Source organism: Anas acuta, chromosome 11 (genome assembly GCF_963932015.1).
Source record: "Anas acuta chromosome 11, bAnaAcu1.1, whole genome shotgun sequence".
Classification (NCBI taxonomy): Eukaryota; Metazoa; Chordata; class Aves; order Anseriformes; family Anatidae; genus Anas; species Anas acuta.
In genome coordinates, this window is record NC_088989.1 from 19874898 (window position 1) to 19946042 (window position 71145).

Below are 71145 nucleotides of genomic sequence, written 5' to 3' on the forward strand. Positions count from 1 at the left end.
TAGTTAGCATGAAACTGTAGTAATCTAATCGCACTATAATACTTAGAGAATAATAATTTAAGAACGTTTCCACAGAGTGTCACTTGAAGTACTGTAGTAACAAAGATAGGATTACTGCAGTTCTACTTCCAAATTTAGAGCCCCAGCTAAACTGACAAGCAGTACGTTTTCTGTAGTCTTTATATGGTCAAAGTGACAGCTCTCAAAGTGTCAGTTCTCCTTCCAACATGATTTCTTCGTAACTCACAAAACACGTTAGGCCATTATTGCCATTTGGTTTTGTTTTAAAACCACCCAGCTGTCTGAAATGCTTTTCTTACATACTGAACGATCAATGTTCCATTTCATTTATTCTGCTTCATTCAGGTGAAAGTACTGGAGTCCTTCCTAGTACTGTTACAATGCTAGCCTCCACATGCCTTACAGACACGTGTCAACTCATTTTCAGGGTTAAGCACTGCTGAGCTTAAGTTATTTCATGTGAACACAGGTGTGCAGTAGCTTAAGCTGTTCAGGTAGTTCCCCCACACCGTTCCTCAGTGCTCTGACTGCCCTGTTATGTTTGATTGCACTGCTTCAGCAAACAGGACTTGAACAGGCACCCAGAATTCCCAGAAACCAAAACAGCATTAGACTTCCTAATTAGAACACCAACTGTACCTGGCTTTCAGTACTTCAGCATCACAAACATGTTTGCCTCCCCTTTACTAATCTTATCCCAAGAGCCAGCAAGCCTTGGTTCTGTGATTAAATTCTGCAGTGTTGACAGGGGCTTTATGTTAAAAACAAAGTTTACCTCCTGCAGCAGAGCCAGAACCTACATGTCTACATATGTGCCTTTCAGAAGGAGCTCCAGGTTTTATTTATGTTACTGAAAACTTGTCAGGTATAAACTTTTCCCCCTCATTTCTTGTACATGCACTCACAAGTTCCAGTGAGCTATATGCACCTAAGAACTAAACATCTTAAAAAAAAATGCAAAAACCAATCTCAGACCATGCTCCAGAATTCATTGGCATTCATCCCACCAGCAAAGCAATTTAGCAGAGGATCTGAGCTGCAACACTGTGAACTGCAGGAAAACAGCAGAGAAAAATCCTGGTTTTGCACATGATGACAGCCAAGCACCCCCTCCCCCTTCTTACTGCCCTATACAAGCACTTGTTTTAATCTATCATCAAGTGTATTATCTGTGCAACATAACTCACCTGTTGGTTTTCACAAAGCCTGGAATCAAAGTTTAAACTAGACAATATCTCCCTTGTGTGGTACTCCCTAACTCCTGTTAGCAGTTTAATCAAAGAACTGCAAGAAACAGAAGAACATGTTTACACGGCAGATGCTGTCTGCGAAAAGAACTGCAGCTACACTGCGTTGAAACCTTCCTCTGTTTAACAGATAATACCCTTGTTTTCTGAAAACAGAATTGGTGCAAAAGCTGTACCTATCGGGGAAAAAGCTGTACAGCTAGGGGAGGGCACCATACCCAAAGATCCAGCACTCAGGGATAGGGCTGTGGCATTTTCACTGTAGGAACTTTAATTTCATTCCATCCTGTAAGGGCTTCAGGCTTCATGTATTCATGCCTGAAATTATTTTTAAATGCTTAAAGTCTGCAACAAAACTAGATTTTAAGAGATCAAGAACTCAGAAGGTTCCCAGTAATGCTGTGTACCCGTTACTTCCCTTTGTGCATCCACAGAGATTAGATGCTAATGACCGGAGGCTATTAGGCGCCTTGTGATTAAAGATCTTCTCCTCAGCACTTTTACTGACAGTGCAAAATTGTACTTCCCTTTTAAGTATGACTGGTACAAATAGCTCAGTGGAAGAAATTCTTGAACCACATGAATAATGAAGACTTATTCTGGATTTTGAAATATTCATATGCTTAAAACTTTTTTTCCCTTTCTCTTTGAAGTAAAATATGACCTGAACAACCCTGCAAAACATGGTAAGCTGGATTTCCTCAACAACCTTACAACTGGACTAGTATTCATTATAGTAGTTGTGAATGTTTTTATCACTGCCTTTGGAGTGCAGAAGCCAATGGTGGAGTCAGCGTCGAAGCAGTAACTGCAAGGTGAGTGTGGGCTCTGCACTGTAAGACGGGGAAATGGTGTAAAAGAACAGTGCCCACTGTTGTGTAACTTGAAAAACAGCTTATCTGTAAGTGAGCTTCTCTATACAGTTCTAGACTTTATAGATAAATAGGTTTACTTCGGACTGTTGCAAAAGCTGAAGCTACTAGGAACTACTGATGTTGTTCCAATGCATTTGTAAACATGGAGTTCAAAAGTTGATGGCAGCACCTTACTTTGTCAGGGACCCCTTGCATGTGTCACAAAGAGGCAGTGTGAAGATCTTCCTTCTGGCTTAGCCAATCCTTCTCCTCATTGCTGATGAAGCCAAGAAGGGAAATCATGCTCTGCTTAAGCTGAAAGTCTTGTTTTTGTATGAAAGGTCTGCAATATACTGTATCCAGTCTGTTATTACCACTGATTTTTTAAACCTTTAGCCAGGGAACTGCTAGAGCTAACAAGTCCAACAACATATCACACCACACATCATTGGAGCCCTTTAGTTCCTATGCAGATAGTGTGTTTTTTTGTTCTCCCAAATAGCAGGGTTTTCACTTTATGGGACATTAAACCCACAAAGACATGTGCTAACGCTGTTTGATACACTATCACTATTTGATACACGTGGTCATTTAGAACAAGTTTATTTTCACCTGCATTTTAAAAATTACCTGATTGTACAGAAACATAAATATAGAAATTGTGAGAATCAAAATAAGTGTCATAACTATAATGAGCAATTTAAAAATGAAAACCTAAATTGCAGGCTTGCAACCTAAGATGCACTACGGTCCAACACCTGCCTTGAAAATAGCACTGCTAAGTCTGTGTGGGCCAGCATTACTCTGGCTTTTTATCTTCCAGATCTCAAATCACCTTCATAAGACCTGCTAAACGAGTTACTTGATTTTCCTGGCAAGCCACAGTGCCCTGGCTACCACACAGCCCATTCCTGTAGCATCTGTTTGAGTGAATTTCCAGATGAAATCCTCTCAGGAAACTGCCTGTTAGGAAGAACTAACTCAAGGCCTTACACTGAGAAACTTTCAAACCCCAGTCTGCTTATATTAGCACTGCTAGAAATGTAGGGTAAATTGATTTGTATATAAATTTACTCCACGGGAAAAAAAAATACAAGGCATTTAAACTCCTAGTCTGAAGAGCAATGACACAGAAGAAGTTAGCAAGAATGGAAACCAGAGAAAAATCTGTCAGGACTCTAAACAGAATGGATGGGGGTGGATTGCGGATTCCTTCTGCAGTCCATAAACTCTAAGCCCAGAGGGTTTTGTGATTTAATTATGAGTAGGACCATGGAATTCCTAGTAGGAATGAGAAGTCAGTTCCCGTGCAACTCTGATGAGATCACCATGACAGCATGAAGCATGGTTCTGCCTAGAGGCTGGAAATAGCGCATACAGCTGGCCACATATTGCTGTGCACAGCCAGAGCATTTCTACACATCCATAAACATGATCAGCATCTACTGCTGAAACTGATTTGATAAATTTGCCATGCTTCAATAATGGGGAAACAGATATTTTATGTAAACTTGGGCAGAGGCAAGACCAAAAGATGCTTAAAGCAAGTTTACATCTGTACAAAAACACCAGCTGTGTGATCCTGCCTTCATGCTTTTCATGCAGTTTCCTAACAAAATGGCTAAATGTAGTGTCTAGAATCTGCATCTTTTTAATCCAGATTTGTTAAATTTGGAAGTTTAGTTGCTTTGGATTTTTCCATCTGCTGGCTCGCTTCTGCATATTGTCTCTGTTAAAAATACCTATCCATAATGATCTGAATGGAACTTGGAAAAAAAAGTCCTTTCTCACAGTGAGCTTCCATAATCTCAGATCCCTAGGAGAGATGAACCGTCATTTTCTGGCTTTACCTTTACTATGAACACTTTTCAAAAGAGAAAAGGATTCCCCCTTTAAAACAAATTTGCCATTTACCATAATTCCTGCATTACTAACATCCCAATACCTGTTTCTCATTTCAGAGATACGACGCATTCATTCTTGCATAGATGCCATTTGCACTTGAGCCAGTTATAATTGGACACAAGAAAAAAAATATCTGAGGATGACGACCTACAGAGGCAGCTTTCTCAGGTTTCCAACAAGCAACACATCTGTGTACCTAGAGTTTTCCAATGTGTTAATATTTATATTGTTTGGCATCTAAGGAAAGGATGATTTTGACCCAAGGACATTGCTCCTCTGAATATTATCATTTCAATTTGTAGAGTAATTGTTAATCAGAAAAGGGGCATAAACTCAAACAGGTAATATCAACTGGTGGAACTTCACTGGTTCCAGAACTTCCCATTTTCCATGTCTTTTGCTTTGCAGCAAGTTGACATTTCCACAGTGGTAAGCAGCTGCAGGCCTTCAGTTCTAGCATGGCCCCATTGTCCTTCATTTCACTCACTTTGCACCAGACCTATGGTTTTCCATAGCACAGTGCTTTTCCCTTGCAGTGTTCAAAGGTAGCTGTGTCTTGTTTTCTCCTACTCATCCCAGTTCCTTTATTTAACTACAGCAATGATAAGACAGCTAGAAACAGCTGACTATCTTTTGGCCAGTTTTTGTTCTCACAGATAGTCACATATTGTGTTTCTTCATCTCTGGACCACAGTTCAAGCTTCCATCTCTGTATACAGATAAACAGATAACCTCAGTGCTCTGTTGTGTTTTTTTTTTTTTGTTATTAATCATGATACTCCATATTCTGTGCATTATACATATTTCTGGGAAGTCTGATAAAACAGCTACCTTTTCTATGCCCAGCTGGAAAACTAGAGGACACAGGTGCTCTCCACCTGCTACAGTAGTACTGAGAGCCTGTCAGCAACTCTAGGAGTACACTGAAAGATGTTTAACCCTTACTTTTCCTCTTTGCAAGGTATGCATTGCTGCAGTTATGTCACTCGTATGAGTTTATGGCTAAAATCACTTTATATATATATATATCTTTTAGGTTCTTACCTGCTGGCTCAGGGACTGATACTTTTTCTAAATACACTATTGCTAGTAATGGTGTATGTTATAAGAATTTCTACAACAAAAACATTTCAGTCTTTTTTAAAATTTCCAAAGTATTACATCTGCAATCAGGAAAGTCCTAGTTTTCTAGAGCATGCTTACTTGTAGATGCAAATTTGTACCAATGCTTTTTCTTACCATGAATTTTTAAATGCTCCCTTGCACATAATTATAGAAGTTTGACTTCCGTGTAAGTGTCTCATCTCATTTACGATTTTTATTGGTAGCATTTCTTTTTAGTTATATAATATAAGGACAATTGATGTACCATATCTTTATTTACATGTTCTATAGGAATTATTGACAGAAAACCAATCAGAAACTTGTCAATAAGTAAGAAAACAGATACTCCTTTTGATTTTTTGGTTGCTTTATTTCTAACTTAATGTGTATTTAATCAACATCTGGCAAACAATGGTTTTAATTGTGTGTGTGTATTGTACAAATTTAAACATAGCTCAGAACAAGTACTGAAAGAGGTACTCAGGACAATTTTTCTTATTTATTTTTACAAACCAGCAAACTGTTGCAGGACTGTTCATCTATCCTTGTGTCACAGCAGTTTCAGTGCTGTATTGTAGTGAACTGACTGGCCAAACAGTGGTGCAGAAAACCTTAAAAACATTTCCTTTTCAAAACAGATGACTGTAGGCAGAGCCCTTCCAAGCATGAAATTTGTGTATAGTTCAACATTGGGCAGTAATTTCAATAGGATCCTTAAATGTGTTCCTGTTACTTTCCACCTTTTTACTCATTGGGGTGTTCGCCAGTCTGTGCACCTGATTCAGTCTGGATTGGCTCTTTGGAGGCATCAACCTCTCTAACTGTACAGGAAACTTTGTACTTCAGTTGGATGTCTGAAGTCATTGCTTTGTGTTGTAATGCAACCCCTCTTGTGGTATAACATAGTCCCTCCAAAAGGATAATTTCTGACATGCTCTGCTTTGAATGTAGGTATGAATCAGATAATTTTCATTGCCAGATCTGTATCTTCCGGTGTTTTAGTGTTGTTTATGTGGATTTTTTTTTAATCAAGAGAAAAATTGGAAGAAATGTTTTAGTGGCACTTAGTTAATCCTGACTTTTTGACTTGTCCTTAATACCCTAAAGGCAGATACAAGCGGACAAAGGCTCTGCTGTTGCTTACCCGATTTATACTTGGTGATGATTTGGCCCAGTTTTGAATGTGGCCTTCCACACCTGCGCTACTTGTTGCCGCAGCTGTCTCTTATAAGCATTGAAGCACCTGAAAGCAGTCAGATGGGGCTGCAGCACAGATGTACCAGGAAGACTCACCTCTCTACTGCCCACATAGCTCTGATTTTCAGTAACTCCAGATTTAGAATTTGTTTCACTCCATTTTTTTTTCAGTGCTTTGTAGATCCTCTCTCAGCACCTTTCCCACTTTATTCCCCTCATTATTGGGCTGTAATATTTCAGGTCATTCAAGTAATGAAGCCATTACAATAGGTTTCCCCTGAAAGAAGTAGTAGCTGTTCTTATAGAATCTCACGACCATCCAACAGAAACTAGCAAGGCTTGTATACGCCATTCTCCCAGCTGCTTATACCACAGCAGAGAAAAAATGACTCTACATGTAGCACTGGAGTGTGAAGCATTCACCAGGTGATGGATGTGTTGACTACTGATTCCAATAGACTCTGCAAGACAAGTTTTGGGCCATACAGGAGGGAAAGAAAAATGCTCAAGCTTGAACACATTGCTGAGTGCCAAGGGCTGAACACACAGACCTGCATTAAGGTGGTAGAAGTCTGCTCCCTTGGCATCTGCTGGAGCCAGCCTTAGAACAACAAAAGCCTTGCATCCTCCTGAGCTGCTGGAAGTGTGACTGCAGCATCACAACAGGGATGTCTGCAACTTCAGAAGGCCTGGTCTCTTATTCTGGTTCTAAACATAGGAAAACCTGTTTGTAAAGCCATCCGACTATGAGCCTGTGCTGGACATCAACAGTATTCTATTTAACTGAATGTCTTCTTTTTTTAAATAAAAAACATGCTGGTTTATTACTGTGTGTTTTGTTGTAATCAAGCAAGATTTTCAAAATGTCTTCAGACATGCAATCTGTGTTTTAAGTCTCTGAAGCCTTCAGAGGTCATGTATTTTTTATCAGACAAAAGCATCTGCAAGTTGATTTCAAGTATAAATAATTTAATCACATGATAATTATTCTTTTAAATCAGGTGCTTATTTAAAATCCTAGCAAGTATTTCCTAGGGGTGGCAAACAAATACATCAGTTTAAACGGGTCTTGGGTTTGCTGTGCTTCTCTGGAGTTCTTGGTTGTAGGCAAGCATTTCACTTAAAAAGAGGTCATAAATAATGAAGCAAGATGGCTCTCTCAGGAAGCAGTTCATACCAGGTCATCCACTTATTTCTGTTTCATAAGCTGCTGGGCACAGTAAGAATTACACATGCTGCTCTAGTTGTTTTCATTAGTTCCTTTAGCATCAAGGCCTGACAATGCTGAAGTTTTCAATGTAGTGTTATTTACTAAGGGGGGTGACAATTATTTACTGGAAATGACCTGTGTTTGTCTTCTGAAACAGGTCACCAGCTGAAGCTTATTCTGCAGATGAACAATAAGTAAAATGGGCTGAACAATGAAGTATAATCCTGGTCACTGTTTTCCCTTCAACCATCATTCAGAATAAATTAGTAGGAGTGGCCAAACCCTTCTGAGTGTTTTTATCCTGTTTTTGCCGAGTCTTCCTGCAAGCCATACTGCCTCCTGCCAAACAGGAATGCAGAGCCCTCTGACAGTGATGGTCATTGTTCTGCACTCACCATGGGACAGGGCACACTTAGTACACATTACAGTAAAAGCTTGGATGCTCTTTTGTTGTTAACAGTTCTAAAAAAACAATCACAATCATTCAAATACTTACCATAGAGTTACCAGGAAGGAGTAGCAGAATCCCAAAGCTATGCAAGTTTTCCTTATTTGCTAGCTTACAAAAGGTGTTGCCACTGCAAATTTTATCTGGTTCAGCAAGCGCTACATGTGGTACCAATTTATGCAGTGTTTAACAGCATGTTTCCAAAAAAAAAAAAAAAGAAAAAAAATCCAGTGTGGAAGGCTCCTCCTAGAGTATAATTCAGTCAAACCGCAGGAGAGCAGGCTCCTCTGGAAGCGCACTTCCTCAGTGCAGGCCAGTGGCAAGAAGAAAACAGAGTATGTTTTGATACGTACAGGTCGTCTCTGGTAATCTGCACACATAAAAGCACCACTCCTTGAAAATAAGGCGTCAGAACTCCCATCAGGTTAGAGGCAGAGTAGGGCATACCAGGAGCGCCAAGACTAAAAGGAGCTTTGTCTCCCCTCCCCAGCTTCCCCCCATCATTGGTTGCACACAGGGAAAACCACTCTACTGCTAAATGACACTGTTTTGCTTTTAAGTAAGCGATTTGCAGGTTACATAAGTAAACATACTATCAAAATGTGAATGGTGGAGTCTCCTGTCTTTGCAAAGCCACAAACCTTATGCTTCCATTATGAAGTTAGAAATCAATAATAAACCACGAGCTTTGGAACACTCCCAGCAGTGCTGCTGCACTGTCTACAGAGAAGTTGTCCAGCAGAGCAGACACAGCACTGTCTAGTTCTTCAGACACGAGTATTATCACTATTAAACCAGCATCCAGGAGAGGAAGAATAGCACAGACAGTGCATTTCCCACAGAACAACATCAGGAAACAACTGGTACCCCAGATATCACCAGATGGTAATTATTTGTGAGTTATTATTCTTTAGTAGAAATAGCTGTGACTTGCATCACTTGAATACACACCAATGTATTGCCCTTCCTTCACTGCTGCAGCTGTGCCTTGAAATACCCAGCCCCAAGGCACCCTCCCAGCGATGCGGTGCACGGACAGCAGCGGTGCTCACACGCGGCATTCTCCCCTCAGCCCCTGCCTGATGCTGAGCAGTGTCTGTCTCCAACAGCACTCCTCCAGGCCTGCACTCATGACATTTTGTGTGGATTTCAACGCATGCTCAGCCTTTTCCACACAATTTCCAAAACTATAACCCTGCAACCACGAAGTGCTCTCAGTCAGGACTGTGTTTATTACAGCTTCCAACCCTCCAGGCATTATCTGGCCTTCTCCTTGCTGCCATGGAAGTCCATGCATTGCAAAGCACACAACAGCCGTGTGCCTCAAGGAGCTACCCCAGAGGACAGTGTGTGTATTCTGACAGCTCATTCAGTGATGGGAAACAAGAATAAGTCCTCATTTATGAAATAACATCTCAGCACTTCATTTCAATGCCAGTTTTCACACACGACACTGCTAAGCACCATGGCCAAAAGTCTCAACAAAAACTCCCATCTCAGGGCTACTAATAAGCTAAATAACCACTTTGAAGCCCACAAAAGGCAGAAAAGCTCCCTGTGTCCCAAAGCACCCTGACTGAGTGCCATGTCCCTGCAGGCACAGACGGGGTGGGAAGGCCCAGGGCCAGCAGCAAGGCAGGATGGCCCAGCCCAGCCAAGTGACACTCCCAGCAGAGACAGTGCCACCTGCACCACCCTTACACACCACTTTCCACACACAGAGCTAGGTCCCGTGTGCCATGGAAGAACAATGACAAAGACAGGTGCCTGCCCAGCCTAAGGGCTGCATGGCACGGGATGCACAGGCTGGGAGCAGCGCTGGTGTCAGGGGGTGCACGCTCCGTGCTGCTGGGCCAGGGACTGCGGGCACCATGGCTCGGCAGCCCACCCCAGGGCCTGGCGCCTCACCCGCTGGTTACCACACTGAGCTCAGAAGCACATCACCCCCCTGCAGGACTCACCTGTGGGTGTCTGCCACATCCTCTGTGTGCTCCCATTAGCAGCATCTGGTCGCAGCTTCACTTCTTGTGGGACATGCAAACTCAAACCAGAGCTTCATCCCCCACCACAAGGGGGAAAGCACAGTCAGATCTTTCTCCAGCAAGAGACTCCAGAGTCCTTTTTCTCCCCTCCAGCTGCTTCCTTCCACTGTTGTCTATGTCCCATCTCCCCTGCCCTTGGCTTTTGCCCTCCAGCCATCCTCCAGGGATCCCACACCACACATCCCCTCAGGGGAAAGGAAGGGAGCCCTGACGGCAGCTGAGCTATACAACGAGCAGGGCAGGTGGAGCCAATCCCAGCACCTTCAGGGGAAGCCCCCACCACGGTGCCCTTGGTGCTTGTAGGAGATCAAAGGGCCAGGCTCAGAGGCCACAGCTCAGAGAAGAAACTATGAGAGCCAGAAATAGCTTAATACAAATGACAGAAAGTGCTTGATGCGGAGATAAATTGTGGCATGGGCACAGCAGGATCTCAGAGAAGGCTTTCGGCCGAGGCTGGGTGTTGTGTCACTGTGCCCCCGGTTGCACCGTCAGGTTGCTCCCTGTCACTGGCAGAGAGCAGGCACCAGAGCTGGGCCCCCGCGGCGAGAATGGTGGTGTGGTATTGAAAGGCTGCTCTTCCTGGGGGAACTCATGTTTTCAGGCTGCTTGGATTCTTTGTTCTGTGCCAAACACACACACAGCCCCAACCCGCCATTTCTAACGGCTCCTGGCTATCACATGTGTGTCAGGAGGGGGAGCCAGAAGTCACCGCGGCAAGCGCTGTGGTAAACACGGGATGACATGGACCAACACAGGGTGCTGTGTGGGAATGACAAAAAAAATTACCTTCCCTGCTGTTGGATGCAGCAGATTCATCCAAACTCACTTTCTTCCTTCTCCACAGACCACTGAAGTAAAGATCTGTTTCCGTGGCTCTTTCTTGCCGGGCATTACTTCGTAACACACACTGTGCAGCAGCCTGGCTGCTCTCACAGCTCCACAGGAGCAGCACAGCACCCAAACAAGCAGGACGACTTCCAGCCCTGCCCATGCCGCTGCTGCCAGCTGGGCCCAGCGCCCTGAAACACCCTGGTGCTGGCACCAGAGCAGCGTGCTGCAGCACGGCTCCCCAGCGGGCATGGGTGCTGCACATCCCACAAAGGGTGAGCTGGGCTTTATCAGCAAGCAGAGTTTTAATTATTCAGGAAAAGAGTTGTAACTCTGCGGCCATGATGCAAAGAGCCCAGCCAGAACTCCTACAACATTGCCAGCCATTTGCCCTGGTGCCAAAAATATTTGAGAGTAAGTTGGTTTCATCACTACCCCAATTGTTTGGCATGAGGGATGAAATAATTTAAACTGTTGGAAAGGACTTAGGTTTCAGATTTGTGCCGGAACTGTGAAAGCTACAGAGGGAGAGAGCAGCTCACCCTCACCCTGGAGCAGGATTTATGGATTTTCCCATGCCTGGCTGTGTGAGCCAGGAGGCTGCATTCAGTCACCGGCCTCTGCCAGTCTTGGAGAGTCAAACGCTGGGAATGTGACTGTAACAAAATCAAGTTGTGTCAAAGGCACTACATGGATCAGTGAGAGCGAGCTATGACAGGCCTGTGTTGTTCCATAGTCTGCTTTACCAGGTGTCTTCATGCTCTGTAAAAACTCTTTTTTTTTTTTTTTTTTTTTTTTCCCATGCTGATACAGATCAGGTAGGAGAGCCCAGCGGCAGGTCTCATCACACACCGTCTCTGGAGAACATCACTGGTAGTCAGGACCGTGGTTATCGAATCAAGATGCTGGCAGCTTTAAGCCTGGTGTCACTGTTTTGCTTGATGTGTATGTGCCATTTGTTTCCAGATGCAGGGTGCAATGGAAGAGCAAGTCTTGCTGCTGTTTCAGGGTTGGGACTGGTCTATGCTCGTCCAAGGGTGGAATGTCTCTCAGCTCCAAGTGAGAAATTGCCTTCCTACATGTCTGCTTCTTGTAACAACTGTGTGCTAGTCCAGACAGGCTTCATGTGTGTCCCACAGAGCTCCCTGCCTTTCAGCCTGGGGACACAGTGAAACATAGGTTTGCAAGTTTTTCCTATGAAACAACAGCGATTTTTAAAATGCTGTTAGCCAGTCAGTTTACCTGTTATGACTGGACGTTGAATTTGGATCCCAGATGCCATAAAGCATCTTTGTCCCTTCCTGCTTCTTGGCAGGATGAGATGATAGATTGGACTGAGCCCAAGCCAGCTCCAGAGACACAGCTGGCACCTCCAAGAGAAGACAAGCCTCTCCCAGCCTCCAGAGGCTGCAACTGCACCTCACTGCTTACCCACAGAACAACCTCAAACTGAAGTGTTTGGTTGCCAGTGGATGCCAGGTTTTCCTTTCTGTGTGTGCAGGAATAAGTGTGAGAGCAGCACTGGCCCTGGTCCCTGCTGCTCGTTGCAGCCCCAGCCTTGCTTGTGCCCCTGTTTCCTGTGCCAGCAGCCTGGGCATTGGTACAGGACATGGATCACTGTTCCCCGTAGCAGAGTTTTCCCTCCTCTCTCCCCCTGAAACCATCCAGAGGCCACTTTGACCTTGGGAGCCTTCTTAACAGATCTCTGATAGCTGTGAGACACCTGCACCAGGAAAGATACTTGCTTTGTACTGCAGTGGGACAGCCTGTGACCCTGTGGGCAGCAGAGAGCTGGGCAGTAGCACTGAGCAGCAGCAAATGGCCACCAAGAGAAGAGAAGTGGAGGCAGAAACACTCCCTGCACCCGGGGAGCAGCTGCAGGACAGGAGGGAGAGCAGGGCACAGGGCTTGGACCCCCGGCAACCTTGGGAGCTGAGGCGCCTTTCAAAGCTCCCCGGACAGCACGCTGCTCAGCTCCTAGTGGGCTTGCAGATCTCAGCCCCAGTGGGATTTTATTTTTTCCTCCACAGAGAGGAGCAGCATGACCCAGCTGTCTGCACCCATCACTGGTCACAAGTAGCTGAGCTGTTCAGGCATCCTGTTTTCGACCTCTGCTAGAAGACCTTTAAGTGAATTATCTCAGCACAGACAGCGGAAAGACTCATCTTAGGGCTCTCTCCCTCTGTCAGCGAGTTGGGCCACCAGTGGACAGTGGGACAGGCGGTGGCTGCAGGGAAGGGACAGGACAGCTGGAGCTGGGGCCACAGGCTGTGGAACCCGGTGTTTAAAGATAACCAACATCTGACGGTGTCAGAATATTTTCCTGCTGGAGATGAATGAGAGGACTCACACTTGGTATGCCCAACCTGCATGCACACGCACGGCCATGCTGTGCCCAGGGGCAGGAGGCCGCCAGGGTGCCGTGCCTGCAGCAGCTCACAGCTGCCTCCCTCATCAGCAGCTGGCGAGGCACGGCCCAGTGCTGAGAAGTTTTTGCTTTACTGGGCACGATGGCATTAAACATTTATCAGCACCAAAATGTAAGAAAGCTTTTTCCTGCAACCACAGCCTAACGCGGCCTGTGCACTGAAGTAGAAAGGGCAGCTCAGGACTCACCTGAAACGCTCTTCTGCACACGCGGCAAGGCAGGGCCCCATCCTGTCCTTCCCATAAAATCACGCCAGCCCACAGTGCAACTGCTGCTGGCTCCTTCAGCACCACGGCTGCTGCAGAGCTGCAGATCCGGGTGCAGTGGACCACCCCCTGCAGCAGGCAGCTGTGATGGTTTCTCACACACGTCCAAGCCGTGGTGATGCCTGTGAGAAAAGCTTGGTGACGCTCCCTTCTGCTCATGCCAGGCACAAGGCCTCCCTTGTAGGGGCGGAGACCTTCTTTCCAAGGGAGGGAAACTGCTCAACTAGATCACTCTTGTCCATCATTGCTTACCTTGACCAAGATCCTCTTTAAAGCTCACACAACAGAACAGGCCAGTAACAAATCAGCCTGCATGTTCATGCCACCTCAAGTCCCTTTTTGTGGGGTGAAGACAACCCTCACGTTCAGTGTGTGTCTGAGTCACTTTCTGCAGAGTGGCTGTAGGCCCCACGCAAGCCCCTGCAGGTGAGGAGGATTCACGGGGCTGTCCGAACGACACCAAGCCAGGGCCTCACCACGAGACACCAGGTTTTGGACATGCATCGAGTTTGATTTCAGATAGCACAGCAGGTTAGGCAAAGAACTTTGAAACCAGCTGGTAACATTAAAAATCTTGCCACAAACGGCCAAGAGCAAGTATTAGCCATCGGAGAGCAGGATTCAGCAGACAGCTGCCACGAGGGCAAGGTGTCAAGGAGCACTTCTGAGAGGGCAGCAAAGAGTATCACACACCATACACAGCAGCACTTTTCTCTCAGTACAGATTTTATTACAATTTAATTACCAGCTTCATCCCGTTACAAAAAAAATGCCATTAATTTGTATAGAATTAAAGAAAACATATGTGAGGATAAATGATTACAAAGACTGACCCTGTGAAGTGCAGCAAACTGTTTTCATTACTTTGTGTAACAGCAATGCTGATTACACAGTTAAGGCAAGTCATTTTTCTGGGCTAATGTTTGTGTATGCACAACAGCAGTGAAAAGCATCCACAACGGCAGTCGTTGACCAAATGTTTTAATGTTTTTAATTTATTACAGTATGAGAAAAAAAAAATCACAAATGAAAGAAGGAAGAAAGGTAACTTTGCCTCAGCAGCTTCCAACACTGCAGGCAACAGCTATCAAGTAGCCCTGCATGCCCTGGAGTGAATCATCACTTCATTATAGCTCTCACTTGCAGGCACACCATCCTCCACTGAAGTACTTTAAATAGCAGGCTGTCTTTAAATGGAGCTGTGCAAATTCACAGTATGATCTGTCACTTCGCTTCCCAGCCCTTCAGAAGCAGACGGCCCAGCCAGCCTGCCTCAGCCATTCAGGGGGCTGGGGCCAGCAGCCTGCTCGCTGCTCGGGGGCTGCAATACCACCTACCTCTCCTGCTGGAACCCGGGGACCCCAAGCACTACGGACAGGACAATCAGAGTTCAGCTTTACTTAAAATCAGAAAGCCCCTTCACGTGAAAAAGCAGGGAAGAATGCTGACTTTTGGCTAGGTATCAGCCTTGCAGGAGGCAGGGCCGCACAGCACAGCACATGCTGGTGCTGCTTGATATCCTGCACACTCCCACACCTCGGTGGCCACTCTTCACCTTGACCATCTTTTCCCTGAGCACTGTGTTCAGCCCTCCAGATGAGGACCGCTGACCTCATAGCTGCTTGGCGCCTTAGCCCTTGATGCTGCTAATGCAAACATTTTTCTGCTTCAACCAGAGTAGCACAAGGTGAGACAAGGTAAGTGGAAAATATGGCTGCTTTTTATTAGCTCCTCTATGACTAGTGTATGTTTATCATGGCATTGACAAGAACGGCCTCCATCCTCTGCACGCTCAGCCACCTACTGAATTGCACACAGCCAGGCCAAGTTCCCTGCACAGGCAGCTAGGCGTGCTCCTCAGCACCAGTGCATCTTCAGCCATAAATGCCAAGCTGTTCTCGACAGGGAAGCTGAAAATTTGCAGCCAGCAGGCTCGTCCAGAACCCTACCAAATTTATTTTGAAGTAAATAACACTGCCTGCCTAGAAGGACCTGACTTCCAAGCGGGTATATACGTGCTTCCTCTAGGACCCAAATACAGAATTATCACTTCATTTGTCTGCGTTTGCTGTACAGACACACTTGTGGAGAAGCATATTAAACCTTGGCATTTGTTCCTGAAAGAAAAACTTTCAGAGAAAAAGAATGTCTCCCAACAGGCTCGCCTGCAATGCTCTGTTCTGCCCCAGAGAAGTACAAAACACCCACTGAAGTTCTGCCCAACTTCTTTAAGCCTTTTTAAGGACTATGATGGTGCAGGGAAAGGGAAGGAAAGGAGCCTAGTCATTGCTTTCTCTGGAGACTGCATATTGCACAAGCCTCTGCACACGACAGCTTTATAGCTACCCTCACTTTTTAAATTAAAAACTAGCGCTGATAAAGGAACAGATTATTTTCCATTCTTTGCTGTCAGGTCCTGTCACCAACAACAATGGGATGAATCTGAGCTTGTTTTTCCTCCCTCCTCCCAGCCCTAGCCCTGGGGATAGCTTGTCCTGGAATTTTTTTCCTGAGAGGCATCTTTATCTCAAGCAACCTCAGAAAGAAATACAGCCAGAGCCTTCAGTAAGCCTTCCTACTCCCTATGGTTTCAGAGGCTCAAGAAAGCCCCTTGGTGTAATGATCTGGGAGGACCATGTGCTGCTGCACAGCTGCTGTGCTCCTGGAGCAGTTTGGACTTGGGAGGGCTCCTGGCATTGCTGGGCACCCTCGAACCAGCAAGCACAGCAGGGTCTCACCTTCAGGTTAAGCAAGGCACCGACAGCTTCTGCAGGTGTCAGTAACAGATCACAACAATTTGCAACCTGTTATTCTAAGGGTAACACGGTAAATGACCTAAGCAGAAGGAATCTGCCTAGCAGCAATGAGACCTCTGGTTTTGCTTTAAAATGAGGTGTGACTGTTGCCATTATTTCGAATAATATTTTTCATGTAAAATGGAATACGCTTCTTCTAATGAGGTTTCGAAGTTGGCTTCAAGGCAAGGATTTAAAGCCTCCTTGGAGGTCAGAAGTATTTTTTCTAGTCCCTTAAAAAGGGGTTGATATAGGATTTAATCAGGAGTGGGGAGAGTAACAAATCATTCCAAATGCTATAAATCAGAGATGGTTTGCTAGAGAAAATCCACCTGTTGTCACTTTTAACAGAAGGCAAGGCACAGTGGAAACAACAGACCTTAATAAAGCCCTTCCCAAGATGGAAGGCAGCACAGCAACAGCTCGTGGTGTAACACGGGCAGCAGAGCCTCGCGGTGTGCCCAAAGCAGAGCTGTTCGGCAACGCTATAGGAAACACTCAGCTCTGTCACTGTTCTCTCCCTAATAAGATTCCCCATGGAGATTAGATTGAGCAGACACAAGAGATGGTGGGATGGCGGCAGGGGAAAAGAAGTTGAAATAAACTGCTCTGCTGGATGTTATTTTGTTTGCCTGGTATTTGTATCATTTCAGATTTTACGCTGCACCAATCAGGCCATTAAGTGTTTATAACATCCCGTGGCCCGCTGCTGATCTTAGGGTATGTCTGTCTACACAAACCACTGCTCTGCTGAGAGCCGCACGGTTACCCCAGGGGAGCTGTTACTGACACGCCAGCTCTGCAAAGGAGTGGCTGCAGCTGTGTAAAAATATCCAGGCCAGCTCCAGAGCAGCTGCTTCAGGTGCCGGCAGCAGCAGAAACCCCGCAGCCAGGAGCTCAGCTTGGCTTACCTGTCCCCAGAGGGTCAGAAGGAATGCTTAGCCAGGTAGCTGGTGCTGACTTGCAGCATGCTTGCAGCAGTACCACAACCAGGCTGCAGCCCATTTCATTTCACCTGGGTGTTTCAGGTGAGCTACAGTCACAGCAGTGATGACCATCAGGATGCACTGTCAAGATTTTGCCTACTGCAGACTGTGGCTACTCTTACTTGAGGTTGGCTCTTGCCTCAGTCACTGCAAAGTACTAGGTTAAAACATTCCCTCACAACAGTAAAAACTGGGGGGCTTTGAGCCCTTTTTCATCACTCAGACATTTCCTGAAAATACTCCATGGGTCTTTTATTTAGAAATTTGGCCCTGTACCCACTTCCTCCTCTGGAATACACCCCTGCTACAACATCTGGTGAGTATTGTGCTGGAAAGAAATACAGTTACTACAAGATAATTTGCCCTGGAGAATATGATGGCATTTTTATAGCATAAAGTTTAAAGCTGGAAGACAATCTTTGGTCTGGATGTTTTGAGAAATCCACTTCAAATGACTTCATTTATCCAAAAGCTCAGTCACTTGAATAAGTTGCAGCAACATCACAAGTTACCATGCACTGAAGGATCCCATGTGAAATTCTATCGGCTTTCAATTTGATTTGGAAGTTGCATTCCAGTGAAAGAGGAGCCACAAAGTATCTTTCTCACCAAATACAGGGAAACAGTCACCCCAGGTTCCTCATGTACTTCAACAGGCCATGGAAGAACTACCCACTGATAATGTCACTTCTCACAACCATTTGTACTGAGCTAGGCAGGAGCTTGGTTAGGTTTCCAAAGCTAAGAAAACCCAGATGCTTCATTTGCAGCCCTGACTCCCTGAACCTCCCTCAAGAATTTTTGTTTTACTCTGTTTGTATGCTGAAAATGGGTTCTACAGGTCTTTCAGGTTTCATCTTCTAGACGAAAAACACATAAAACAACATTATGAACAATCGCAGGCTCTTCAAGTACATATACACATTTCTGGCCATTAAAAAAGTCACAATACTAAGTCCCTGCAAAATACTATGGATTACTCCAGTTTCTTGGATGTACAGTCCCCAAAACACCTCACTGGTACAGACAAAGCTAACTCTGAAAAATCTTAGTAGTTTCAAGTGCTTCAGATCAGACATTCCAGTCCCCAGAACCCTCCACGGGCTGGGCACTAGCCTGCAGGAGTTCCAGTGCATTCAAACCATGATGAACAGCTCAACATGAGCACGAACAAGGCAGGTGTGGTGAGGCACAAACGGGATTAAAAAACATGGCAAGGATTAGGCATACACAAAGGTAACTGGCACTGAAAAGCTCTGTAGGTACCAGTGCCCACCTGAGCTCAGGTAGTAAGGATAAAGGATCTAGACAAAACAGACAATCCAGAGATGGAAATCCATTTCTTAGTAAGGCTTTGAGTGTGTGGTGTGTTTTTAAGTGCTTTTCTTAAATTAATTATCATAAAACACAGTGTAGCATTCTTTAAACAGTTATGTTCCTTCATTCCAGTACAAAAAACATATATGCAAAATATGGCTTAAGACCCATGATCAGTTAGGATATAATTTTATAGCTTGTATTAAAAATACTTTTATCCAAATGATAAATATTTTAAAATAAGCATTTACAAAAATAAATGGTCCGTTCCCATAAGGAAGGACATATATAGCTGAAATTCTGAATACATCTTCAGGCAACACAATTATTGATGAAGCTAGTTAATAAAATCTTTGGTATGAGAGTATAGTACATTAATATTCATGCACCGTTGTCTTCCCTTGGCAGATACACTGTACAGATGTCTGAGTGAAGAGGCAGCTTTTCCTTAATTTCTTGATATGTCTTCCAAATACAACATACAAATATTTCTAACATGTCTTCCTATGATAATAGGAGAAAAGCCCAAGATTCTCCTGGCTCTTCCTATGACTTTCGTATCTAAAACAGAAATGAAGATGGGAGGAAAGAGAGAACATGAACACAGTTAAATTTCATTCTAGCTAGTGCGCAGCATCTAGGAAAAATAAAAATCAATACAAAAATTACTCTAGAGGAAAGCCTGTTTCCTTCAATATTGTATGCATCAACAGCCAAGACAGGATAATGATGAATGTGAGGACTGCTGTAGTCCCAGGCACACAAATAGGAGGTTACTGAGCTAGGTAAGGAGGCAGTTTTGCACCTGAGCACGGCCTTGGATATAAGGGTGGTGTGAGTGTGGAATGTCACATGCAGGTCTGGTGGTCCTGTTACACAGGGGGCATTGAGACACTGCACAGATACAAAAGAGTAACAAAAACTGGATAAAAGAGCCTTGGAAAAAAGACTTGGAGAGCTTTAGCAGCTTATTTTACAGAGTCGCTCAAGTCATCGAGGCACCAGCACCTCCACAGGGAGACAACATGAAGTGTCAATTGGTACAGAAACAAGGGATTAAGGGCTCTAATCTGAAAGGAATAATAAATTTTCAGCTGGAGCTGAAAACAACTTTGTAAGATACACACTTCTAATACTCTGGACAATTAACTGGGATCAAGGGACGTGATGGATCCTGTTTGTTTTGTTTTTTTTGACTGGTCCATGAATGATTTTCTGAAAATGCATCTGTAAAATGCTGGTGACTGAACCCAATGAAGGAAGGTGATGGCAGCTAAGGAAGCACAAGAGTTAACCTCAAAGGTCTAATGTTTCCCTGTTAATCTTAAACTCGGACTCTGTGGAAAGTCCAGCTGAGGGACTGATCTGGGAGCGAAGTGTAACAGCCCAGACATCACCCGAAACATCCAAGAGCCTGTGCTACAGATCAGGGACAGCAGCCCACAGCTCCAGAAAAAAGAAAAAAAAAAGAAAATGACAATACCCAAATATGACTGCTGTGACCAGGGTGTAAGGACCAGAAGGCACTAATCCAACATGAAGTTTGGGCTCTGATCCCCACCTACCCTGTAGAGATGGCACTTCCCGCAGCGCGTGAAGGCCAAGAGGAAGCAATCCCGCTGAGCCAGCTGCCTGCTCCTGCTGGTGCTGACTCGCTGGTTCCCTGCAGCTGACCCACTGGGACATGCCAGTGCCCTTCCTGCTAAGGGTCACCACCCTCACAGCAGCGCTGGGAGAGCAGAGGCAGGGCTGGGAAGCCGAGCAGGTACCTGCCCTGCACTGCCAGCTGCTATGGAGCAGACAGCAGGGAGAGCAAAACCCAGAGCCAGCAGCAGAGGTGATGCTGTAGCTGTTTGGGCTCAGCAATCAAGCAGAGACCCCACAGCCCTGGAACCGGTTGTGCTTCAACAGCTCCAGAAGGTGTGGGAGCCAGGAGGTTTGGGGCTGCTTTCCTGCCTCTGCCTCATGGCTGCTGGGAATCATGACCCATTGCTATAGCAACAGGAGCTCACATGGCTGCTGCCTTTAAAAAGGGCCCCTACTTGCGGCATCTTCTGTAGGCAACCTATCCATTATTTATACCTCGGCATGTCTGAAGTGCAATTTGTATCCTAACCTCATTAATGAATGATGACACCTTGACCCGCTCTATTAAGTAATCCATGTTAGATCAAGAAGCACACCGCTCTCCCCAGTCACGTGCTAAAGTAAGGCAAAAGAGAGAAAAAACACCGAGGTACATTACCTGAGTGAGAGCAATACCAAAACAATGCAAATCCTGCAGCCACACTAAAACAAGTGAGGAAAAACACTGGACCTAGAGAAAACGAAAAAGGGAACCCATTAGGGCAGAGCAGAGCAGTGGAAGTTTATCTCAGTTCCTAAATCATCAATTGCTTTTAATATGCATAACTAAGTGTATTCAAATGAAGCTAGCACATTCACAATTATGTATGTGCTGTACCTAACATACTACGAAGTACATCTATTACACCGTAATTAATTTTTACTAGTTGCTTTGACACCATTCACTGTTTGCCTCTGTTCACATAACTGTATTCTACTAAACTAAAGCGAGAGCTTCCTCAGGTGTTTTCTTAGTATGAAACTTAGCAAAAACACCTTTAAACGCTACAACAAAATGCTAACCAGATTACTGGGACCTCACCCACATAATGTAGTGTTTTACTCCATTGGGTCAAGGTACTGCCCATGGGGTAAGAGTACTGAGAAAATACAGCACATGAGATTGCAGTCCCTTACAAGCAGGGCTTTGTTTTATCCCATTTTTTGCCTTGTGCCTATCTCCTTTTTCCCTAAACAAACTGCTACTCTCCCTGAATCCTGCTGTGGAGGCAGCACGCTCAAGTTCCACTGGGTTCAATCATGCAAAGTCATCTTTTTGTAAGAAGCGTGCAGAATCAGGCCCTGTAAAAATAACTAATGCTAAAGAAGGAAAACAGAACCAATGCCAGAAGCCCGTTCAGTGCCAGCCATCAGTTCAGTTTCCTTGATTGCAACTAGTACACAGGACTTACTTTATTCCTGTAGCTGTATGTCTCATTTATTTTAATAGCATCTATGCACACATTCATATAAAATGTAGCAGGAAGGGACTGCATGTAATTATATATACAGCTATTCACAAATTATGCTTTCATAACAAAAGCAAATATTCTTGTTCCTGTTTACAATTCTGAAGTACAGAGCCACACACATACCTCAAACCTCTCACTGGAAACACTGCTTTAATGCGTCTGCCTGGAATTACATGCAGCTTAATGCTGATGTTCAATAAAACCTTTCTAATTCATACTTATCCATATACAAAAGCCTCACAAAGATTTATATCAGCTTCTTTATCATCTAATATTCTATTTATATTTATGACTTCCCTATGAATTAAACTGCTCCTATCAATTTAAGGAAAAACGTACGCTAGACTAACAAATCAGTGGGAGCCAATCACATGGACGTGGACATTAAAGAAACAGCAGCGGAGCAATGACTTGGTTGCTCTTTCAGATATAACCTCCCTAAGAGGGTCACTAGCAGCTGAACAAACTCCAGTCTCTTTCATCAGTGTGAGGAAGAAGAGAAATTATTTCATTTTCTTATTTCTGAGAACCTTGTCTGATCTTCCTATTATGCTGCAATCAGCAATAGCAGTGTGAACAAAATCCTGAACAGCAAATTGGTTAAATATTCAAAGAAGTGACACACAAATATACGTCGAACTAAACTGTGTTTCTGCCCTTTGTTTCAGTCTTCTCTTAGGAGGGAAACTGCCAAAAAAGCACATTTCATATAAGGTGCTTTTAATATCCCATAATTGAATGCAAATTTCTATATAAAACATCAACTAAAACTTAAATAATATGAGTTCATTATGAATTTCAAAAAATTCATCTTTCTTTCAGTTTCTTCAGCTCTTCAATTTCTTTCCAAAATATCTTTCTGTGAATAAAAAATATATGCCTCTCTGTAATCTGGGCATCAAAAAAAGCAAGAGGAAAAAAACACGTTTCCCTAAGGAAAATATAGTTAAGTTCATCCTTGCTTATTTTCCTGTCTTTCTTTTTAAATGATTTGCACTTAAATTGAAAGCTTTAAAAAAATCAAAAAATTTGAAAGCTATACAGAAAAATTGATGGCCTTGTGCAAAGCCACAGCAGCAGCAGCTGAATAGCCCTTCCTATTCAAGCCCTGAACAAATCATAGGAAATGAAGAGTTTAGCTAAAACAAAGCAAGTAAAATACCATTGTGAATATTGATTAAACTCTATGGTCTCTTGAATTTCCTGGCACTGTTTTCCTCAACAGCAGCTCAGTATGCTTTCCTCCATTAATTCCATTTAAACGGTGACAGTAAAGATATCATAAAACAACCAATTTGTTACATGAAATGCAAGTTACGTGATAAAATAAATTGCATCATAATCTGAAAAGCCATTCCATAAAGTGACACTGTATGCGTTTATTTACCCCTGTCATTTAGCATACATTTCTCCATGTCAGTGTCTATCTCTGTGGAATCTGTGGTTTCTAGAAATAAAAGCAATACATCACAAGTTAGTACTCAGCTCAAGCAAACACACAAACATAATCAGCACATGCTAAATTCTGCAAAATACCACATTTCAGACAAATATCATTTTTTGACAGGAAGTATTAGCCCCTCCCAAAATAAATCATTGCTATAGTTAAACCTGGATATATTTTGATCAGAAGACAGAGTTACACCGTCATTTGAATGTACTATAAATAGCTATAAATGGTTGCAGCAACACCTCTGCTCTGGTTAGGCTCTAGCCACATAAATAACATTACACATAGCCGCGCTGGCATTCAGACATGAGGGACAACTACTGACAACCACTGGCACATGAGTACTTTACGACACTCAAATTGTTTCCCAAGTGAGAAAAGCAGGAGCTAATCCTTCCCTAATGCCAGAATCTTTCATTGTGCTAAATACAAAATATTTGTGAGCCAACAACGTATGTGCTAATCTGAAAACAACCCTCTGATTTAATGTAGCACTATCCTTTCTGGTCTGTTCTTGAGTAAATCTCCATGCTTGAATATATCTGGCAGATGAAGCACTCAGAACGAACTGCTTGGCACAGATTATTTATCCAAATTCTGCTTTCAGCTAACTACTTGTACAGCTTCTTTTTGAAAGCTGTAGGTGCTTTGAGCTAACATCTGGCACAAATAATTTTTGCCTCTAGGTAGCATTTTTTTTTTTTTCAAAATCAAGTTGAAAAGGAGGTTGACCTTAGGACAAGATTGTCAAGAGTTAGCAGCTATAAAATTATTTTTCTGAAATACAAGCAAGTTGTGCTGTTGCTATTTTTTCCTTTGATTTAGAGTCATCCCATGCAGGTTTACTCCAAGTTAGCACTCTGCACACATAAGATACAGGGATAACCGCAGAACAGCTTTTGGAAGGGCTTGACGAAGAATAGTCATTTAGGCTCTCCTAAAAACATGGTCTGAAAGCATAACAGGATGGGTGAGAGGACACTAAGAAAGCAGTTGTGTAGTAAAATACCTAAGCAGCATCTTTGTTTTACTAGAACAGGCCCAGACTGATTCTTTGCCCATTTCTTGCGTATTCATGCACAGAGACGAGGTGAAGCAGAGCCTCCACCTCTGCTTTGGGCAGAGATTTGCAGCTGATTTTTTTTTTCTTTCATAAACTTCTTGGTAGACAAGAGTTGTTGTTTTTTTGTTGTTGTTGTTTGTTTGTTTTTAAAAAGGCACAAAGTCAGAGTTTGAAATTTGATGGTCAATAGGACAGAATTTGAGACAGGTCTAAGCTGATGTTCTCCTGCACAACGATTTGGTGCTACATGAGGTGTCCTGGAAAGCTGCCCTGTACACCTGCCCTCGGCCAGACAGTGAACGCTCATCTCCCACGTTACAAACATCCCTCTCGGGGGGGGGGTGACAGCACAGCACTCAAGCAGAACAGAAACATCTGAACCACTTTGCTGCAGAGCCTGAGTCACACTGGGGGAGAAAGGACTGCTGCAGAGCCTCCATGGTGCACTCTGCATCGATGGCAATCTCACGTAGCCTGCCTGTTGTGAGGGACGTCCTCTCTAGATACTCTAGTAAAGAAATCCCCGCACTCCACGGGAGAGCACAGCCAACTCTGCACTTCTGCCAAGCTATCATTTGGTTGAACTGAGCTGATCCTTTATCTTTCTAATCCGTGTCAGCTTTGAGAGAAATAAAACCATTTTCTGAGTCACATGGAAATCCTGTTTGGCTTCAATAGTTTTGTCCATGTTGTGTGCCTTCTCCACCCTCTAGTGGGAATTAGGAGACATTGCTAAACATTTCACTTGCAATATTATACTCCAGGCAAAGAAAACAAATCTTGTTCTAGCACAAATACTGAAGTTGTTTTTGTAATGAAAGAGAAGTCTTTGAAAGGTTCTCTTTGTAGAATATGTTTTTGACTATTCCTATGAGTAACATAGAAGTTGCACATGTTGGAGGTCTGAAGGATAATGCCTGTAATATTCAAAATGATTCAAGTTCACAGAAATGAGAAATTGTAGCTTATACTGAAAAAGTAGCTTTTTCTGAAGAATTAAATCATATGTGGTTTTAGCTCAATATACTGCACAGATGTTTTTCAGCCTTTCAATCCAGAATACAGACCTTTGTTTTAGTTACAGAACTCGTAAGAAGCAGCAAACACATTAATGCAAACACTCTCATCACCTTACTTCCTCCTTGGGTCAATACAAGGAAACTGCACAATCTCACCATGTAGTACTGATTTAACTCAGTTCTTTAAATTGTTCTCATCGCTCTGAGGATGGTGACATAAGATTGTACCAAGACACAGGGTATTAATGACTTACAACTGTTACTGGGAGTCCCTCTACACAATGCAATTGCAGATAAACAGCTTGGGAGAACCAAGCAGCTATTTTTGCTTTGACGCAGCCCTAGCACATGTACTTGTTATGTGCTGTCTGAACATGAGAAGGCCCTCACCCTGCATGGCTCCTTGAGAAAAGCTCTCTGAATTAACCAAGGGGCAGGGATGAGCATGTTCATGTTCTAGCTAACAGTCAAAAAGAAGTTGCTCAGAGGCCCTGTGAAAGCTTCCTCTCTGCTAGTCTGTCCAGGTGTGACAACAGCACAACGCAGTGTGAGGGGCCATCTGTTCAACATCTGCACACCTACCCACGTGAGTTTTATGGGTACTGATGAACCTGTGCACAGCTGTGCAGTTTCTAGTACCCAGCTGAATTCAGCCCATCTATAGGGCATGTAGTCAGGCCTCGGCAAACGTGTACAGATAAGGTAAGAGCCATGTTCAGAAATAGCTTGTAGAAGATAAGAGTTATTGAACGTTAACAGAGTTTAAATTCTTAAAACATCAATACACGCTTGAAATTATATTCTTAGTGACTACACTAAGACTTCTTAAGTTGCTCTTAATTACTAAAGGCTGTCTGCTGCCTTCTAGTCAGCCTGGCAGGAAAACCTGTCGCCCTTCACCTCTACCTCAGATAAAAGTGATAGATCGAAGACTATTTGATTCAAGAGCCTGTTCTCTGAAAGGGCATGGCAGCTGCAAGGTGAATAGCAGATCAAAAGCACTGCCTTAGATCTGCTGCAAGGCTGAATCAATAGGGATTCATGTTCAGCTGAGATTCTGAGGAAGGGATGGGCCCGTTCAAGGGAGTTTGGGTATAGGATTTGGAGAGTTGGGGGAGCTTTGCAGCCTTCCTGTGCAGGCAGTGTTTGTGCTGCGCAGACACAAACCTTTTCCTTCAAAAAAGGAAGGCTGAGCAAAACTAGACAATGATGTACCTTAAAAGGTAATTACAATTTTGCCTGCTTTTTTTCTGCCAGTTGCATGCCATACTCCAGAAATAAGAGAAAGAGTAGATTTACTTGTTGGTCTTTTGTTTCTTTAGACTTAGGAACTTTTGATGAAACAGTTTGAATCTAAATAGTGTTTGACCCACGTTACTAAAACTTCCTCTGGCACATAACTGTGGAGATTTTATAACTGGAATCAACTGACTGGTGAAGCATTAGTACTGTTAGCTATTAGTACTGTTAGATATTTCTTAAGGAATTCTTAAACTGCAGTCCCTTTGCACCTTCACTAACCCAAATGCAGGAACTTTCCCTCAAGCTGCTCAAGTCATTTCGGCATGCTGGAGGCCTAAACATATTTCCCATCCATTTTGAATATTGTTCTTTTCTCCAGTTCACTAGGCAGGGAAAAAAAAGAAAAATCAACATACAGCGATTCAGGCTTGATACTTTTCCTTAAAGAACTTAGCTTCTTTGCAGTGTAGTGTCAAATCTGAAGTTTGGGCTTCAGTCCTTCTGGACTATGTCCATGTATACATATAGATATTTTTGGTGGGCAGTTTTATGGACATCAATCAGGCATGCCAGATGCACAAAATGAGCCCTAAGTGACTAATATTGTAGTTCAGCATTGCAAAGGTACATGGATGAAACATGATTTAGCAGTGTTCGCTTCATCTTAAAGTAGACACAACTGGGTGATTTACAGATTGAGGGAAAGGCAAGTTTCTTAGCCACTGGGTTTTTAAGCTTAACAAATTGAAGGTTTTTTTATTCTAATACTCTGACTTGTTGTGAAGAAGAGTAAACACTGATGAAATAAAAAATCCATGAAGAGCCAATGTTACAAAGAGAGAAATTGTCCCTCATATGAGCTATATTGCTGTCTTACATGTAGCACTTAAAACGTTTCAAGCATGAGTGCTCGTATTTCTAGGTTATCAAATATTTTTTGACATCCCAAACCCACCAACAAGAAGAGCTATGCAATCAAAATCCCTTACTGCTTTTTTAAAATTCCAGTCAGATGAAATCCTTACGTTAAATATATATATATATATATATATATATATATATATATATATATATATACACACGTAAATAATCTGAACAGATCATCTGAAATGAGATTTCATAATACATGGATAAGGAAATCCACAATTCATTCAACGTACAAATCAACTTACTCAAGATTTTCCTGCTTGGCAGGTCATTATACAGCTGTTCAGCATTGATCTGTAGAGCTCTGTAGAATTCTTGACAGTGCCTGTCTCCTTTCTTTTGAAGGTGCTTTATCAGATATGAGAGCCTGGTATGGAGTGATGCCTTTGGATTCCTGAACTGTAAGAGAAAAGCACTCATCAGAAGAGAGACTACAACAGCTGGAGAACAATCTTATATCACTTCACGATATGCCAAGAAATAAAGATATTAAGCTCATGTTACATTTGATAAAACAATGGGCCAGAAAATTAGGGGAACCTAAAAAGGACATGCTTGGGACTCTTTAAGACCCTGAGCTCCATCTGGACAGCACTGCTTGTTGGAGAGCATATTGCCTCTGCATTCCTTCTTTTTTTTTTTTTTCCTGTCTCAATAAAGTGACAGCTACTTCACATTTGATGTTTCCTCTGTATTCAAACTAACGTGGTACTTGCCACTCCACAATTTGATTCTGACAGCAAATAGGAAATACCAACAAATGCCATGTTTTCAGGTTTTCCCTTAGATACCTAGCAGTGATCACCCAAAAAGGTATTTTATACTACTTATATTAGTCCCAATACTGGAGTGTTCATCATCCCAAGATTACACATCTCATTGCTTCCAGAACTGCTGCATACCCAGTGCAGCATTTATGAATTCTCATCACTCAGGCACGATGGCAAGCAGCTGCAGAAGAAAGCTCTTTTTTTCTGTACTCTAAAATGTGATGAATATTACAAGACCTTACAAAGAAAAATGAAAATGTGTACCTTACACACATCAGACTGATCTCAGCTTATTTGGAAAGTGTCCAAAGTCATTCTCAGCAAAGCATTAGATTTCATACCAGTACAGTAGATAATATTTGCAGTACATTTAGTTAGGATCAATTCATTCTCTAGGGGGATGGGAATACAATGCATCTGATATAACACTCCTTATTCTGGCAAAATTTCCACAAGGTCAAATAGATACATCAGGAATGGTAAGCTTCCTAAACACTCAGAGATGACAGAAACTTGCCTGGACCTACATGAAAGTAGCTCGTTACTATTTGCTAAGTGTAGAAATCAATCAAAAAAAAAAAATCATAAATTCCTTTTTCATTTATTTTGAAGACCTTGAGGAAATAAGACCATCTTTAATTGTGCACATGATACTGATTGTCGTAACTTGATGGCTGGATTGGCTCAGCTGATGACGTAGCGCTGTTCTCCACCACCAAATCACTATTTATCCCCATAAAGTTTGACTGAGAAAGAATTAGATCTATGCTTCCTTATTGCAGAACTACTCATGTGCCAAAACTCTGAGCCTTCTGCAGACAATGCAATCAGTAGAGGGCAAGTACAAGCTGTTACAATGAGGATCTGGGCAGCTTTTAACTGCCTTTCAGCCTACACAGGTTTAAAAGATCTTTCTCCCTAAAAACAGCTACCCACTTTTAACAGCCCAAGGAGGCCTTCCTCCATGTACAGCTACACCTCCTGAAGATGTTACTAACTCCATCCATTTCTCAGCCCCAACAATTATAGAAGACAGCAATGAGGTGAAGAAGCAACTCAGCTCACATGTTCCTGACCTAGTCTTTGAGCTGCTACCAACAGAAAACAGAGGGTATTATATTGAGAAAAATAGGGATAGAATTTTCTTAACACAGAAGTTTTCTTGGCACTTCACTGTTTGAAGATACATTTGTTAATCCCCGAAGTGCTGAAATACTACAGAAAGAACTGCTAATATAAGTGCAAATTAAGATGAGAAAGAACGCCTAGGCAGATATTGAAGAATGTGGGCTTTTTAGTGTGAAAGGCTCACTAGACAGCACTCAGAAAAACAATGCAAGATTCAGAGATATAATAAAATTCATTAAGTTACCTTTTCTGCTTCTGTATCGGTGAGAATTTGGGGGTAGACTCTATTAAGCTGAAGGATAATTTTATCAACCACTTGCTCATTCAGTCGGCTATTGCTTGTAAGAAAATACATGTCATGTTGCAGCCGCTGACAATACGACTGATCTAAGAATAAAATAACACAAAGAACAAGACACAGTAAGTAATATCACAGTAAGCAAAATCACAGTAAGCAAACTATTTTTAAGTCCTGTACATTTCACTTTCCTAACAGTGGTTAAATGCATAAAATAGAATTATTACCATCACATAAGTTTTGAAAGCCAAACTATCTATCAGGGATATGTAACACAGCCACATGCTTTCAAAGACCTGTCCATTAAAATTACACAAGCCTGACCCCCTGGCTAGTCACTGGTACTGCCCTCTCTTTCCAAAGGGAAAAGGCTCTAAATTATTTGGATGTCAAGCACTATCCGATATCTAATCATATTGAGAGCATCCATCCGGTCCTAATATTGTTAAATCACTGAACATTTTCTGCCATTTATAAATACAAAGTCAGATTACAGAGCTTAAAAATAACATCTTAAACTAACTTTTCTGTAGATGTGTTTCATAGATGTTCTCTATTACATAGCACAGTAAAAGGACTTAAATTTGGCTTCAAAGGACGTACGCAGCTGATAACAATACACAGAGCAGTGCTGGTCTTTGCCTGCTGCTTAGGACCCGATGATGACAGCGGCTGGCGGTACAGGACGGGGTGCAGGGAAGCTCGCCCAGACAGTCACAACAGGGCTGAGACAACTTGGCACCAATGTCACCCAACCTGCCAAAGGTTCAGTGCTGCCTTTTGTCTAAGAGGAGAAGCCAGCCATGTGCCCAGCATAAACTGCCCAGACTGAAACAAAACTGGAACACTGGGAGCAAATCTCTGTTAAAGGGCCATGAATTTTTTTAAAGAAGGAATCCTTGCATTCCACCTCACCCAGGAGAGGGGAGAAAGAGAATTCAAAAAGCAGTAACTTTATTATTTATTTTTTTTTACTGTGACACTGTGTGTGTACACTCGAATACTCATTCCAATAAAACACCTTTTTATATTAATACAGACCTCTGCAAATACACAAATCCACACTTGCTGTTGTTTTAGGCACCATTTCCAATTTGACAGCAATGGCTTTTGCAGGAGTTTCGCTCTTAGAGCGTAGCTTTCCCTATAGCTATTAGTGTGTATTGCCCATACTAAAATACAGACACAAGTTCAGGCAGGTTCCACAGGTTACTGCACCCTTATCAGATTTAGAAACAGAACATCTGTGACAATGTTTGAAGTATTAACATGTCTGACCTGCACAAGTGTGCTCTACCAAGTCCACTGGTCGATGTAAACTGCTAAAGTTGAGTGCATGACACCCGAGCAGCACAGGAAGAAAAAAAAAGGAAAGAAAAGGAAAAAAAGCACTGTACCTTCCCCCTGCTTAAAGCACATGCACAGGTTTTATGGTATTTTGGCTACCAGAAAACACACCATCATCACTTCTCTGTGCCCTGTGATTTAGAGAAGACAAACAGAAGAATTAAGGAGAAAGCCAGAAAACGAATGCATGATGCACTGTGCCTATGCACAGCCCTTGCTCTTTCATAGTTGTCTTTTTTTCTTTTTTTTTATTTTTTAATTACACTGTCCTTTTCCTGTTTTTGTATAATACTAACAGCATTTGCAGGAAAGAGCTCAGGAAAACCTCCCAGTGTGATCACTGTGCAGTAACAACTTCTCTGCTGCCAGTGCCACTCCTGCTCAAACAAAAATACAGCTATTGATACTGCACAGAGCGGCATTCCACAGGCAAAACAGAACTGGAGTCACATTCTTACTTTTTATTACAAACACATTATTTTCATATGTTTCTAATTCCTAGCCTTCCCACTTCTCTCTTCCAATGCAGACTTACAGTGCGCTGTTAGAAACACGGTGCACTGACATATTTGCTGAGCAAATCTGTTTTGTTGCGCTAACAAAAGGACTGAAATCAAACTTCTCCTCTTCAAATCCACTCATCTGGATGCGCAACAGGCGCAGGGAGGACTGGGACATAACACGAACAGGGCCTCAGGCACCAGGGTACCATCAAGTTGTCTGTCTGTGCCAATAGGTTTTGGGGAATGAGGTGCCATGTCACCCGCTTCCTCCCTGCCACCCAGTGAGGACAGATTCCTCCTCCTTCCTCTGCCTTAGCTACATGATCTGAAGTGTCTCTGAGCATCACAAACAACTCTGTACATTCTGCTTGCTTACAAAAACACATTTTGAACCTGGGGTTACAAGCTAGTAGAGCAATTAAACTTCAAATAACACCTTGACATTCAATAACAAATGACAACAAGTGCTAAAAGACAGGCAAAGATCTAACAAACAGGATATATACTAGTTAGTAAAATAAAAACAGCACTGAAGTATCATCTCTTCTGGTTCCCACATGCCCCGTTACTGCCTCGTCAGCACAGATTCCCATGCAGGCAGCACAAGGAAGTCTATCAGAAGCAATTACACCTGTGAAGTTAATTGTGCCCAGCTGATGATCACATTTAAGCTGAGATCATTTTCTGAGCACTCAGGTGCACTCCATGTCCTCACAGTGCTTTTCATTTACACACACTCACTGAACCATCATCAGTCTTATCAAAGGCTCTTTGCTGCCATCTGCAACCTGCACACTTGTGCACCGCAGATTACATTACATAGTGTAAGCCTCACTGAGATTTCAAGAGTGGCTCCATTTTCCTCCTGTTTAAGACAAAATGCTTGAGGAGAGAGCAAGACAACGCTCTTAGCAGACATTGCTATCTGTGCTTGCCAAGGACAAACCCTGTCTCAGGTGCCTGCAGGATGTTTTTCCAGTCCCATGGGCTGCTCCATTTCCAAGAGCTACCTCTGAAGTGGCCTGCTTCCTGCCCCACAAAGATGCTTCACCCACCTGTACCATCACCTCCAAACCACCTCACTTCAGGATGTAGGACTGGGTGCAAGGTTTAAAATGTTCTGGAGAGAGGTTATTGAGCTCAACACCAGTTCAACACCAAGAAGTAACCTCCAGCATCTCCCTTGCTTCTTCTGAAGCCCCTCAGCTCTCCTGGGACGCCGAGAAGTCTCTGCTCAGCCCACAGGAGCAATGGCAGTGTTCAAGCTCCTGGTAGACCAGGAAAGAGAATGCCCACAGAGGCCACCCACCAGTGCAGAACTGTGCTCCAGCTGTTAAATTAAATAAATAACAATAATAAATTCCACACCATCAAAACCCCACCGATGCTAGTGGCTGGGACGTGGCACCCTGCCCTGAGGTGATAAGGCTATCTGGAAAGCGCACACATGCATTCCAAACCCCACACGCTGCTCTGTGGCCCAGTGTGCCCAGGCCTGTCCCAGCCACCTCCTGTCCCCACCAGTGCCACCAGCAGACACCAGTGGCAGCGTGTCCCCAGGCCACTGGGCCCTGCCCGGGGCAGCCAGCTGGGCCCTGCTGTAGCACAGCGGCCCAGTGACCCGCCATGTTCTGCCCCAACATGGCAGTGCTCCACAGCAGTCTCACCAATGCTTGTCAGTACTGAACGCACCCTTCACTTACATTTTTAAATAAAGGAAGCCCAAAGCAGCTAGCTTCACACCTGCAGTGAAACTACCAACACATTTTCAGGCTCTATGAATCCAGGAGCTGGTGGTCTGGGACATTTCACATCCCCACCCTTTATCTCACTGCCTCAAAGAGGCAACAGCTATTGGAAAGAAAATCTTAAATCTCTATGCCAAGGTGACTGTTTTTAAGCAGAAGCCACCGCAGCATTGCAAGGACCATCTCATTATTGGCTGGTGCTTGCCCAGAAGCCTGAAGCAGCAAAACCACAGAACTTGACCATAGCTACAGTGCCATGGCATGGCCAGACATTTTAACACCCCCCAAATGGTGTTGCTAGCTGCTGGCACTGACAACACAAACGTGTCGCTATCAGGTCGCTGTCAAAAACTGCTTTGTAATTTTCATTCTGCTTAATTATTCTTTCCTTAGAAGACCCCACAGTGTTTTGTACATAAGGAACAACAAATGGGACAGAGCAAACTGGATTTTTGCTTCCACCCCCCTTGTGTACTCTCTTTCATAACCTACTTTTGCTGCCCTTTCAGATAAAAAACACGTGGCCCCATGGCCATGCCATCCTTACATTGCATTTTGGATTGCCACCTACGATTAACACTGTAAAACAAACAAACAAAACCCCGCGGCTGAATTTCAAATTTGTATGCCTGTGGTCAGTCATTCCTCACAGCAATGTGCCACTTAACTGTACTCTGTGCTCTAATCCATGCAGGGGCCCAGGGAGCCTGAACACTGCCAGCTGCCTGAAGCCAGGCAGGTAGGCATTTCCAATGAACACCTCCACCAATATTTACATAAGGACTCACGATACTGTCTCTTACACCACTATATTATGGTACTGTGTTCTGTTTGGTTTGCCATTAAAAGCCTTCTTCAATTTACCAAGCAAACAGACAAGATAAAGCAGAAAAATTTAAATGCAACAGACACAAAACCCCAATACATCTCTCCTGTTCTTCATAACAACACACATAATTTGTGAACATCAGTTCTAGAAACTTAATGGTATCTGCTAGGTAATGTAAACATGAGTTGCAACTTCCTGTAAAACTTGCTCAAACATTTTCATAAACCTCACAAAGGCAATCTGACAATTAAAACCTCAAGGCATGGGTCCAACTACTTGCATGTATCTATGCAAACTCCCTGTTAAAGCATCTCAGCAAAGAGCTGAAAAATCAACGAAATGTTAGTTTTTACTCTAATTTAGTTGTTGGCTTTCCTCTTTCAAGGGCCTAAGAAAGGCATGCTGAGGATTTCACAGGGAATCTGGCTGCAGAGAAGTGGACCCAGATTATAAATCAGACTGGTTACCAAATGTACTGGTTACCCGTGATGAGGAGGGACTAGTCTGCTCCTCTGGTCTGGAAGCGGTGATATTGAGCTGGAAGACAGCTTGCCTCTCTCCCAAGCTTCACTTACAGAAGGCCACCACTGCTACCACAAGGTAAAGTACCTTTGACAGCAACTTCAACAACTTATTTTTATATCTTTTAAAAATAGAAGATAAAGAAGTGTTAAAATGCTCTTTATACTTGAACGTGGCATTATTTTACGTGTTCCTTCAACCTTCATATGAAAAATAAGTAATTGGGCTCTTAAGTAACCAGGAGAGCTTGTCCTGCAGGTGCAGAGGCACAGTCTCACTGAGCAGAAGGCTGGGACCAGGTGTACGTGACAGATTTCTTTCAGTCATCGCGCACTGCACAGCCGGCCTGCTCTAGCATGAAATCTGGTATGGAAGTGACTCTGCCCTGAGGAATTCTTTTGCCCACATACATTACAGCCCCGCTGCTTTTGGTGGAGAAACACATATGCTTAATTTCACACACACGCCTGATCCCATTTGCTGACTCTAACCCTCAGCACAACTCACGCATCCCTCCGTAAAACCTGCAGAACGCATGCCAGCACTGCAAGGCAAGCTCCCTGCTCCAAGTGCCGGAGCGAAACCTTGAAATGGAGCTGGGAAGCAGGCGGCCTCGGTGTGGCCCCGCGGCGTGCATTGAGCACCTCCCGCGGCCCCCGGCTTGTGCAGCGCGGCCGCGCACGGCCCGCCCCTGCCCAGCAGCCGCACACATCCCGGTGACTCACGAGCTGGTTTTGGCTCGCGGAATTAAATTAAACCCGGGGGCGGCTCGGCCTCGGGATCTCAAGTTTTTAGGACCCGACAGCGCCAGGGACCGATCGCGCAGCGGCAGGTAAACAAACGCGCAGCCCAGAAGCAGAGCGGCACGGAGAGGTACAGGGCAAAAACGGGGTGCTGCCGCAGGGCGCCCAGTACGACCCAGTACAGCCCAGCATAGCCCAGCATGACCCAGCACAGCCCGGCGCGGGGCTGCGCTGCGAGCGGCGGCGCCCCCCACCCCGTGCACCGCCCGGCCGAAGCCCCAGCCCCTTCCCCAGCCCCTTCCCTTCCCTCCCGTTCCTCACCGGCCATAGCGGCCCGGCCCGGCCCTTCCTGCTGCTGCCGAGCTCGGCGGGGCCGCCCCGGGGCTGGGCAGCGCCGCCCGCCCCGGCCCGCCCCCGGGCAGCCCTGACAGCCCCGTGTGTGTGTGACAGCCGTGTGACAACCGCGTACCAGCCGTGTGACAGTCGTGTGCAAGGGCAGCCCGCGTTCCTGCGGTGCGGCCGCGAGGGGTGAGCCCAGCCCGCGGGTCCTTAGCCCCGTCCCAGGAGACCCTCGGCTCCCCTCGGCGGCAGAGCAGTGCGCAGCGAAGCGTCCTATCAGTAAGGGCGTGTTTGATTCCGAGGAAGGAAGTGCAAGGAACTCTTGTGTACTTTAAAAGCTCCCGTCAGCATAAAATTTCATAAACCTTTAATTACCCAGCAAGGTGTGGAGACAAAATGATATTCCCAGGTATAAACACTGTGGAGAAGCAAGGCTGAACCTTGTGTTTGCGAATTAGAATCATAGAACATCCCGAGTTGGAAGCGACCCATAAGGATCATCAAGTCCAACTTCTGGCACCGCACAGGTCTGCCCAAAAGTTTAGACCATGTGACTAAGTGCACAGTCCAAAAGCTTTTTAAATTCAGACAGGCTCGGTGCAGTGACTACGTCCCTGGGGAGCCTGTTCCAGTGTGCAACCACTCTCTTGGTGAAGAACTTCTTCCTGATGTCCAGCCTAAACTTCCCCTGCCTCAGTTTAACACTATTCCCAAGGGTCCTATCACTGGTGTTTACAGAGAACAGGTCACCTGCCTCTCCTCTCCCCCTCCGGAGGAAGCTGTAGACAGCAATGAGGTCCCCCCTCAGCCTCCTCTTCTCCAGGCTGAACAGGCCCAGTGCCCTCAGCCGCTCCTCATGTGTCTTCCCCTCTAGGCCCTTCACCATCTTCGTGGCCCTCCTCTGGACACTCTCCAACAGTTTAATCTCCTTTTTGTACTGTGGTGCCCAGAGCTGCACACAGTACTTGAGGTGAGGCCGCACCAGCGCAGAGTAGAGCGGGACAATCACCTCCCTCGACCAACTAGCGATGCTGTGCTTGATGCACCCCAGGACACGGTTGGCCCTCCTGGCTGCCAGGGCACACTGCCGGCTCATATTCAACTTGCTGTCAACCACAACCCCCAGATCCCTCTTTGCAGGGCTGCTCTCCAGCGTCTCATCTCCCAGTCTGTATGTATAGCCAGGGTTGCCCCGTCCCAGGTGCAGGACTTGGCACTTGCTTTTGTTAAATTTCATGTGGTTGGTGATCGCCCAGCTCTCCAATCTGTCCAGATCTCTCTGCAAGGCCTTTCCACCCTCAGCTGAGTCCACAACTCCTCCAAGTTTGGTGTCATCAGCAAATTTGCTCAGAACACCTTTTAGTCCTACATCCAAATCATTTATAAAGACATTGAAGAGGACTGGCCCTAAAATGGAGCCTTGAGGGACCCCACTAGTGATCATCCGCCAGACTCATGTGGCCCCATTTACCACAACCCTTTGAGCCCTGCCCGTCAGCCAATTGCTCACCCATCGTATGATGCTTTTGTTAAGTTGTAGGCTGGACATTTTGTCCAGTAGAATCCTATGGGAAACTGTGTCAAAAGTCTTGCTGAAGTCCAAAAAGATCACATCAGCTGGTTTCCCTTGATCGACTAGACAGGTGATCTTGTCATAAAAGGAAATCAAATTTGTTAGGCAGGACCTACCCCTCATGAACCCATGTTGGCTGGGACCAATGACAATTGTGATGAAGGAATATGTTTTTACTGTTGTTGTTTTTTTTTTTTGTTGTTGTTGTTGTTTTGTTTTGTTTCTTAACTGTGATACCTGGTATTTTTCTAACAGAAAAGTTTGTTTTCTCCTATGGTAAAGATACGGCATGATTTATAATTATGACTCACATTGAAAACACGGCACGCAGTTAACACACTGCTGCCCTGCACAGCCCTGGGCATCTTCAGGCACTGGCTTAAGAAGACACTTTTCACTAAGACAACTTGGTTCTGTTACACAGCAAGTTCCCGAGCAGCACAACACACCCTTGCACTGGAAACAAAACCTTTGCATGGGTGGCCACAGAGACAAGAACAGCTGAAGGGTTAGCCCATAAGAAGTTGTGTGTCTGTGCCATTTAAACCCTAATGGGTGAGGAAGTTATAGCAGTTAGACAGATGGTAAAACATACAGCCCTTGCTTTAGGTGATGCAGTGTCTTGGGAACAGACACCTGAACATTTAGATGGGACCCAGGAAGAATCCAGATCTTTCCTGCATTGCTCTTCCACAGCCTGCTGGTCCCTTGCTTCTTCCAGAAGTGCTTGGCTGCGTGCTCTATGGAAAGTCTGGGTTTATATACATATATATAGGTTTACATGACTCCCAGACTGACTGGAAGCTGTATTTGGTGCATGTGTCAGCAGCAGATTTTAACTTGCTGTGTGAAGTCTAAAAATGAGGCCAGTGCAGTGCATGGGCCTGCGGGTCCCAGCTGCGACCCCGGCAGGGTCAGGAGAGCTGCATTCACTCGGTGCTGGCTGCAAGCAGGGGTCGGCCTGTAACAGCGCTGGGTCCGACCCGTTGGAGACCTCTGTGGGTTCAGATCGCAGCTCCTTCAGTGAGCTTTTGGCCCAGCTCCACCAGCCAGCTTGCAGTGCTGAAGCCTGATGCCTGGCCTGCTCAGGCCCACAGCGCAGGCAGGGGCTGCGAAAGGAACCGGGGAGGACTTTCCTCACAGCCGGCTGCACGTCCCTGCAGGAGACGGCTCAGCTAAGCCTAGGCCTGGCCACGGAGGGGGAGAGGTGGAGTAAAACAGAGCCTTTGCTGGAAGTTTGCGAGTGCTGCCACTTGGCGGTGTGCGGGAGGAAGGGCCATACCCGGCACCAGCCCTGAGAAGCTGCGTGGGGATGGATACCGGGCTGTCCTAGCAGGGTCAGGCAGTCCTAAAAGTCTTCCTCCAGACCTCTGAGCTCTGCAATATTCTCGCCTTCATTCTCAGCGCCTGGCCTTACCTGCCAGGTTGGCATTTCCACCCTGGTGGAGCACTCCGGGGGCGAGGCTCCCACCCGGCGTCACATCCAACACCTGCACCCTCTGAGCCTCGTCTCTGTGGGGCTAACCCAGGACATCCCCCTGGCCAGCAACCCTGAGCTTTTGCAAGCCAGCCTGTTACAACCACCTTAATTAGCAAATGAGATACCCAAGACCCCACATTTACTCCTGAAAATGTCTCGGTCTATATCTCCATACTTCAAATTGAAGCAGCTTCCCTATCTTTAAAAAATGTAATAATATAGGAGAAAAAAAAATAATAAAAAAATAATAAAAAAAAACACCTCCTTGGAAAAGCTTTAGTATTACAAAATAATGTGACATGGTTATGGTGCCTGCCCTTGGGAAGATGAATAGACTATAAGCATCCTGAGTTTATTCAGTTCACCCTCAGAAATCCAGATTTTCTGAACAGCATGAAAACAGGTTTTTAACTTATTATTATTGCACACAGAGACCTTGATCATGCCCATATCAAAGTCATTTGTGGCAACCTGATGTAGTAATAGAAACAGGCACCTTGTGGAAAGGAAATTGTCATTTTTATAGCTCCTCTCATCATATTTTTAAGCGAATTTCATCTGTATGTTAAAATATTACAGCAATAGATGTTGCTGAGCACTGAGAAGCAGTGGCATATGGCGCGCTGAAAGTTTGCTTTTATGACTGTGTTATACAGCTGTGAGTTCACTGCAGTTTGTGCTCTTCTCAAAAATGTCCCTGGAGTCACTACCAGCGTCTGAACCACAGACCTGAAAACCTGGTAGCCTTACTGTGACACAGACTGAAACCTCTGACACAAATGATATTTAGCAGGCAGTGTTTCTGAGCGCTGTGGAATGGAAGTGCAAAGCAACCGCTCAGGAGTGCCGCAGCGTACACTGACACATTGCCTGGAGATATTTTTGTCCTGCAGGCTCAGATAATGATGCAAGCATCAAGGGTTAAATAAAGCTTCTCCTCATGCCCGTGGCACGTCTGCCTGCTGTAACCTTACCGCCACGAAGGTTGCTTCGGGAAGGCAGGTACGGGAGGCAGGCAGCGGGGCACTGGAGGGGGGACACGGCCGCGTCCCACACACACATCACCCGTGCTGGGGCCTGGCCTTGGCAGGATCCGGCCACCGAGTCCCCTCCCACAGCCAGGCCTGTGACATTCAAAGAGCACAGCCAGAAATGGAGCACAGCTTTCAGGACCAGCAGCCGGGACAAGCTGGGCATAAAGGGCTAAATGAAACCCTTGTGCCCTGTGAGGCAAATTGTGCTTTATTTTCAAAACGGTCACAGACAGAGCAGCCCTGGGCCAGGTCCTCGCTCCCTGCTGCCAGCCAAGCTGGACCGCGGGGCTGGTCTGGCTTCTCAACCTCTGGGATTTCTCTCAGGCTTTCCCCCCCCCCCCAGCCTAGCAGCCAGATGAAGCGACCTGACTGAGTTTCATTTCCCAGCTTGTACAAGGGCAGCAGATGCATTTCCTGGGTAGCTGATCTCCAACGCGATCGCTGCTTCCCCCTGCGAAACCGCCTGATTTCTTTATTTATCAAGTTACTTCATTTACTAAGCCTTTCCCTTGCCATGGCGGCGTCAGCATGCCGCGTTTCCTCATTCTATCCGTTAACTGTTAAATCACAACATGAGTCTCCACTTTCCCCCAGCTGAACAGGACCAGAGCCCTGAAGGGACGAACGAAACCCGGGTTTCAACCTAGTCTCACCCTGCGTTCGAGGAGGAGACGCGCTGGGACTGCCCGAGCCCCCCTCACTTACACGTTCTGTAGAGCATGATCCGGGCGGCGGTGGGGCCGCTCCCCCCGCTTGTGGTGGTGGTTTTCTTTTTTTCTTTTTTTTTTTCTTTTTCCTTCTGGCTCCAGACGCCAGGGCGGAAGCTCCACCACAGAGCTTCGCTCCCTGGCAGCCCAGCCTCGGGGGGGGGGGGGGGGCCCGGGGCAGGTTTCGCTTCTGGTGGCTGTGACAGCAGGGAGCCACCCACTGTGTCCTTGGGAATGTTGGCGGCGTTGGCAGGACGCAAAGGTTGCACAGACAGCGCAAAAACGGAGCACCCCTTGCTCCTGGCACACCGCAGAGGTCGGCACGTAGAATAAGCCCTCATATATCTGCTGTAACTCACGTCGGAAATACCACAGACAGTGCTGTGAGCTTGTACGTGGGGTGACAAAGAGCTTCACGTATGTGTTCAAAACCACGCGGCTTGATATCTGATCCCTTTTAAAAAAAAAAAAAAAAAAAACAAACAAACAAAAAACAAAAACAAAAACAAAAAAAAAAAAACAAATTATGTAAAGGAGTAAAATACTCGTCCCATTATGTGTTTTTGTTTGTTTGTTTTTCTGAAAACCCCTAAACATTGAAATTTTGTGAAGGCAGGAAGCAAATAAAGCCAACTGAGCATCCTCCCCTTAACATAGGTGTATAAATAAACAGCTGGCAGAGCTGGTAAGCTGAGATTCAGCCCAGCTCCAGCAGAGAACAAAGCCACCGTGTGTGCAGCATCCTCACAGGGAAGTGACCACCCTGCTAGCCCCAGTGCCTCACCTGACCGCCACTGTCCAGGAAGGACAAAAAGGACATTGTGCAGCCAGCACACAGCCCACGGGCTTTCTGAATTCAAGGCCAGCATCTGGGTGTGGATTTGAAGCTATTGCAGACCGCAGCTCATAGATGCAACATACCTCCTGTGGGAAACACTACTGTGAGCATTTCCATACCACCCTGACCTTGAAACACATGGACAGTCTGAACACATGCGTGCTTAAGTATAGCACCAGGGATCCAGGGAACAAGCTGCTTCACTTCTGCCTTCCACCAGATGAACTTTCATTCCCTTGCTTGCTGGTCTGCCAGAGGAGTTTCACATTTCCATCATTGCATTTGCATTAGCACCAGATACCAGGAATGGAGACTGGCTTTTGAAATGTCTTGTCATGCAGAGAGCTGGAAAGTGTACAGCATTTCCATCAGTTGATATCTTCTGGTTGCAGTGACAATAGACATGGCTAGTTGTTGTGGAATGGTTATACAAGAGCCTTTCAACACCAGCACTGTAAATCAGCCTTCTTCATAACAGTCCTTAAAAAAAAAAAAATAAAATAAAAAGTAAAAAAGATCCCCTCCTCCTGTTACTGAAGGAAGACACAAATGAGGCTCCTTGTATCGCTTTTAGGGGAACATGATTTGGGGAGAATTTGCACAGAATCATCTCAGAGGCTACCAGCTGGCGTGGTGACAGGTTTTCTGCTTGGTCCTTCCAAGCAGAAGATTCAATTACGTCTACCATTCAATTAGTTATTAAGAAGTTGTGCTGCATGACATTTAAAACCAAAACCTAAAAACTAAAATAGTTGCACAAGCCATTTACATCTGACAATAAGTTATAGCTGATTCATTTAGTTACTCAGCTTCCAAGGCATCACTGCTGACCGGGAGGTTTGGGAAGCAGATGGTTGGAGATCTGGGCCATCAGCCGCCTCTGTCCTGCCCTTCCTGCAGGGTGTGCTGCGGCCAGAGGGCAGCCCGCCAGCCCTGCTCTATGGCATCAGCCACCTCCTGCAAGTTTCATGCCCCAGCAGTGTCACAGTCCTGTCTCTTCTCCAGATCCCAGACTTCTCAGGTGCATGGAAGCTTTGAAAAATACTACACCATAAAAAAATTAGATTCACGGCAGCAGAGCATGCAGAGGAAAACAGCACATTAAATACTTCCCAAGGGGCAGGTGCCCGGTGAAAGCTGACCTCTCCAAAAATCTTTGTGGAAAGCTCCATGAGAGCAATGTTCATTCTGCAGTAGGTACTCCAATATCCATCCCAAGCTTCCTTGCTCTGGCCACATCAAAATGCATTCTTCCCCTTTTTTCAGACATATTGGACATTTGAAGGTCACGCACACATTTGACAGCTCCAGATGCTCTTCAATCAGGAGTCAGGCCACCCCTGAGTCATGTCATTGTCATCAGAGAAAGGCAAGAGACTTGTGGTTTACTTCTGCTGTCTGACACTTCAGGTCTGAAACTTCTCCCTTCAAGTACAAGGGTGAGACACTCACTCATTTATAAATGGAAGCTGTTATTTTCACGTATTCACCCACCTTATATTTGTAGCTAAAGAAAATCTCACGAGACTTGTGACAAAAATCACAGGATCCAGCAACGCTGAGCCCTGTGTTATCCCACAGCTGAAGCAGGTGCTCCCCGGGGAGGTGTTTCTGCCAGGGCTGGATGCGCTGGATTCCCTCGTGGAGCAGCTGGTACATTGAGGCTCAGGCCCTTCATGATTCGAGCATGGCAAATGCATTCTCTTTCATTTCTTTCAAAGTCTGAATTTTCATTTAAAAGGCAGTAAGGATCAGATACTTTCCCATAGCAAATATCATGTCAGCTGGCTTTAAAAACATTCCCTGTTTAGTATTTAGCATAAGATCTTAAAAATCATCTTTTGGTTTCCTGCAAGCAGTCAGAGCTTAACAAGAGACCAGTGCAACAGCCTCAGCAGAGCTGCCTGCTCTGGGAAAGCTCCTTTAAAACACAGCGTGAGGGAACGGAAATGAGCGACTGCTCTGGTAAACACTGTTGGCATTTTTTTAATCTGTGAAGAATTATCCTATCATACGCTAATGTACATCAATTAACTTATAAGCACCTATGCAGGAAGGGGGCTGCCTTGTGCTTGTTTATGCAGCTTGCAGTGTTTAACTTGGTCCTTAATTGCAAGCCACCAGTTCCATAACATGCACAAAGAAATACACGTCCTCGGTAGCAGAAATGGGAACCTGAATTCTTTTGAAATCACTGGTAGCAAACATTTAAGGGTTAACTTAATAAATGTGAGTTTTTAAGTGTCTATTTTAGATTCCCAGCTACTTTCATCTCCTTCCTGCACAGCACTCATTTTCCTCCTGACAATAAATAATGTTTACATGAGCAATAAAGCCAACTCCAGGGGGTGCAACTGTCATAAACTAAGCACAGTCCCAGAGGGAACAGAGCCACAAATCTTACAAAAACAGCATGGGTGTTGTTTCCTTATCTTGTTGCGACTTTGCTGCTTCTTGTATTAGAGGCCTTAATAAATGACAGTGATCCAATGCTCCGGCACAGAGACAGTAAATGTACCCACCGGTGCCGTTGTTTCCCATGGCCATCAGTGTCCCCACGATCTCAAGGTTTTACTTTCCCCTGCTACACGTTGCTCAGATTGGCCCTGTCTGTAGGGCAGGGTAACTGGGCTCCCTTCTTACACAGTGTGTTCACCCAGACATCCCAGGGCAGTTTATTTCACCCAGAAACTTGCAATCATATTGTAGTGTTTAAAGTCATATGATAACGTTGAAACAATGGGGAGCTAAATCCTCTTTAATCCCCTTAATTGTTGAAATACAATTAACATAATCCCAGAGATGCAGAATAGGGAGGAAATGCAAAATACCTGCAGGGAGGCAGCACCTTCACGTGTGTACCTTATCTGTTTTTAAAACCTCACCTCCCTGTGACCCTCCAGCCTTCCTGGGTCATCTACCTTATCACCCTCCCTCAGTTCAAAGGTTTGCTTTGTTGCAAATTGCAGGGGATTTTTTTTTTTTTTTTTTTACTATCTCACCTACAACGCATACACAGAACAAATTATCTCCATCCTCTTTATAAGAAGTGTTTTTTTTTTGTTTTTTTTTTTTTTTTTTTATGTGCTGGAAATACCACATCCCACCTTGGTCTTCTTGTCCCTGTGTTACACACACAGGGTTCCCCTAGCCTCTCCTCAGAAGCCCTGCTTCCTAAGCCTTTTATCATTGTCGGTTTCTCCTGGACTATTTGTTTCTTTACCTTCCATCATGATGGTGCAGAAAACCAGGCATGTTACCAGCAGACCAGAACACTTCTCTCGCACACCCACAGCTCTGTTTAAGCCTAGGTTGAGATTTGCCTTCTTTGCCAATCGATTCTTCAAACATTTGCCCTAGGCTCTGTTGGGGTCTGAGAGAGGCACCTTCCTTCTAGCACTCGTGGAGGTTCTCTACTCTCCCCTATTCAGGTCAGGCTTTTCAGTGAGGCCTGAACCAAAGCAGACATTAAGTGGTTGTCACCTCTGGGTCCATTTCTGCTTTTCACTTGCAATAAATTACCTGTAGTTTTACTCTGTTCCTGCCAGGGTGTTTTTTACTTCTTGCCTTTTATTTCCCCTGCTCGCTGTTACTCCTGTTACCTCCTACCTTTTTGATTTGACACTGTGCTCACCTCACTTCATGCTACTCCTCAGTTATTTGCCACATTTCCATTTTCTTCTGTAGTTTTTCCTCTCTCATTTTCATGTCCTCAGAGTTCCTCAGGCAGATGTATCAGGTTTTTGTTGTCCTCTGCACTGGGTTTGTCTGGCATGTCTCTTTAGCATGTCCGTGCTAGTGGCTGCCAGATCTCCTGTACTCCATTCATCCAAGCTGCATAGATCCTCTACACTTGTTATTTAAGTATGCTGAAATTTCCCTTTTTGAAGTCCTTATGCAGCTGTTCTTCCTCCTTCTTCCCCTTAAAAACACGATGGCACTTATTTTCACATCCAGCCAAATGTCACTTTTGATTTTTAACACGTTTTCCCTTGCTGTCCTCCTTCCCACCATGTTCACCGAGACACGTGCTAAATCTTGGCGGTTGTACACTTCTCCAGCAGAGAATGAGACAAGTAAGATCACCTGGTGATTGGGATGGTTCTGTAACCTCCCTTCTGCCACCTCCTCCTAGCTGCAGTAGTGCCCAGCAGCCCCACTCCTTTGCTCTCCAGACGAGGGCTCCCATTAATGAGCCTCTCACCTCGTTCTGAACCTCAGCCAACACATCGACCTTTTTGTTCTACCACGTCCCACCTGGGACAAGCTGTCATTTACTCTAATGAGATCCTAGCCCTACTGTTTGTCCCACAAGCACTTGTAACTCCACTAAGTCGCACCTTTTGTCACATGTAAAGCCTTTACCTGCTTTGCATTTAATTCTAAGCCCTTTGTATAGCAGCATCTCATGTTTGGATGGTTTTTCCAGACTTTGTTCCTTTCTGCACTCCTTTCCCGTGTTTTGTTTTTGTTCTCCTTCACCTGTGGGCTGAGCCCACCCAGCCTTCATGCTCAAAGAGGACCCAGGAGCATTTCCCTGAGGCTGGGGTCCAGCCTCTCACAACCCCTGAAAGCCCCACACCAGCAGCAAGGCCGAGCAGAGCACAGGACGTGGATGTACCTCACCTCCTCACATCTCATTTCCCACTGGAGAGCACCCTGCGAGGGTCCCTAGCCATCCCCACCAGTGACTGCCTCGCACCCAGAATGGCTGCAGCACGTCCCAAGGCTTCCTGACCTTGGGGCTTCCTCCCAGACACCGAGAAGTGCGTCCCGTATCCCTTCTGCAGCACACATGAAGAAGTGCATTGCACGACTAATGTACAGAACTGAGCTTGCTATGAACAAAATCAAGGCTCCTTCGCTGCAACTTCCACACAGCTGAGGGTAAGCACACTGACCCTCGCTGAGTATGGCCAGGATGGGATGGGGCATTGCTAGGCCTGCCAGCAACTCCAGGAATTTGAATTTCAAAACTGAAACCTCAGAACTGAAAGCCCTAAGGGGATGCCTGAGTCATAGCAAGCAGGACAAACAATAAAACAATTACTGGGGCTTGCTGTAAGATCATGTTTCTGTCATGACAGGAACGTGACCGTACACCTGATGGGGGGAGAATAAATAACAATTCAACCCGAACGAATACAACCATATTGCAGCTATAAGATACACACGTGTGTGCATGTAAGCAGCAGAGTAAGAGCTGTATCAGCTACTTAACTATTCAAAATAGAAAAAAAAAAAAGAGAAAAAAAAAACCAAACTAGCAGAAATACCTCACACAGCAAACATACCGATATCAGGAAAGGAAGACACGCTTCCAAAAACCACATTGTCCCTTTATTCAGTGCTACTCACAGCCATGCTGCAGGCATCGCTGAGCCCTGTGCGAGCGTCCTGACACCCTGTGCCTCCTGCGGCGTGCTCCTGCTGCATGCAGCCGCTGCGTGTTGTGCTCGGCTGCAGCACTTGCCCCACGTCGCCTTCCCACCTGTGCCACAGCTGCAGCGCGCCGTCAGGGCAGCACGAGCCATCGCTGCCCAGCAGTGGTGTCACCAGCAAGGTGGAGGGTCCCGCCGCAAGGCAAGGCACCCCTCTGTGTGCTGCACCTCCCAGACACGCCGGCAGGCTGGGCATGTGCCCGTACTGCACCCCACCTGCCATGGCCTCTGAATACGTAGAAGATAAATCAAACAATACGGCCTTCCTTATGCAAAGCACGGGGAGCTGTTAATTAAAAACAACATTTTATTGTAGTTCTAACATACTATTGTGTAAAAATATGGGGGCTTTTTCTTCCTGAAATGTTTACAAAAACACAGGTTAAAAGAAGGTTGTAATTTTATGTGTAATTATCGTCAGTGACTTTGTATGAGGCAAAGATACAAACCGGCTACCATTTCTCTCTAGAGGTACAGAAGAACGATATGATGCTTTTGCCATTGTCACAATACACAGCACACTGCAGAGGATGGCTGCTGACGGCCAGCCTCAACATTCATTATTTTAGTTATATCAAACCTTGAAGTATTTCCATTAAATAACCATCTTGGAGTATATAAAACTTTCAGATTCAAATGAGTAGTTAGCTTTCTGCGTTGTCTTTAAGGCACGTTATTTCTATCCAAGTTTCATTTTGGTCCAGAGAAGCAAGTGTATTTCAGACATCAGCTATCCAGGTATCTGACAGCTAGGCTTGTTGTATCTATCCTTGTGTCCATACACTTCAACCACGTGTATTGTATTCACTGCATGTCCTGCAGCACTGTGTCCTGGTACCACCTGTCTCGCAGGTGCGCTGCTGCTGTTGAACTGGTGCAGCTGAACGTTGTCTTTGCTACACCCGGGGGCTGCGATGTCCCGAGTCCACTCCTCCTGGAATCTGTAAGCATGAAGGAAAAAAAAAGTTTTTTTCAGTTTCCTTTGCTCTAACAAGAATACAGAACTTTCCAGCGTGTTTTATTTGCACATCAGGCATACAACAGCTTGTGCTATAACATACAGGCTCACTTCTTCCCCCATTAAAAACAGTAGGCAGCAATGGGGCAAATAATTGTCTCTCTGTAAAAGCTGATGAAAAAGACTGGTGACGTTGGTTTTATCTGCAGCTGGGGCAGATGTCATTTGTTTGCCATAGAACGAGTCCCTGGGTTCAGTTTAATGCTGTGTTACCTAGAGAATATTACTAAGAGCCCTTGAATGCTAAGAGTGGTGCATAGGGAAAGTCCTTGCTTGGCTAGCAGGACACTGCTGGGAGCTCAGCGGGTGGCTGTGCCCGGGAGGGGTGGTTGTTCTCTGCAGAAGTGCTAATGATGCCCGCACTGTGCTGCCATGCCTTGGATCCTGCCAGCCCTCGCTGCTGCTGCTGGACGTGCCGGGCAACAGCAGGGTCCCCGCGGCAGGGCCAGCCCAGCACCAGCAGCTGACCCGAGGTGGCTCACCGAGGAGCCTAGTGCTGGGTGCAGCGGCAGCCGCACACCCACGGCCAGCAGCCTGGGCTCACCCTGTCGCCTGTGAGCAGCTGTTCGGGAAGCGCAGCCTGCCTGCGGCATTTACTGGCTGCACAAAGGCAGCAGCGCTCACAGGAAGGGCTGTCGTGCTCACATATAGGAACCCAGAGACCCACAGGGGAACAGCAGAAAATAACGACGTAGCTACCAAATAACCACAGCCTTGCTGCTCTGGTACAGACACCGCAGACATATCGTTCTTGAAGAGGACAATAAATCTTGCTCTTCGCTGGAAAGCTGTATTACAAAACTATTTGGGGCACAAACTACACTCAGGTAGTGTAAAGACACCTTAAACTACCTCTGCTTTTGATGGGAGAAGGCACCGCATCAGCACAGACACAACGTACCCGTGGTACCAAGGGGTGCGTGGGTTTGCAGAATTCACCCACCTGTGATTTGGACAACACAAAACTCATCTACCCATCACAACAGTAACCTGGTGACATCTCACACTTTGCACTGACCACTGCACTGTTGTAACCTCTGCGTGCCAGCAAGCCCTCACGCGCCTTTGTGTCTGACAGCAGAACAACATCTGAGTTCCCCTGCGGTGCCTCATCTTCCACCAGGAAGAGCAGCTGTCTGCGGCAATGCTGACAGCCTTGGTGCCTAAAAGGAAGTCTTCTGACATACCCATGCTGTGCATATGGGTTCTTATACAGCAAGTAACTCCCTTCAGTCTTCTGGAGGTGGTAGTCAATAGTTACAAAACAAAAATCACATCAAAAGATCATGTACAAGGAGACGAACCAGGACAAAGTTCTGCACAGGGTAGCTATAAACCCCTGGCAATAGCCCTGCCAGGATTATATTTCAAGTTTAGGTATTCTGGTTATTGCACAGTAAGTAAAGCTTACTCCTGCAGAATTCACCCCATTCCAGTGTCTCCTGTAGAGCTGTGCATCGTGGGGCTGCAGTTACCCACAGCCCACGACCAATGCAAACTGGCTGAGAGTGCATGAGGACAGCCGTGCTCCTGGCCAAGCAGCCCGCTCCTCCCAGATCACAAACTGGTAAGCTGCCCACGGGTTGAAACAGGTCTAGGATGAGCTGACGGCAGGCACTCTGCACTCACTGCTGCATTCAGATGCACCACACAAACACGAGGCTTAACTACTTCGTCTAGGAGCCTCAGGTTAAAAGCAAGAAGATAAAAGGGAGAAGATATCTTCAAGCAGTGTTTGAACCCTACAACCAATGGAGGGATGGTGAATTCAGTGGGGTTCTAGCTAGCAGAGGCTGAGGAGAGCTAAGCAAAGGGATGCAGAATTGAGAGGGGACAGATGAAGGTGCAGGGCTCCCCCCTGCACACACAGCTGTCAGACCAACAGCGGCTCCGGCTGCTGCTTCCACCCCCAGCAGCGTCCTGGGCTTTATCCAGGGACAGAGGAAACGTGGCCTCTTCCTACCACCTCCATTCTCCTTAAGGCCAGCTTCCAGCTGGGCTACTCCAAACCATCACAGTAAGTGGACCAGAAGTCCTCCCTGTGCTCTTACCTGGAAACATAAGTCCCTACAAGAACGCCAAATGCTGAATTTCCTATCTAGATTCTTGATACTTTACATTTGACAAGGATGGACGCAAGCGGCTTAGATAGAGGAGTGAGGCTTTCTTGGTTTGGTCGTTCTACTTTCTTTTTCACTGTACTTTTATTTCTATTATGTTAAGCAAACAGGAAACGTGTCCTGTAGCTCCTGAACAACTTAAGAAAGTACACTGTGAAGACACCTTGGTGGTGGGTGTACACAGTGACACTGGTACAACTGGGAGGGGAAATAAAGACAGGTCTCCTGTCTGGGGAGACAAGCAGCCACCACACTGTCTGCCAGTGGTTTTAGGAGATCCACAAGGACCTCGCAAGGGGCTGGGGAGCTGATCCTAGCCCTCAGGGAAGTGCTGTGAGTGGGACAGCCAAGCAGTGGGGCCACGGCAGTGCTGCCTGGTGCTGGCGCCAGCTTCGAGAAGAGATTTTTACACTGGAGGTTGGGAGGGGGGGTTGTTGTTGCTGTATGCCTGGTGACTTTGTACAGTACTCTGGGGTAATAACGGAATCATTAGGAAAACAATAATAGCAGCTTTATTGAAAGCACATGGTGCTGGGCACACACCCTCCCCACTCATGGCAGTGGCAATTAAGACTGAAATTCAGAAATAGGTCACATTTAGCAGCTAGCTATCCTGCCTTTTGTGACAGGGCCCCAAGATGAAACCACAGCTCACTTCCTCTGCCTGGTGCTTCTTTGAAATAGGTGTGTCAGGAGGTGCTGGAGGACTCCAGCCTCTGAAAGGTGGGGGAAGCACAAGGCGCAGGCATAACAGACGTTGGGAAAACGAGTAGAGAAGCTCAGGGTGGGACAACTCGCAGGGGGCAGGGATCTACAGAAAGGGCTTGAAAAGGAAACCTGCCCCTCTGCTGTGCCTTCGCCAGCTGGGTGTCCTCCCCTCCCCTCCTCAGCGCCATGCAGTCACCCCTCTTCTGCAGGGAACCAAACCAAACGCGGCACCCACGCTTCGCAGCCTTTCACTGCATGCTCCGTGGAGCACAATTAATATCAATTAACATCAGTCCCCCACCTCTTCCTGCAGCGGCTGAGGAGCCCGCTGGTGGCTCTCCACAACCGGAGCCGTGCAGCAGAGCGGGGAGGGCCACATCCACGGCGGCGCAGGCTGACGAGGACGCCCTGCACACACCCTGAGCCATCTCGCGCACACCACGTCTTCGGGCAGCGGGACCTGTGGGGCTGAGCTCGGCATGCCTGGGCTTTCAGACAAACCTGGGCAATTCCTGACAGCAAGGCTGATCATAAAAGAAAACAGTGATTTTCTGGAGGGAGGGAGGGGTCCGGCCCTCAGGTAAACAGCCAACCTTCAAGTATAGCGAAGTATATAGCAACTATAGATAAATCAGTTTCCTCAGGAAAACACACTTTTTGCTGCCACGTACCCTGAAGGACTTTGAAAAACAAACAATGCAGAAACACAGCATCTTGAAATGCCAGAATAAAAAAATATTTTCTTTACAAGAGATGTTGTAAAGGCCTGGAAACAGAAGCAGACATCACATCCGTCTAGACTGCGGGTATGCCAGACACAAAGTGTGGGGGTAACCCACACATGGTTACCCCAACCATGGGCCCAGGTGGGAGCTCAGCTGCCCCTGCTGGGCTCAGAGGGGAAAAACTGAGCACAGAGCTGTCTCTATGTGCCGCCAGAGTTGTCAGGACACGGCACAGAGAATTCGGGCAGAACCAGAGATCCAACTGTGTGTGTAGGGGAAAGGCTTGATGACCTTTCACAAGGCAAAGGTCTCTTCAGCCAGGCCCACAGCATTTGGACTTCTACTATGAAACTGAACCCACTGAAGATACAACCCAGTAGGAACTCCAAAAGCCTTCTGTAGCATTGCTAGATGCAGCAGATGCCTTTGGGGACCTCAAACCATCTTGCAAAGCTTGTAAGCTGCTATTGTAGATGGCTTGCTCCCGTGGTTCTTCCCCTGCTGCATCTTCTGGAGCTAGAACTCCTGCTGGGGAGCTTTGACAGTCATTCTGGCTGGTCTGGTGGTGTTCGTTTTTCTTTTTTTTCTTGTTCTACTTTTGTTTTCCATCAAGCTTTGCAGCAGTTTGTCTCTCAGTATGGGCCTTTCTTCAAGTGTCGTCCCCTTTCACTGCGGTAAACCCACACAAGGCTATCCTGCGAGTGAAAGGTCATCAGCTCCCTCAGCTTGCTAACCTCTTCTGTTCATGTGTTCAGAGGGGAAGAGCAGCTGGGAAAGTGCCCTCAGGGGGCAGAGGGAAAGGTGGGAATGTGGCCATGTATTATTCCCCCGCTTGTCCATGCTTCTAGAGGTCCTTTGGCCTGCAGCCACACTCCTAAACAAGCCTGGGCACACAGTAACGTTATTTAGAGCAACATCAGTTTCTGATTTGTGCCTCCCATGCAACCCCTTATAAAAGGTAGTGGAAAACTTCAACCATTATAGTCACTAAAATCAAAAGGAAAAAAGAAAATGCACTTTGTTTTACTGTGGAGGCCAAAGCTATGAGCTAATTTCACCAACTCCACGTATGGATTCTTGGACTGACTCAAACGCCAGGCTGCCTCTCCTAAGAGCACGTTGGCTTTTTTTTTGGTTCATTTTTAGTTTTGCAAAATCTTTTCACTTGGACATCTTTATTGTTGGACTGCCCTTACTTGTTTTTTGCCAGGTACACTGGTAATGCAGCTTGTAGTCAGAAAGGACTCTGGTACAAGAATTTCAGATACTAAAAATACCTTCTGTGGGAGAATATACTAGCCTGCTTCTCTGCAGAAGACATTTTTTCTTCCTGATAATAAGCTCCAGCTGTAGTGGATATCTGAAAGGAGGACTTTAAACCTACTGAGACATGGGCTTTTCCATTTGACTCACTCCTGCACTCAGATCACTACTTCATAGAGAATGTTTTATAACTTGGCCTAGAGCTGTGTAAAATAATTCACCTCAGCATAGCCCAAATCTTGAATGCATGGCTTCTTCCAAATGCTTCCACACCAGGGAAAAAAAAAAAAAAAATCACCGGATTTCTTTGCTGCTCTTTAGATGTATTTTTGAGCTGGGCTAGTTTCTTTCTGGTTGTCCTCTTAGCTGACAGAAGATGAAAAGGAGTCAGTCTCCAGTTAAATTCAGCTCTTCCAAAGCATGGAAAATACCGGACCATCAACTCTCCCTTGCAAAATAACAGCACAGCCCTGAGTCAAGGGGCCTAGCCCAGCACAGGTCACAGGCCTGCTATGCTGAAAAAGCAAAGAAAAGAGAGGCCTCCCTAGGTGTGGCCATTTCTTACCGTAATTAGGAAGTTGACGGAAACTGAAACAAGTTCTCTCTGCTTTTTCTTACTACTACTTCTAAGCATTTCTCCTGGGACAGCTGTCTTTCTCATGTGCAGATGAACAATCGTGCTATGGCACAAGCAGCGTCTGTGTTTTTAGTGGCTGTGGATGCCAAACACAGTTTGCTCTCACCATGGTTTTGTTAGATGGGGCACATTTTCGTGACTCCTCACAGAGGCAGGGCTAGCACTGCTTGCTTCATGGAAGAGGGGCGGCTGCTGTTTCAAGCTGCCGAAGTTCTCTGCCTTAGCGCAGGCAGGGGATTGCAGGGATGACCTTGTCCCAGGAGACAGCTACACACAGCCCAGGGCAGCAGGATGCTAGGGTGACCCCGCTCTTCTTATCGACACTGGTGCCTTTAATATCCCCCCTTGCTGATGTTCACCTCCCTCTCTCAGACACCATGAGCAGCTGGCACAGAGGCAGGACAGTGCCATTAGGCTCCTCGTTACTGACACGCTGCCTGTGCCGTGACGAGGCAGAGGACTGATGGCCCTGGCAGCCTCCCAGCCCACTGAGGTGTTTGCTGGGGATGGAGAAGGACTGCTTTTCTCAGGCAGTGCTTGCCCAGGTGAAGTATCCCAGAGAAAGATTCCGTGGGTTCATTTTGGGAAGGAAAAATATTTTTTCATTAGAAAAGAACTTACTCAAAACCAACATTTACTGCTTAGGAACATACCAATTTCAAAAAACCTCTTAAATCCAGAATGGCATTTCACGTGCTAGCTCCTAGCAATACCAAATGTCCCTGTGAGACCCATGGTGACCGTCTAATCCAAAGCAGACGTGATGCTATCTGCTGTTTTGAGGAAGGCCTCTCACTTTGGATGAACTACTTAAACAATCCTGCTTTTGTTCCCACACAGAACTGGGAAGACTTAAATTTTAACATGCTAGAGGCTGCAGAACACGATCCTGATTTTAGACTTCTCTCCGGCTGCACCCCTGCTGGGCGAGCTGCTCCTGGTACAGCCGGTGGTGACGAGCCCTGCCTCTGCCTCGCCGCCTCCCGGGACTGCTCCGCAGGCTGCCAGGCACTGCTCTCCTCTGGCTGCGGGCACAGAGCTGCAGCTAATCTCCCTCCCGGAGCTGACAGACCCTTTCCTCGAGCTAATCTGTCTCCAGCCCCTGCAACCCGCAGCAACCTGCTATCTCTGTTCCAGGCTCCAAACATCTGAAAAGCGACGCGGGGTGAAACACGTCCCTCCCAGCAGTCCTGCACCTTGTAGCTTGCCGTTCCCTACTCAATGTTAGTTAACTATTCAAACATTATAAAAGAGTAAACATGCTGTAAATGCTTGCAGCTCCTGCATGTAAGAGCTTCTGCTACAATTTGATTTTTTTAAATCTCCTTATGGTTCCTTATATCCACTCCAAAGAGGTGGCATCCACAGAGACTATGCTGTAATGATCCCAGGTACTCATGGACATATTTCTCAGCATTTTAAAGCAATTTGTTCATGCACCCAAGCAGCCAGAATGGGGTTCATTATAATTACAGTAGTTGTCATTAAAATTCAATGTTTCCCAGCAAAACTACATATTCATCACATTTGTTCCAAACTTCAAACACAAGGGGGAAAAGGACCTAATTTCATGGCAGGCAGGCCCAGAACAACGCACTGGAGCCTCTGCTGTCCAACAGCTGGGCTCCTGTATTATTTATAACTTTTGTGTCAGCATTCTGGATCTCTGTTATGGCACCTCATTACAGTCCAAATTATCTCATCAGCAAACGAAGGCATCACTTTGACAGATTATAGTGTTTTACTCCTTACTCTATAAAATATAACCAATGCCTTACCTGCCTGGAAGAACTGGCTTTTTATTTTATTTATTCCTACAGTATTTTTGTAGCGTGGCAAACCAAGATGTTACACAGTTAGTTCCAAGACCTATTTCAATTAAATCTGAAAGGCAGCACAACCTACATCCTTGTCTAGCCAAAAATAGGCAGAGACACACTCAAGAGGGTCTTCTTAAAGGGTGGAGGCATTCCCAACTCTTCTAGACCAAAGCAGCACAACAACCTTCTGCACAGAAGGGAAATGCCATGGCAAAAACGGCGTCACTCGCTGATCCTCCGCCTGCCCTTCTGGGGCGAGGAGCCCAGTGCCACATCTCCCACCATGACCCAGAGACATCCTGGCAGCCCTCAGGAAAATGGCAGGCTGACAAGTGGCGGCCTCCCGTCCTTCTTAGTGCAGCTCCTTACAAGAAAAACAAAGCAGGGTTCCCAGCTCCACTAGAGGCCTAGCAGTATGTTGCACAAATGCCTCCAGGTGTCTGAAACATTAGCACAAGTTAAATTACCTTTCGGTTTGTTCATGACCACGTACGCACACTTCAGTTCCTACACAATATATTTAAGTTTTCTTCTGGGCTCGCTTGCCCTCGTACTTGCTGTGTTTTCCAACCACGCCAAATGCCTTTGCCCACTGCCCCGGACAATGCAGGCCGTAAGGCCGCGGCACTGCACACACAGGTAGGAAACGCCTCAGACAGAGGCTGCCAACTGCGTGCTTCCCGTTAAATGGAGAAAGGCACCACAGAAATAACTGGGCAGTAAACATCTCTCAGGCCAGCAGTCCTCACAGCATGAGCTCCACCTGCCCCATGCCGTCCTGCTGCTGGCAGCAGGGCCCGGGCACCCAATGGGGAGACCTGGCCTGATGGCTACGCACAGAAATGAAGCCTCGCAAGCGAAGCACAGAGCTGACAGACCACCTGCCATCTTCCAGATGTGGCATGAGAGGCAACAGCATAATTTCCTGTGCACGTATGTGTATTTAACAGAATTAAACAGCAGAAATGAACATCTTCACTAACCCTGATTAAATAGATCTTATTTGGGTGAAGAAAGGAAGCGTGGCACGAACAGATAACAGGTCACGCTTGTTCCTAGAGTGATTCCAAGACAGTTTTATTAAGTCTGTAACAGCTGAAATGCCATTTTTATCTCTGATTAGAAGCAGCTTCCACTCTGTGGAGGACTATGCTAGACTGTGGGCTCTGGTGTGCACAGCCTGATACACCAGCTCTTCTGGCTGATTTTTGCTCTAGCTAGCGATTTGCCAGGATCACAGCACCTCTGCACCACGAAGTCCAGCAGGCCTTGATTAACAATGGCTCTTGTGTACCAGAAGGGTGGTAACGTACACCGGTGCTGAACACGGCATCTGCATTGTTCCGTGCAGGAAAACCAAAGAGCTCACAGGAGCTTTATCCTCCTGCCCTCTGCATTTTCCCACTGGAGAGCTCTACGCTCTCCATTTCTCTAAAGAAATGATAAAATTGTTGACATCTGGCCCCAGAGAAGCTGCTTATCCAGAAGAATTGTATATTCCCTGCTACTTTCAGTTAAGATGTACAGTATTAGGTAAACATAATACAACAGCTTCTGCCCTGTGGAGTGGTGCAGATAAGAGCCAGAAGGAGCTTGAGGCTCTAGCAGAGCACTCACCCCTGTGGACAGCCCTCTGTAAGTTTATCCATTTTATGTTAAAAGCAGATTATACTTTTACAAAGCATTTGCATTGTAACAGATTGAAGTTGTCCAAAATTAAAAGTTGCATCCTGAATCTTCTGAAAACTGTCTAGGTTATAATCATCATTTAATTAGGTTTATACATCTTTCGAAGTCACCCAAAGCTAGGAGTTGATTAAACAGCCGTCAGACTTCTGTGTAAATGCTCCATTTGAATATAATTTCCAGCTGCACTGTGACATGGAAGTAGTTTTATAATTTGCATAAAGTTGTTTTCAGCAGGTAACCATTGCAAATCACAGTTACTGCTGTACATAAAAGCTGTACAAGCAAGCAGTGAATTAAAAATAAACAAGGATGCACATGATGATGAAGCAGAACTCAAAGGGCATCAAAAACACAACGGCATGTATTTATATGGATGGTAATAGCAAAACACTGATTGGAATTTGACACGCATTCATTTTTCTATGTTTCATTTGTTAGCAACAACACATCTGGACACACTCAGAGAGATTTTGAACAAAATGTATGTCTGCTCACCATGAATGCATCCATGCTACAGGGTGCACATCTTTTCAGCTTGGCCATTTCTTTGCCACACGGTCAAGGTTCTCACCCTGGTGGCATTTATGCTGCAGCTGCACCCAGCAGCTGAGGATCCCATTGTGCTTCTCCTGGACACACTGATAATGAAATATTTCTCCAGGGAGCTCTCACAGTCACTGAGGGACCGACACTAGCACTCGGTGCTCACCTTGGGCTGCAGCACAGCCCTAGCTGCCCTGGCTAGCTCCTCTCTTAAGGCTCTTAGGCACGCTGGCACCTTGATGCCATGCAACAGCAACGCCCAGCGACTTACCTGCTACAGTTTAGCATCAACTTAACAAAGCCAATTAAAAGCCTCTCTCTCCTTAATCTGGCACAACCTTCTCTGCAGACAAGACTTCACCAAGCACCAGTGAAAGACAACAGGCAGGTGAAAGAAGCTAAGTGCTGGATGGAGGTCACGCTCAGCTTTTCTGCTGTGCCAACTTTGGGCAACAGTAACTCCCACAGGGCAGGCAAGTTCAAAGAAACCCCTTTGGTTTGCCCCAGTGAGCAAACCCTGCCTGCACTAACACAGCACACAAGGCAGCAGAGCCTGCCCCAAGCACAGCTGCCCCCAGCGCACACCCTGGCCGTACGTGGCAGCACATCCTCCCCAGGGGCAGTCCCCTCAATGCATCATTGACAAAACCTAAACATTCTTCAACAAACTCATTCAAACCCGGTACATTTTAAAAGCCTTACCTGTAGAAGCCTTGGTTATCATATGCCATGTTAGTCATGTCATCAAATACAGATTTATTCCTAAGTTTCTTGTTGTTGTTGTTGTTATTTCTTCCTTTATAACCAAAGTAAGCAGCTTGCATGTTCTCTAGTTCTTCAGTTCTGAGCTGGTACCACAGCTGCATATCTCTGTGAATAAAGCGAAGGGTAAAACACAGTACTGCAATAAACAACTACATATCTGAGCTTTTATCTGACCACAGCCCTCATTCACCAGAGTTTAAATCTAAACCTGTGTCTACTGAGAACAGCATTTAAATACACACTGAACTTCAAGTGCAAGCCAATTTTTCAGAAACTTAGACATCTCCTTCCCTTAACGGACAGTGTGTCTTAAACAGCATGAATATTGTTCTGTAAAATTGTGTTCTTTTAAGTATTATCTAGCATTCCTCAAAAATAAAATAAATAAACAAACAAACAAAAAAAGCCAACAAAAACACCATCAACAAAGAGCAATTGTCTTACAAGCACCTATGGATAGTTCAAAGGAACAAAACCCCAGTAATTAAATCTATTTGGTTCAGTTGTTTGTGTTTTTTTTTTTGTTTGTTTTGTTTTTGTTTTTTTTTTCTTTTTTTTCCAATAATACAGGAAGTCACTTCAGGAATGGTCTTGTGTCAACGTTCTTTATAGACACCTTTATCAGTGACACCACACCAGGCCAGATCCTGTTGTACATGAAGAGACTACAGAGCATTACCTTCTTATGAAATAAATTATTGGGAAAAAAATATTTTCTGTGAATTTTTGCAGAAGTGCCATTCCAAAGGATTCAAAAATCACCAGGCAGGTTTAACAGATGAACTGGAGGAAGTAATTACTGCCTTTGTTAAGGGTAGGGCTTGTTCGGTTGCCTTCAGAATTTTCTTCTGGATATGCTCAAGGTACTTCTCACGCTGCGCTCTACAGCTCTGGGTTTAAAAAAAATCACAGTTGTTTTTCTTGTTTTTAAAAGAAGTCTAAGATTCACACAGTCACAGACATTCACACTAGCTGTTGGGACAAGATTAGGATTGTTGGAACAAGACTCAGAGTTGGCAATGCTGATTTTCATGCTTTTTCTGTCCTCCCGGGATGCAGTTCTGCTTCTACCAAAGAAAACGGGCACTACACTTGTGCAGCAGGACAAGCTCTGTGGGGAGGCCGCGTTATGTGAGGATGTTCAGAAGCTTTTGTCCGTTGTCTCTCCAAATGCAGGGTACAGCACAGGATGGCACGTCCTGCTGGCACTTCAAAGATCATCAGATATCTTAGAAGACAGGCTTCTAGGCAGAGGTGACCTTTTTTAATAGGTCTACTAACAGAGCCCAAAAAAAGTGTACAGGCAGACCTCAAAGCCAAAGGCCAGCTGAGGACGCCTTCCCTGCTCCGCAGGAACGGACTGCCTTTCTGTCGGAGGGGGTCTAAGAGACACTTCCTTAGCCATTCCCCTCCCAAGTGTCCTCAGCTTGTATCATCAGACCTGCAGCTTCTTTTCAGATTAGGAAATGCTTTGTGCATCCAGAAGTTGGTCCACTTTTTCCAACTACATCAGCTGACCTGAAACAAGAGATTGTCTGTACGTGCAGACCCTCACTTGCCCAAGCTCCCAGACCCTCCTGGCCGCAGTGAGGCGAACACCACAGGCAGGTCATCTGGCATTTGGGTGCACAGGCTGCAAGCTGAGAAAGTTTCGTGCCAGGATGCAATACTCTTTCTCACATAACACTGTTTCTGTATGATCTCAGTTGTTTTCTAACAGGGGGCCAAACCACACAGCTCCTGCCATGCTTCCACAGAGCACTGCAGCACCACAGCCAGTCCTGCACCGCTGGCTCAAGGGACAGGAGGAAGGACAGAGGGCAGCGGTGAACTGAGAAGCCTGCAGCAAAGAGAATCATTTTATGTCCTGATGACAGAACTGGGTCAAAATGTCCAGTGTAAAGGTCTTTTCCTTTTGTAAGAAAGAAATACCAAGACTTCAAAGTCATGTGAATGGCTAATTTTGACAAAACTTCATTTAAAATAAATGAAGAATGAGGACTTTGATATGAACAGTCTTATCAAAAAGAAAAGCAGCAATTCTACAAGAGTCAGTCATCCCTTTCATTTCAAAAATTATTTCATGCTGTCAGTGAAAACTTAATACTAGGAATGACACCAAAAGACTTTTTTTGCCGTGCAAAATCCTTTCAAGGGGAATAGAAAGTCTGTATTTTGGTTACAGTCAGATTTTGAAATTATAGAATTTTCCCCCAAAGAGAAAGTCTGGCTCCAACACAGCTTTAGATAAAACACAACCTGGAGCACAGAGACCTTCACTTGTGCCTTTCTCACTCTCTCTCTACTTCACCGCTACCTCACCTCAATTCAAACACTTCTTGGGAACAAAAGGTGGTCAAAAATCAACAAAAGTGCAGCTTATTGGCTTGAGATGGGGTGCAGCCATCCCACTGAGCTACATGCAGTTTGGGGAACAGTGAGCTGGAAAAGTGAGAGGGAAATAAAAAGGAGGAGTATGAAGAAAACTTTGTGCAGCACATGAGTTTGAGTGGATGCTCTCATGAACTACTGCTGCTTGGCTTCAGCGATGGTCCCTCCATCACCCTTCACACCGAGTTTTTATAAAGGACTGGATGAGTGAGTTTTACTTCTTCCCTTGCCTGTTTGTAATTCTGCCCACTGTCTTGTGCTTCGAGCCATATGACAAAATCCTATGTCTTTCCTTTCCAGCACTCGTTTGTCGCATCTTTGTGACAGCTCTAAGTAGATTTTGCAGATGGTGAGGGCTTTGATGGTTTTGACATACGTTGATTAAATTTCCCAGCAGAGTTCAACAAAAGTAAAGGAAAAAAGGAAAGAGAGGGAAGAAAAGAAGGTAAAATACAGCCAAACCTAAATAATTCAAGGCGAGAAAGATTGGGACAGCAAATCAGACTTGTACATTCAGTTCCTGCATAATTTTGGGTAAATCCAGATTTGCCCAGGCCCACTTAAGTCATCCAATATTAACAGAAATTAGGTGCCTAAATAGTCTTGAATTCTAAGCCTTTCTACACATACAGTCTAATCTACAAATGAAGAATTTGAAGTAATTAATATCACTGTAGTGTTGTAAGCATCAAGCCCTGAAAAGGAACTTTAAAGTTCCCTGCTCTCACAGCAATGGGGTCCACATGATGTACACATCTTAAGGACAGTTTTAAAAGCCTTTTCTTGACATACCTTTCAGTCCTCCTCCTTTCATTTTTCTTCACACACTTGATGAGACAACAGGTTAAAAAAGCCATAGACATCAGCAGAATGATGGCACAGCTCACGATGGAGGCAATCACTGCGACCTTAAATCCAAAAGTCTCATATTTTGATATGGCTGCAGCAAACCAAACACAAAAGCACATTTCTGAGGTCAGCACGTTTATCCCTCTCTCTCGCATTTTCATTAAACCATGCTGAAACCTATCTGCTTCACACTTCTGCTAATAATAGTTTAGTGAGGACTTTCACCTCAGTATATGTTATCAAAGTATCTTGGCTTCAACTTAAAGCTATGCAGGTCTTAAATTGGGCTATTTAAAAATCCCTTGTTTATAAGCCGCTAATGAATTGTTCACAAGTATTTTAGCACTGCAATTAATTAAACACAATGCCTTTAGCACTGCAGTAGCTAAAAAGCACAACTTCATCAGTATATCAAATGCAGATGAGCTGCCAGACTCTTTTAATCAATGGTTAACAAGGAGTGGAGCTGCAAGCTCAAATACTGAAAAGGGTAAGTTGGTTTAAAGAAGCCCTTTATAACAAGAATGTCTCTGTACTATGATTATCCTGTTTGGCAGGCAGTGACCAAACACACCAAGTCTTCCTCTGCTCGGGGAAGGATAGCAGATGGAAGGAAGGGTGTCTGTAGGGCTCCATGTTCACAGTGATCTGACACTGGAAATGAATTATCCAGACAAAAGGAGGAGTGGGAATGTGGTGTGGCACAGCTAATGCAGATCTCTGCCAACTCATTCTGAGCACTAAGCCTTATCTTGCTTCAAAACTCATCTAGTTCTTCCAACAACACGAATACCAGCTCCAGGAACCGTTCAGCGGAGCTCCACACAAAGCTTTCTGCTGCTGCAGCTTCTCAAGGGGAGGATTTCTCTCGTTTCTTTAATGGGGTCACTTAAACCAGAGATAAGAATAGCTGCATTTCAGAAGGACTGATAAGTGTGTAAGAGCTACCCAACTACCAATGATTTTAAATGATACGCAGTCTGAGATACAGACTGAGCTTCTCAATTCAAACACCACAAAGCTTAGAGGTACCACGTATTAGTTTTCCTAGAGTCTGCTTCTAGTCAAATTACTAAGAAGGAGCACAGCATGAAAGGTAGGCAATGCTGTTGCCTTTCAAATGCTATTTGTTAATATGGTAACTTTCCCATGCAGCTGCCCACAGGCAGCAACCTAAAATTGTTCAAAAATATCATTGTGTTTCTTTCACAGCAAACCTTCAGAAAAGAATGCCAGCGGATTAGAGGGTTTGCAAATATGTTTGCAGATTGGTTGGCCATATCTGCACATTTTCTAAAGAAGAACAGCCACGGAGCCACGCTTATTCTGGATGCAATGCTACTGGAGGCAGTGACGTAAGGCCAGGCATAGATCTGACAGTCTTTTCTGTGTCATGATAATTGATGATGTCAGAACACATTTGGAGTGCAATTACAGTCAAGAGAGGCAACTTTGAAGGAAATTGAATTTGTCTTTTTCCTTGTGCAGATGTCTAGAATTAATCCTCACGTTGCAGGAGATACGTGGGACAAAATAAATACACGGTGGCCTGGAGGGACTGGAAATTGTCTAGGAAGACCCTTACGCTTGCAGGAGGGCACGCCTGCTGTCCACTGGGTCCCATTCCCTTTCCACACGCAGGTGATGACGCCTGGCCCCTCCAGCTGGTGCTCGGCTGAGCACTGGAAGGCGATGACCGTCCCCACAGCGGTGCCGTTGCCGTGAATGATCTCCAGTGTGCCAAGCTGGGGAGGAAATATGCGGCTGCACTGCCCTGCAGAACGAAAACAAAGCAAAACAATGCAACACAAGAGCCACAAGTGAAGGCTCACCTCAATTTAAATCAGTCCAAGATGCTGGGTAAAACAAAGAGCAGACCTCTGGCAGGGCAGCGCTGCCTGCTCTGCCAAGCACCAGCCCAAGGCCAAAACCCGATCAGCGCCATTCAGCAGTCCTGCTGCTCTCATCCCAGCACAAAGGGAGCTGTACTCATCCTGCAACAGTATCTACTTAGTCTGTTACATACTAAATATTTAAAAAGAAAAAAAAAAGGCAAAAAAACCCACCAAACTTACTCTATGAGTAGCCTGGTCACCTACCATTCCCATCTTGCTTGACTCCAAGTGTTAATAAGCACTCAGGCTGGTATCTTCCATGCAAGGAATATTCATAACACAGCCTCCCTGTGCAACCTTCCCAGGATCCAATGGCCTGATCGCATACTTCAGCCTTCCAGCCTCCTTGGGAGCACCTTTTCACAACCCTCCAGCACCTCCCTATCTCTGGAGCACCTCTGCTGACCTCGGCTGAAACGAGCCACCAGGTTCAAAAAGTTCATGGTCTGAACTTTTGGGTAGACCTGTGCGGTGTCAAGAGTTGGACTTGATGATCCTTAAGGGTCCCTTCCAACTCAGGATATTCTATGATTCTATGATTCTATGATTCAAGGGAGTTGTGACCTCCGTTGTACAGGGAGGTCACAGAGAGACAGATGTGCATCTACAGCATGGTTACATACATCTCCATTTTCAAGTTACAAGTTCTGCTTTATCCTTCATTTGTAGTACATTTTTCTTCCTTAGGCTTTTCTCTTTCTATTTTTTTTTTTTTGCAGTTCATGCAGCTGTTCTTTGAGCCATGAGCTGTTCTCCTCTCAGCAACCTATTCTCAGCCACTAGCTTTATACATTGAGCTTTATTGCCACAATATTCATTTATTCACATTAATTTTTAACATAAATTTTAATGATCACTCATTAAGACAACAGATAATATCCTGCTATACTTCAAAGACAATAACACTCACGTTTTCTCTGTTCCTGTGCACTGACAGAAGCTGGGAAAGGCTTTATATACCCCTTTTTAACAGCTACTAAATAGCAGCACTACTTCTGCATCAGAATCCAAGCTCCTTATCTTTCAGCAGGCTTCCAGATGACTTCAGCAGGGCCACAGGCAGAGGCAATAGGATGGCACTTGCGAGGCCAGGGTTGCAAGCACCATGGTGGCACACACACACAGAAGAGAAGGGAAAATATGCTTTCTGCACGTACAAGTAAAAAGAAATTTAGAGCTTTAATAGCCTCCTTAAGAGCACTTGGACAGAACTACATGTTGATATCAAATCTATTTCCATTTTCATAGCAAAAACCCCTCCAGTCATTAATTAACATTAAGCTGATCCAATCAAGCTGCAGGAGACAGCCTTACTGCCCATCTTCAGTCTATGCTCAAAAAACTCAACTCCCTGGAAAAAAAGGAACCAAGGGAATCTCAGTGAAAGACCAATCAAAAGCCACAGTGACAATTACTTGTCCAATCTACTAAGTAAATACGCACTGAGCATTAGATTTTAAAAACATGCCTTCCGTAATTCCATGCAGATTATTTCTGTTTGTTTTGCCACCTCTTTCCATCCCTTGCCACAGCAGCAATTTGCCTCAACAAGAGCAAATATTTTCTGTCATTTCCCTTGATCCCCTGTCCTCCCCTCCCACATCTGATTCTTGGGACACGTGAGGTGTGTCACCTGCACAATCCTGCTCCTCACTTCAGCACATTACAAGTTCAGGCTTTCCTTTCCACCTGGATCACTCAGACACTTGCCGCTAAAAGCCATCGGCATAAGCTGCAAAGTACCTACCTCTTTGCATTTTACAGTTTCAAGGCTATTTTTAGGTACCCAATCACATACTTAGAGTTCATGTCAGTGACACTTCTAGCTGCAAGAGATGCAGAGAGTAGTTCAGAGCCAAATCTGAATCAAATTGCATTTGCTTAGCCTCCTAAGCAGCCCTCATTGGACTCTTTCAGTAGATTTCCCAGTTTACCTAGAATCATTGTTCAGCCTCTTCTCTGGAAGGGACAGATAACCTAGCACTCAACTGTTTCCTTCAGGACATATTTCATTTAATCCAGTGTTAACCACTCTGAGTGATAGGTGCAGCTGTATCTGGTGCAGGTGCTCTTTGCCCTCTCCTGCATTGTCCTTGCCCATAATGGTACACATAGAGTGATTAAAACCTCCAGATGTCAGTGACCTTGTCTGCATTATTCATGAGCCATGGATTTTAAAATATTTTCTTCACTTGAGCACTATAAAGATTTCCAGCTTTTCTTTAGCCAACGTCCCATTAAGCCGTGGCTATTTCCTTGCTTTGGCTGGGATGTAAGAGCATTATATCATCCTCAGGTGACATTCCTGGATGGATGTAATTGAGGCAGTAACTTCAGGACTCCTCTGATAACATCTAATAAGAGACACAATTTTGAAAGCTTCTATAGCTGGATTTGCACAGGTCCTTAGCCAAAAGTTCATCAACTGTATTTCAAATATCTGCATTTGGCTGTAGAAGAAATACCATTTCTTCTTCTTCTTCGAGCTTTTCAACATAATTCCTTCCCACCAAAGTCTAAACATTAAAGGTTTCACTACTTTCTCCTTTTTATAAGAGCTTTTATTGAAATGCATACATGGATTTTTGCTACTATGAGTTTGTGAATCTTATCCAAGTTCAGATTTAACATCTCTGGATCAGATTTGCCCTAATTTTCATCAGCAAGTCTTCTAATAATTAATTTGTAAGACCTGCTTGTAAGCTCCAGCATCCCTTGCTGTTAAGGATCTACATGTATAAAGCTCTTGAGGTTCCTCATTGCATTCACTTTTCTGCTAGGTTAATTTTACGGTTTCATTTGCAGAAAGCAATTGTTTCAGTGAGCTTCCATCCTCATACTTATATAAGCAGATGTGCTGTAAAGGTTTACCCTTTTAATACTCTTCAGGCATATGTATTTGACTAAACCTACCACAATCAGGACTTTTTGTTTTCAGCTGAGGCCCTCGTTTGAGGCTGCTGAAGTAAAACACAAGTACAGGTACTGCATAAACTCTTGTGCTGGCCAGATTTATAGTTGGATTTATAATTATTTTCTGAACGTCTAGAAAAATATCACATTCAGGTCTTGGGTTGCAGTAACTCTTAGTGTATAGTAATGTAATACTGAGAAAACAAATATTGCTCATGCAGCTTTTGCGGTAGCTGCATCTCAAATCCAACAGATTCACACTTGGCAGCCAACACCTAAAGCTGGGAGGAATGCATGAGGCATTGTCTATCAGCCATTTGTGAGTAGTTTACAATAAACATCAAAATTAATGATGTGTTTAGTTTTGATTAGCTTCATGGCATCACTCCTAGATCTGATACATGTCTCCAGAACCCAGCTCCCACTACTCCTAAGGTGTTCACCTTCAGGCTGTGCTCTGCTTGCATTCTCAGATCCTGGCTACTACTCCTAAGCACAAGAAGAAAACTCATTTGCTGATACAACCCTATGAAGCAAAGGCTGAAAATCATTTTTCAATTTTGAACTCCAGCAGAAGCTGCAAAGACTCCTGCTTCTTCATTTGACTCGCTGAAAAGCATTCATGAAACACCTTGTCCACACCACGCACCACGCCAACGCACAGCTTCAGCTGGGCTGAGCCGAGACCACCAGCAGCCATCCATCGGCCAGCGTGGCTGAGGGTACCAGGAGCCAAATGCCTCAGAGGTACTTGTGCATCTTGTACAGCAAGAGCTGATTTCTTAGCTTAACTTCACACTAAGAGGATACCCAGCGTTTGAAAAGAATCTCAGTCTGCTGCTGCTGTCTGACAGCACAGAAGGGCATTGGCTGTAGCAAATAAACACATTATTTCCTATAACAAATAACTGTCCCCAAAGTCAAAGCATTGAAGAGGAGCCTACTCTATAAATTCTTAATTCACACAAGTCACTGAGCCCAGAAAAAGCCAAATACATAATTTCCAAGCACTGAAAAACAGAGAGCAATGTAAGAATTAAGACACAATAATCCAAAATATCTCTTCTCATGCATAGCCAGGATTATCTGTATTGCAAAATCGATTTGTCAGGAAGAGTTACCATATGGTTTCATTGCCAGCAAGCTGCAGATTTATGTTTTGCTGATAAGGAAACAGAAATGAAAGAGTAAGTAAAGCACGCTTGCCCATTGTAGATTTCCTGTGTTCCTTCTCCCTCCCTATAGCAAAACACAGAAAATGAAAATCAAATACATTGCATAAATACATGCCAAAATGATCTAAAACATAGCAGTAATTACCTGAAAGCATTTTGTCAAGATAGCCAGCCGCTGTTTGTGCAGAAATAGAGCCATCCATGACTTTGCCTCATTATTCCCATACACACGTAACTCAAGCTTTTGTGTTGCTTATTGTTGACTATTTAATGCAACTAAAACATGCTGTAATAGCCAGATGCCAAAAAGAGACAGAACATTAGGTTCTACAAACCCTGAAGAAAACAAACAGGCTGATGATATTATTTCTGCAAGTCTATTTCCTTACAAAAGCACGCTTTAGAAATTACTGTCCCCGAAGTCACAGGCATGATGTTCAACATCCGCAGCGAGCTCACAGAAGAGCTCTTGGAAGAGCTCGCTATGTCAAAAGGAAAGAAAAAAAAAAAAAAGGCAGTTAGAACCAGGATGCGAAATAAAGCAGCCTTCCCCCCTCAGCCAGCAGCACGCCGCCCGCCTGTGCTGCCCAGGAGCCCTGCCAGGGCTGCGCTCCCAGCTGCAGCAACGTGCTGCCACGAGGAGCTTATCCTGCCCCTAGCAGATTCAGACACTGGCACAGCTTTTTGAGAACTTGCTGTTAAAGGTAACACCAACCCGGCAGTGACAGTGGGGAGCCCAGGCTTTGGAAGCTGCACAACTTGCAGCAGCCCCTTCATCATGCTGCAGGCACCGGGCAGCGCGTCCCCAGGGCTCCCTGCCCGTCCCACAGAGCGACCTGCTTCAGCGCCTGCTAACAGAAGCTCACGTCAGCAAGCTCTGCGATGGAGCGACCTGCCCTTTCCCATCTATTTCTCTGTTTTCTGAGAGTCGTGTTTAAAAGGGAGCTGCTGGAAGCTGTTACACACCTGGAGGATGCCCCTCGGGTGGGCAGGGCCAGGCTCAGCTCCGTGCTCATGGCTTGGTGGTGCCTGGGCCCAGCTGCAGCCGCAGGGGTGGGTGGCCCTGGGGCGGGCATCCCCAGGGCACATTCTCAGCGCGGGCCTGCCAAGGGACACAACAGCAAGGTGCCTGCAGGAGGCATCTGTCTCTCAGGACACAGGCCCAAAAGAAACACAACTGTTAGCAATACACGGGCCCTGCATCTGCCCGACTTCATCATTTCCAAATTAAAATACTTCATATAAATTATTTTGGTTTTCTACTGGAAAATTAATTTTAAATTTGTGAAAGGGGGAAGCCAATTGCTGTTCATTCTCACAGGCTACACACGGAAATGCTTTTTTGAAAAAGTTTGTTGTCTCGTTGATGAAGAGTTTCCACACAGAGGAAGCAGGAAAGGATTTGAAGAAAGCTTCTCATGGCTGCGTTCACACCTCGGTACTCAGAGAGGCGCCTGCCCACACTTGTGTTGTGGTGGTTAAATGAGGCTCTGCAGCATGACAGGACAGGGGCACCCACCAGCAGGACCTGGTGGGAGGAACAAGGGACACCAGGAGTGCTGAGCCATTTCTGGGTTCTGAGGCCATTTCGGTTTGGATCCCATCCTGCTGCACCTCACCTCTGACTGCACGCAGCAGGCAGTAAATCACTAAATCACCTTTCCAACAGTGCTGAGGTTGAGCAGGCGCTGGTGCTGTCCCATGCAGCTGAGAGCAGCAGGATGCCTCCACTCCCTTAATGAAGGGCTGCCAATTAGTTAATATAGCTAATATACCTACGACTATATTAGCTGCAATCCAGGTCTGACAACACACAGGAACGTATTGACCGCTACACAGCTCCTGACAACTCAGGGTGCCCTTTGGCAGAGAAGAGATGGTGAAGCCTACCTCAGGGTCTTGTCATGCCTAAGAGAACAAAAATCACCAGACAGCAGCAAACGTTTGGCTTCTGCCTCTGAGCAAGACCTTTGCAATGCACTCTGGCAGTCTCACATCTGCATCCTGCAGAACCCTGCACAGGCAGGTCCACATCTAAGCCAGACAAATTTGGTTCATCCCCATTTACAATATCCAGTCCTTTTCTTTCCTCTTTCACTCCCTCCCAGCGTTTTTCAACTGGCTTTTTTGCCACTTGATGTAGCAAACAAGCCACGGTGAGATTTAGGAGTCAGCACTAACCATGTCGCAGTTCTGCTCTGAAATACCCCCCGTCTGCAGGGGCTGCCAGCAATTTTAATCCATGCAAAATCCAAGCCACATATCACTGAGATGCTAGATTAGGGTTTGCTGACAACATGCACAATCTGATCATATTTCCAGCAGAAATAATGTGTAGGATTGGTGTAAAGTGGTTCTTGTTTGTGTATGGCATGGTGCTCTTTTAAGAGAGGATTTGTTCCAGTCACTGGACTGCCATCTCCATCATTGATTTTTTTTTTGCCAATTTATGTCAAAGTCAGGTTATTCTCATCTGTAGATTTTTACCCTGGGATCTAGCAACAAAGAGGATACTGAGTATGTTTCTTATGGGAACGATTAATTGAGAAATAAGAACTCAATGAAAAATGAGGTATTTGACGAAGTCCCCAGTAAAACAAGAACAGATGGGTTTTCTGCATTTTATTAGTCTGTTTACCAACAGCACTGGAAAAGTGGGTTATAACACTTCTGAAAAGTTAATATTGCAGCTTTCAAGAATGGGAAGGATCCATTAAACCTAAAATAAATTCAAAGCATTCATCCATTTACCTCTTCACCATTACTTCTATATTTAAAAAATTAGATAAAATAATAATTAAAAACAAACAAACAAACAAACAAAAAACCACAAGCATCCCCTATAGAGCACACCAGAGTTACGTTTCAATGGAAGCAGTTCCCAAATAAAGATGACCCATGGAAGCACTGCCAGCAGCTGCTTTTGTGGCCAATTGTTTAGCGAAGGAGCTAATATTGCTGATGGGCTCCCCCTTTGTCATTCCAAAGCAGATAATAAATAAATGATGCATTTGCACAATGCACAGTTTGTGGCCTTGTTTCTAAAATAAAGGTCCAATGGAGAATAAAATTAAGAGGAATAATTTGAAACAAGCTATTCGGTCGCGCTCCAGCCTAGACCCTGGCTGCACCCAGGCAGACCCAGTGGGGCAGCCCAAAGCCCCCACGTCTGGGCACAAGGGGTCTGCCCCTCACTGTGCTCATCTCCCAGGTCCAACGACCCCGCTTCTTGTGGAATAAGTGCTGGTATTTACAAGGACCAAAGTCCCCATGCCCCGCTCTGCTGCCTTGGCCCTGCTGTCCCCAGCCAGGCTCTGAGCCTCGTCCTTGCTGGCAAGGTGTTTCTGAGGGAGCAGTGGGCCGGAGAAGCCTGCAGGTTTATATTTTCAACTTGCATCATTACTTTTGCCCAGTGCTCATGAATAACCCCTCATTCGTTAAACCTGTGCAGCCAACTGCAACACTTCTGCAGGCAGTGTGTGGGCTCCATTAGCCAGGCACTGCATCTTCTGCTGGAAACTGCCATGACCAGAAAAGTTAAATTTTTTCCTTGGCAATAGTAAAGGTAATCTATTATTTCAGAACAATGCTCAAAGCCTTTTTCAGCATCACAGTAACTGCAAGAAAACAACCACCACAAACTAAATAAAAATAAATAAGCATGCTAAAGAAGGCCAAAACAATCTAGATTTTAGCATCCAACTTGGTATTCAGCATCTTGCTGACACAGCTCAGGTATCCATAGAAAAACAGACAAGGTTTAGGAGCCGCCAATCCTTGGTGAGCCCTTTGCCATGCCCATACAGGTGCCCAACATGACAGAGAACCACCAGCCACTTACAGGAGTCAAACTTCCTAAACCCTCTCCTTACCACAACAGCCTCCCT

General features: G+C 45.2%; 3 protein-coding genes and 1 long non-coding RNA gene across 18 annotated transcripts in view; 1 reads left to right on the forward strand and 3 right to left on the reverse strand.

Annotated features, from left to right (window-relative positions):
- The window catches only part of NINJ1 (ninjurin 1), a 17566-nt gene extending 10414 nt beyond the window's left edge, over window positions 1–7152 (forward strand). The window contains exons 3-4 of one of the 2 annotated variants that reach the window (XM_068694177.1): window positions 1922–1954; window positions 4084–7152. In XM_068694177.1, the coding sequence (XP_068550278.1) occupies window positions 1922–1954; window positions 4084–4127 (77 nt within the window). In that variant the 3' untranslated portion in view covers window positions 4128–7152. Of the gene's footprint in view, window positions 1–1921; window positions 2084–4083 lie in introns of both variants that reach the window. The other variant, XM_068694175.1, reaches the window with a different exon arrangement.
- Window positions 7153–9234: 2082 nt separating this feature from the next.
- Window positions 9235–14052, reverse strand: LOC137862288 (uncharacterized). Its single transcript, XR_011100167.1, has 3 exons — window positions 13803–14052; window positions 13473–13672; window positions 9235–12013 (listed from the first exon to the last, which is right to left on the reverse strand). It is a non-coding gene; the product is annotated as an uncharacterized lncRNA (long non-coding RNA).
- Window positions 14053–14255: 203 nt separating this feature from the next.
- CARD19 (caspase recruitment domain family member 19) lies at window positions 14256–40788 on the reverse strand. Of its 11 annotated transcripts, none has more exons than XM_068694665.1 (7): window positions 40467–40779; window positions 31041–31121; window positions 29590–29732; window positions 27693–27846; window positions 23134–23193; window positions 20894–20965; window positions 14256–19209 (listed from the first exon to the last, which is right to left on the reverse strand). In XM_068694665.1, the coding sequence occupies exons 2-7, from the start codon at window positions 31060–31062 to the stop codon at window positions 19097–19099; spliced, it is 564 nt and encodes a 187-aa protein (XP_068550766.1). In that variant the 5' UTR covers window positions 31063–31121; window positions 40467–40779; the 3' UTR covers window positions 14256–19096. The 11 variants fall into 11 exon arrangements, 9 of the variants coding, with proteins under 9 accessions (XP_068550766.1, XP_068550765.1, XP_068550767.1 ...); XM_068694664.1 differs by lacking the exon at window positions 40467–40779 and adding an exon at window positions 35657–35770; XM_068694666.1 differs by lacking the exon at window positions 40467–40779 and adding an exon at window positions 32024–32045.
- Window positions 40789–47036: 6248 nt separating this feature from the next.
- The window catches only part of SUSD3 (sushi domain containing 3), a 69531-nt gene continuing 45422 nt past the window's right edge, over window positions 47037–71145 (reverse strand). For 3 of the 4 annotated variants that reach the window (XM_068694672.1, XM_068694669.1, XM_068694670.1), the window contains 4 exons: window positions 62861–63049; window positions 61219–61366; window positions 57973–58140; window positions 47037–47688 (listed from right to left, as the gene is read on the reverse strand). In XM_068694672.1, coding sequence (XP_068550773.1) covers window positions 47478–47688; window positions 57973–58140; window positions 61219–61366; window positions 62861–63049 — 716 coding nt within the window. In that variant the 3' untranslated portion in view covers window positions 47037–47477. Of the gene's footprint in view, window positions 47689–57972; window positions 58141–61218; window positions 61367–62860; window positions 63050–67403; window positions 67477–71145 lie in introns of those variants that run through there. The other variant, XM_068694671.1, reaches the window with a different exon arrangement.

Excerpts from the sequence above, each read along its gene's own strand:
- CARD19 (XM_068694665.1), bottom strand. The coding sequence starts at position 31,062 with ATGTGCTTTAAGCAGGGGGAAG. Across the intron at positions 20,966-23,133 it reads ATGTATGCTAAATGACAGGG|GTCCAGTGTTTTTCCTCACT; the intron begins GTAAATAAACGC and ends CGTTTTCTCTAG. Across the intron at positions 19,210-20,893 it reads TTGGTATTGCTCTCACTCAG|ATACGAAAGTCATAGGAAGA; the intron begins GTAATGTACCTC and ends TTTCTGTTTTAG.